A 71,458-nucleotide genomic window follows, 5' to 3' on the forward strand; every position below is an offset into this window, starting at 1 on the left:
AATGCACTGCTCTGCTCCATCAGCTTTAAGCCAGGGCACTGCTCTGCGGAAGATACAGCGTCTCAGGAGAGGGTCTGATTGGCTGGCCTGCGTCATGTGCTTGTCTTTGTGGGTGGAGCCTCGTTGTGATCGGCAGTTCCACCAGGAGCGTGTTGAATGAGAGAAGGGAAAAGAAGAGGAGAGGAGATTCTGAACAGAGAAAAGCAAGGATGCCCACAGGACTTCCGAGCCTCTGAGCCTCAGTAGCCACAGCTCCTCCGGGCGCCCCCAGCAGAGCCCTGCTCACTCTCTAAGGCCCCAGCTCAGCGGCCAGCCCCTCTCTGCAGCTCTCCTTAAAGGCCAGGCTGGCAGAATGAATTGTTCCTTCCTCTGTGACTCCCTGTGCTCCATTCCACACTCTGTTACAGCCGCTCACACATTTGCTTATCTGTCCCCTGGGATCAGCATGAATCTTTTCATCATGGCAGTCAACGGTGTTAGAACCTAAATGTTTGCTAAACTGCATGTGTTGGCTTCCTTCTCTCTCTTTGTAGGGACTTGGGAACCATTCATTTACACCTCTTTTGAGTATCTCCAGGCAACATGGGGAGTGTTCTGCTGCTCTGGCAGCTTCTGTCTGACTTCTGGCAGCTCCTTCATCTGGGTCTTGAGACTTGCTGAGCACATCAGAGCCGCATTGCTTTGTCTTTGAGACGTGCTCTTTGTTCCTGCATCTTACCTTCCCAGTTTTTCTTCCTAAGGTTGTCATTTCTCTTTGTCTAAGAGCATCGGATTGTTGTGTCTTCTGGCTGACAGGGAGGCACCTGCGTGGTCCTTAGGATGCTGACTTCCTGGATAGAACTTGTGCATCTTCCCAACCAGTTAGAACAGCAAAATTTATATCTTTACATTAAGACTCTAGGGCTTAGGGCAGATATCTCCAGAATTACCCAAATCCTGTTGGGGTTCTTCTGGGTTTTTCTCTAAGAGTAGTTTCAGCTCCACAATTTTATTGAATCAGTTTGGATTTAGTATTTTGCCCCAACCACACAATAATAGGCCCTTCTCTCTGCTGCTGCTGCTAAGTCGCTTCAGTCGTGTCCGTCTCTGGGGTCACGCATCTCCTGTGTCCCCTGCACTGCAGGCAGATTCTTTACTTGCTGAGCCATCCGGGAAGCTCAATCAACTGTTACAAAATAGCTACAAATAGCTCAGATGATACAGAACCTGCCTGCAGTACAGGAGACCTGGGTTCAATCCCTGGGTTGGGAAGATCCCCTGGAGAAGAGAATGGCAACCCAATCTGAAGTTCTTGCCTGGAGAATTCCATGAACCAAAAAGCCTGGCGGGCTACAGTTCATGGGGACATAAAGAGTCAGTCACAACTGAGCGACCAACACTTTCACACTTTCCCTTTCTTCCTCCCCTCCTAGTACATAGGTTCCTTTGTAATGGGACTCTGTCAGTCCTCCCATTCAGAGGTGGAATCTGTTTCTCCACTCCCTGCATCTAGACTGGCTCTGGGACTTGCATCGACTGGTAGAAAAGGCTGCCATGGGTGGGTTTCAGGACGGGAGCCTTAAGAGGGAGATCAGCTTCTGCCTTTGCCCCCTGGGAATGCCAAGACTAACATGGAAGGAAGCCGGTCAAGCCAAGTGGAGGGTGAGTTGCTGCATCTCTCATCCCGATGCAGAAAGAGAGTCGAGGTGTCCCAGCTGATGGCTGGTACCAACTCCCAGACCTGGGGGTGAGGCCGTCTTAGACCTCCCCACCCAGAGGACCCTCCAACTGGTGATAGCCCCATGAGCAAGTCCAGGAGAAACCAGTAGAGGAACCACACAATCAATCCCCAGAAATATGAGAAAGAGGAAATCGCTGTTGCTTTAAGCCACGGTGTTTTGGGATGGCTGGTCACCAGCAACAGATACCTGGGGACTGATATCTTTCACATCTGGGATTTTCCTCGCTAAGAGTCCCACCAGGTCCTGGGCCACGGCACAGGTGTGGTTTAGAACTGCAAGAAAATGGAACAGATTAGGAATTCCCTGGAGGTCCAACGGTTAGGCCTCAGCACTTTCACACCGTAGGCCTGGGTCCAACCACTGGCCGGGGAATTAAGATCCTGTAAGCCTTGAGGTGTGGCCAGAAAGAAACCAAAAACAGATAAAAAATTAGAATACACGGAAGCTCAGGAAGAGCGGTGGGTTTGTGGCAGAACCCGAAGCCTCATTTCTCACCTCCCCGCCTGGGATTCTTCCCTCCAGCCTGTCATTCAGCTGCTTAATGTCCGAAGGAGTAACATCCCTGAGCGCCAGAGCAGTGGTGACATCCAGTGATGGATTCCAGGAGGAAGTTTGCAGGGTTTCAGGAACTCCAGATCACAAACCAAGAAGCCCCAAGTGTTAGGTTTTGGGTACCTGGCTATCTCCAGGGAGGGCAGAATAGCAGGCTCTGGAAGACCAAAGCACAAAGGGTCAGAGGAGGCGGCTGAAGTCAGCTTCAAAGCATTCGCTCCCACCGACTCCTGAGATCCTGAGTTTGGGGCACCTGAGTGAGCAAGGGACATCAGCCCTGTCCCTAAGCTCACCATGGGGAGGCAGCAGGAGCAACAGTGTCAGAGCCGCCTGTCGTCTGAGCCAGCCTGTGAACGGGAGCCTTGGCTGATTACTACCTGGGCAGGATACTGAGCCTAAGTTCTACCATCTGTGAAACAGAAAGACCAAGACCCACGCCACAGGGCTGTGGTGAAGGTCAAATGTAAAGCCACTGGAGTGACATAGGAGGTGCTGAATGGACATGGCATCACCATCAGCCCTGACTACCTGGACAGGCAGACCAAGGAGGCCCTGCCCAGGGCCCCACGCTCTAGAGGGCTCCACGTGTCACACACACACATAACCAGATGCACACAAACTCATGGACACAGAGGGACGCACACAGAGGCACATAGGCACACAGACACACGTGTCCATGCCCGCATGCACACTGGCAGAGGGACACACACGCACACACGCTGAATGTGTTGGGAGGCCCAGGAGTGTCTCTGCACCCTGACAAGCACCCAGCCCTGGGGCAGGACATCCCCAGCCCTCAGCATCCTGCTCACATCCAACATCATTCCGGCCCCAGCGAGCATCCTCTGCCCTGTGGGCGGTGCTGTAGCCATGTCATCAATGGATGCTTCTTCCCAGGGAGGCCACGAGCTGCAGGAGCCCGGGGTTGAATGACCTCATCAGGCTCTCCTCTTGGAGGGGATGGAAGTGCTAGTTCTTCTTCCTTTTCCTTTTTTTAATTTTTGGCTGCACGGGGTCTTCGTGGCTGCCCATGGGCGTTCTCTAGTTGCAGCGACCAGGGGCTGCTCTTCATTGCAGAGCATGGGCTCTAGGCATGCGGGCTTTGGGAGTTGCAGTTCACGGGCTTAGTTGCCCCACAGCATGTGGGATCCTCCTGGACAAGGGATCGAACTCATACCCCCTGCATCGGAAGCACAGAGTCTTAACCACTGGCCTACCTGGGAAGTTCTTGCCTAACAAAGTACCACCTCCCATGAGTTCCAAATACCCTTTGCCTGTGTCTGTTCAAACCACAGGTCTGGAGGTGCTCATGAACTAGTAAGGTACCCTCCAAGGTCTATTTGATGAGATCAAACAATACGTATTACCTGTACATTTATATAAGTGGAGGTGATTGTTGGATAGCATCACCGACTCAATGGACATGACTTTGAGCAAACTCCGAGAGATAGTGAAGGACAGGGAAGCCTGGCTTACTGCAGTCTGTGGGGTTGAAAAGAGTTGGACACGACTGAACAACAACAGGGCATATCACTGTGTCATGAGAGCAGCTTCTTATATTGGCAACTGAATGACACCGAACGTTAGAATTGGGAATGGTTTTATTCTTATTAAAATATTTGGCATGTGTGATTAAACTTTCACCAAAAACTTTCAGAAAGTCAACTTATTCAAATAATTTCATTTACAATTTTGTGTATCATGTGCTGTCATTGATATTTTGCATTTTAATTTTCATAGAGAATTCAGAGTACGTTAGGGGAAAAACCTTTTTAAAAAGTTGTTTTGTTGTTCAGTTGCTAAGTCATGTCTGATTCTTTGTGACGCCATGGACTGCAGCACACCAGGCTCCTCTGTCCTTCACCATCTCCCAGAGTTTACTCACATTCGTATTCATTGAGTTGGTGATGCTATCTAACTGTCTCATTCTCTGCTGCTCACTTCTCCTCTTGCCCTCCATCTTTCCCAGAATCAGGGTCTTTTCCAATGAGTTGGCTCTTCGCATCAGGTGGCCAAAGTATTGGAGCTTCAGCTTCAGCATCAGTCCTTCCAATGAATATTAAGCACTGATTTCCTTTAGGATGGACTGGTTGGATCTCCTTGCAGTCCAAGGGACTCTCAAGAGTCTTTTCTAGCACCACAGTTCAAAAGCATCAGTTCTTTGGTGCTCAGCCTTCTTTATGGTCCAACTCTCACATCCATACATGACGACTGGAAAAACCATAGCTTCGACTATACAGACCTTTCTTTGGCAGCAATGTCTCAGCTTTTTAATATGCTGTCTAGGTTTGTCATAGCTTTTCTTCCAAGGAACAAGTGTCTTTTTTAATTTCATGGCTGCAGTCACCTTCTGCAGTGATTTTGGAGCCCAAGAAAATAAAATCTATTTCCATTGTTTCCCCATCTATTTGCCAAGAAGTGACAGGACCAGATGCCATGATCTTAGAAGCCAGGGTTTTCACCCTCCTCTTTCACCTTCATCAAGAGGCTTTTTAGTTCCCCTTCACTTTCTGCCATAAGGGTGATATCACCTGCATATTTGATATTTTTTTTTTGTCTTTAGATTTACTGTTTTAGGAAACGTAGTTAGATTTCATACACTTTGAATATAATTACATCTTTAAAAAATCTTTTAGATCATTACTGTCAGAGGAACACAAATTAGTGAACATTTTGAATATAGCATAGTTGATTTTGCTGAAATGAAAGCAAGAGAAATATAGTTTATGGAATAAATGTATAATAATTTGTGAAGTGTGTCTGTCTTTATAAGTCATTCAAACATTACCAGCCCATCAACAGAGCACATGAGAATAATCAAACTCAATCGATTTGAACATATTTCTAATTTTCAACTTCATAAAAACTGTGGCTTTCCATATTTTCTTCAATTTATTGTTGGGAAAGTATATTTAGATGGAAACATAGAACATGCTTTATTTCCCAGTCTGTTGGCTTGATTGATAACTTTTAAATATTTAGACACACGGTGTGAGGACTCATCAGCCCCGAAAAATGTTAAAATTTTAGGAGTAAGACTGACCATCACCAAGCAGGACAGGGACTTGGGAGTCAGCGAGCAGGGGCTGCTCTCCGTTTGGTGTGAGGGCTTCTGGATTAGACGGCTTCTCTTGTTCTGCAGCACAGGCTCTGGGCACGTGACTTCCGTATTTGCAGCACGAGGGCTCAGTAGATGCGGCCCCCAGCCTTAGTCGGATCTTCCCGGACCACAGACCGAACTGGTGACCCTTGCATTGCTGGGCGGATTCTTAACCACTGGGCCACCAGGGAAGCGCCTGCAGGTACTATTTCATTAACTCTCCCAACAATGCTATGAGATGGACTCTACTGACGTCCCTACTGTGCAGATGAGGAATAGAGTGTGGGAAGTGAGGTCGTTTGCCCGAGGACACCAAGTCAGCCAGCAGTAACACCAGGCAGCCTGACCACGAAGCCCGCAGCATCATCTGAACCAGGACCCTATGGTACCTGGAGCAAAGGGGCCCCTCCCAGAGGGCGGGCCTGAATGTCCCCACCACCCCCACCATGCACGGGCACTTACAGACACACCCCCGCCAGCATCACACAGGAGCTTGTGCAGCACCCCGGCCCGTACCTGTGTGGGCGTCCCTGTTCCCCCTTCTCCCTTCCTGGACCAGTGGGGGCACTGAAGCCATCTGGGACGGAGACTCTCAGCTTCCGCTCCCTCGGTGGCCCTGCACCTGCCCGGCAAAGGGTGGCGCCCGGTGCGTTCATCATCCTTCCTCCTTGGCTCCACCACCCACCTGCGCTGAGCCAGGTGTCCCCTGAAGCGTGGGCCCACCCTGGAGTCCACGGTACCCCGCTCTCCTGCCTGCTTCTCTTCCTGGCTGCTGTCTCTCCCATTCATTCACCTCTCAGCAGCCAGAGTCACCTTGTCCAAACACACAAGCAAGTCACTTGTTTCAAACCCTTACGGCATTCCACCGTTCCCTGGACAGAGCTCAGCAAGGCTCAGCAGAGCCACTTTGCAAAGATGCTGGCGACCTTATAGACAACAGGCCCAGGCCAAGGATCCTTGTTCCTTACCCTCCATCACAAATGGGAGGACCCAACTCTGCAATGACAGCTCTACAAAGCCTGTTCCCACCGGAGGGAGGTTCCTCGTTGGGATGAAAATATCACCAGGTCTTTCAGAAAGAAAGAAAGTGAAGTCGCTCAGTAGTGTCCTCCTCTTTGCGACCCCATGGATCGCAGCCTACCAGGCTTCTCCATCCACAGGATTGTCCAGGCTGAGGTCTTGCAGAGAGGGACCTTATTCTCATGGGGGACCTCAGGCCCTCTCCTGCATCATGCAAGCTCCAGGCCACTTGTCCATCAGACTCAAGCTGTGAGGTGAACGGGAGGTCAAGGTCCCGGGATCAGCTTCCCAGTGAATCATGCCCTTCAAGACCCACGCACCACCAGCCCAACTCCCCAGGCTCCTTTCAGCCCCTCCCAAGTGCCACATCCTTCAGACCACAGAGCCTTTGCACAGACTATCCTTCCATTTAAACTCTCCCCGCTTTCTTATTAACATCTTGAGATCCCTGCTAAATCATTTCTTCCACAGGGAAGCCCTGCCCAGATCAGACATCCCCAATAAATGGTCTCATAAACCCAAGGAACATTTGGTTGGGCTACTTATTCCTATTTGAAAGTTTCCATTCAGTATACAATGACTAATGTCAGTCTCCCTGCTGGACTGCCAGCTCCATGTGGGCAGAGACTGGGTCTGGCTTTGCTCTCCCGTGGAGCCCCAGCACCTAGAAGATCCTCAGTCTAGTTTATTGACTGAAGAGCAATGAATTCTTTCAGATGAAGGGGATTGCACTTTGCTGGGAGAGGCTGTGGATCCTTCAGGCTCCAGGGTAAGCATGGAAGGGATGAGATTGAGCAGATGACGAGCTCTCCGCAAAGTGCTTGCAACACTGTAGGAACTTAATAAATGGTGGTTGTTTGTGATGAGGATGACAATGATGATGCCAAGTAGGAGGAGGATGGTGTCTTCTCACGACAGGGACAGCTTTACACCAAGAGACAGAAGCCCTTGTTGAGAGATGGGGCTCTGTTCCCTGTTCTTCCATCATGGAAGTTAGAATCTGCAAGTGAGGGCAATAGCCCCACTGAAAAGCGGGGAGACCGGGCCCAGCTGCACGCTGGCCTCCAGCGGGGATGAGGGCTTTGAGCTTCTAGGCCAGCAGCTGCCTCCTCCGTGACCAGGTTAAGGAGGGACCCAGTGTTTATGGATTCCTCCCGTGGGCACGGCGCCCTGCAAAGAGCTTTCCACATTTCACTTCCTTTTCATCTGATCCCAAACTCTGAAAAGTAGGCCTAATTATCCCCCATTAGTGATGATGCAGCAGAGGATGGGATGCCTAGATAGTATCACCGACTCAATGGACATGAATCTGAGCAGACCCCGGAAGACAGTGAAAAACAGAGGAGCCTGGTGTGCTGCAGTCCACGGGGTCGCAAAGAGCCGGACTCGACGTGGCGACTGAACAGCAACAGCACAGATGATGAAACTGAGCTCGGGTGGCGATGGAACCGGCCAAGGTCACGCAGCCTGAAGGTGGTGGAGCTTAGGTGAACACTCAAGTCCCTGTCTCAGTCATGCAGAGATCCAGAGCTTTCAGCTACATTGTGCTGCTCGTGAGAAAACCATAAAACCAACCACAGTTCCTGAATGCCTAAACGTCTCCTCCCAAACGTCCCCACTTCCAACCTCAGCTGGGGACACCGCCTCCTGGAAGCCTGCCTGCATTTCCCTGCCTGACTCTGGCCCCACAGTCCTCAGGTTTCTGCCGCAGGTGCACTCTGGCAGAGCTCACAGGGGCCCCATCCTGGTCAGGCCAGGACTCAAAATGGCTCAATAAAGGGAAACTTGGCCCTTCCTGGGAAACACCCTTTATGCTGCTGGAGGAAGAGCTGTGGGGCAAACCTCCCCAGGAATCAAAGCTAATTTTCAGTTATTTAGGAGGTAGCTCCCCTGTGACTCACTGTTTGGGATATAATGACCCAGGCCAGGAGCCTGGGCTGCCAGGAGCGCCCTCGTTAAACTCAAAAGACAAAAGGAGAGGGGGACGCCCCCTCCCCCACCGGAGACGGTGACTCCGCACAGCCGGGTGACCCTGGCCAAGGGGATTCACCTCTCTGGCTCCTTTCCTCCCAAGTCTTCTCCCAGTGGGTGAGCACAGCCCAGCATGGAAAGGGTTCCAGGAGAAGTCCTGAGCAGGAAATGGGAGGGGCTGGAGGCAGGGCCGCAGCAGAATGTATGTCAGTGCTTACCCAGCTTTACTGTCCAGGGTTAAAAAATCTTTAATCCCAAATCACCGCCCGAGATCCCTGCCACCAGCCCTCCCCACCCCACCGCAAGGTGACACCTCCCCAGGGACTCTATCCCGGATGGGATAGGGAATATCGAGTTGGGCCAGGGAATTCGAGTTGGGAGTCCTCCCCATCTGCGGGCGGAGGCCCAGCCTTCTCCCCAGGAAAGGATGCTGAAGCCAGACCCTCAGTGAGCTCCTGAAGGGGAGGCCCGACACAGGTGGCTCAGCTCGAGGCTACAGGACGGTTTTTACTGTGGACCCTTGGCCACTCTCCCTTTCATGGACCCTCTCCTCATTAAAAAAAAAAAAAAAAAAAACGAAATTGGAAAGCAGATGCTGTGACTACAGTGGTACGAAGCTAAATATAACCCAAGCTGGATTATATTCACTCTGACTTCAAAGATGAGAGAAAATTTTGAGGGCCCCTTTCCCTGGTGGTTCAGATGGTAAAGAATCCACCTGCAATGCAGGAAAGCCGGGTTCAATCCCTGGATGGGGAAGATCCCCTGGAGAAGGAAATGGCAACGCATTTTATTATTCTTGCCTGGAGAATTTCATGAACAGAGGAACCTGGTGGGCTACAGTCCATGGGGTCACGAAGGAGTTGGACACCACTGAGCAACCAACACTTTCACTTTTTTCAAAGATATCACAGGTGCCCGGCAGCCTGCCTACTGTTGGTATTGCCTCCTGTAAGCCCTTTGAACTGTCCGGGCCCCCGTTCTGGCTCACCAGCTACTTAGGCGTGTGTCTCAGTTTGCTCCTCTGTAAAATGGGAATGATCACCATGACCGAATAATGAGGCTGTTTGAAGGTTCCTGGAGATCCTGCTGGAGAAGAGCTTGGCATGGTCCTGCCGTACAGTAAACAGTGGTGCGGGGACTGCTGAGCTGGCTATGAGCGTTCCTTCTTTCCCATGAAGGAGATGGCTTCTATCCTCATAATAGGAACAGGAAAAACCGAAATTCCTCACAAGGAAATGTAACAAATGGCGGAAACGGGACTCCAGGGGCACAGACCAAGCAGCTCCCAGACCCCGGACACTGATGGAAGTGGCCGATCTGGTTATCCCAGCAGACCAGGAACATGGAAGGCAGGGGGAAGTCACAGGCCAGGTCCCGGCATCTTGTGTCCGATTCTGCCTGAGTGGACTCCAGCCAGCAAACGAGGCCATGGTGAGGCTGAGGCTGGTGGGACCCCGACATTTCTGATCACAGCAGAGCTGGGTCCCCTCCTCTGTCCTGCTGACCTCCAGCCACACTCTGAAGCCCAGCCTCCACATGCTGACCTGACTCCGGGGACAGCAGTCTCAGAGCCACGCCGAAGTAGGAAGCTGCTGTCTCCGCCGTGCAGGCCCCAAGAGGACATCAAAAGGATGGAAGCTTCCAGTCCCTGCAGGAATGTGGGTTTTCCAGCTGACTCAGACTGAGCCTGTTTCTACAGGAGCCACGCTACACCACCGCTCAAGGGTTTTGGGGAGACAGAGTTCACAACCGGGAGGATTTTCGCTACCCGTCAAGCAAGCAGTAGCACACCTAAGAAAGAACAAGAAAGATAAACCCCCGAGCCCAGCTGGCTCAGCTCCCAGCCTTGGACTCTAGGTTCTTGGCGCCCAGAGCCTTGTCATTTAGCCAAGCTACAGGCCCTGTCGGGGTCCAACGGGGGCTGGTTGAGGGGCAGGGCGGGGAGTCAGAGCCAAGCTGAAGTAGCCAGTGGCGTGGACACAGGCCAGGCTCACCCCTGCTGCTCCCAGGACATCTGAGTTCAGCCTCTCTGAGTCTCAGGAGCAGCGTCCGTAAAATGAGGGTGAGAAAAAGACCCCACGAAGGAAAAGCCCCTGACACGGCCCAGGCTCCCAGCTCCACGGAGGGGCGAGCGCAGGGATTCTGGGGCAGAGGGCAGTGATGGGAAGGGCGGGAAGGAGAAGGCCCAGAGGCTGGCTCCACCGCCTGGCTCTGGAAGCAGAGCTGTGGGCCCCAGCCTGGCTCCTCCCCTGGGACTTGGCCAGAGTGTCAGAGCTGGAAGCATCGTTGCATCACTGGGTGCTCAGGGGTTAATGATGGGGAGTGGACAGGACCCGGGTATTTAACTAATCGGGGAGGTGCCTGGAGATCAGAGGTGCCCCTTCTGGCTTCCGTCTCCGTCTCCCACAGCCCAGCTTCTCTGCCCCCTGCTCCCCTCCCCGCCCCCCAGGATGAAGCGACCCCCTCTTCTGACCTTCCTATGCCTTCTGGGTAAGTGACCCTCATGCCTGCATTCCTGCTCTGCCCCGGATGGGAATACTCCGCGGGGCTCCTGAGCCAGGCCCCCGGGAGGGTGTCATCGGTCACCCTGAGGCCAGTGCTGGCCCAGGAAGAACTGGCCAGTGGAGAGGGGGCCAGGGGGCATGGCTGCAGCCTGGACGGCCTGGGGAGACAAGGGAGTGGGGCCGGCAGGGGCCCCCGACAGCTGCTGCCGCCCGCGCTCCACCCCCGACCTGAGTGTCCGTTTCTGCCTTTAACCTGCAGGGTGGGCGGGCCCCCACTGATGCAGCCGCGGGACCCAGAGGAACTAGGGAAGTCCAGGTAGTCAGGAAGTTTATCCAGCGACATCTGATGGGACCCAGTGTGGACAGAGTGCTCCTGGGGGTCGGCGGTGGCAGCTGACACCAGGGGAGAGGATCAGGAAACTGGGATGGGAGCCTAGAGGATGAGCCGGGGGCGGGGGAGTTCTGGGAGACAGTGGAAGGAGAGCAGGGGTGGGAGGTCGGGTGGGGACACAATGCAGGTGAGGACCAGGAGACCAAGGTGCAGTGGCGTCACAGGAACAGTACTACTGACTGGCATTGTTGCTCAGTTGCTCAGTCTTTGTGACCCCATGGACCGCAGCACGCCAGGCCTCCCTGTCCATCACCAACTCCCGGAGTTTGCTCAAACTCATGTCCACTGAGTCTGCGATGCCGTCCAGCCATCTCCTCTGTCGTCTCTGTCGTATTACTGATTAGCACTCTTATCATCGGGAGTGAGGTGCTTGGGGAGGTGGAGGTTCCCGAGACGATCCGAGAGATGCCTGCACTCAGATGTGGGGACTGCAGTTGGCCACAGAGGGTGGGGCCCCGAGGGAGCTGACGCCCTCCCCGCTCCGTCCCCGCAGCGGCCCTGGCCGGCGGGAACCTGGTCCAGTTTGGGGTGATGATCGAGAGGATGACGGGGAAGCCCGCGCTGCAGTACAACGACTACGGCTGCTACTGCGGTGTCGGTGGCTCCCACTGGCCGGTGGACAAGACAGACTGGTGAGCAGGCGGCCCAGCCGCCGTCCTGCCTGGAGGATGGAGGCGCCAGGGGGAGCATCCTGCGGGGACCTGGGGGTACCGAGGAAGCTGAGGCATGACCACCACACTTGTGAGCCCCTTTGGGCCTTAAGCCCCCCAGGCAGCCCCCAGTCCAGCCCAGCTGGGCTCACAGGCGCCTTCAGGCCGTCCACGACCTTCACAGGTGCTGCCATGCCCATGACTGCTGCTACGGGCGCCTGGAGAAGCTGGGCTGTGAACCCAAAATGGAAAGGTACCTCTTCTCAGCCACCAGGCACAGCATCTTCTGCGGTGAGTGAGCAGACCCGGGGGTCCCCCAGACCCCTAGAGAGGGAGGGGACTCAGCCAGGAACCCCTCTCCTGATGGAGACCCTTGAGCCTGGTCACCTGGGCAGGAGAGGCGGGTCTTCCATCATCACAGCATCAGGGAGAGGCGTGTCCCTGAGCCCAGATGCTCCCATGGCACCCAGTCTGGAGAGCCCAGGACCCATCAGCTCCTGCCCTGGGACCCCAGGAACACCCCCCCATTCAGAGGCGCCCCCACCAGCTCCAGCGTCTGGGGGGAGAGCAGAGGGACAGCACCGAGCCCGCCCAGAGGAGCTGTGCCCAGACAGCCCTCCCCAGGGCCTGGGCAGCCACTAGGGGCACTGCCCCAGGACAGGGCCTCGAGGGCGGAGCCCCAGACCCAGAGGCTGGAGCTCGGATGGGGAACCACAGACCCCCAAAGGCTGACCCACCACACCGGGGCGCCTCCTCACCAGGCCCCATGCCCACTTGGACCAGTTAGCCTTCTCCTCTGCTCCCCAGCCTGGGGAAAGAGCTGGACCCGAATCAGTGTAAAGGGCTCCATGCAGCCCAGCCCCATGAAGGGAACTCACATCGGAGAACCAAAGGTTCTTCTTCCTGCCGCAAAGCCAGGAGTAGCCTGGAAGGCGGAGGGCAGGCCTGGAGCTGGAAGGACACAGCACAAGGGGGCTGGGAGGGTCAAAGAAGACTCAGATCTCTGGGGTCTGTCCTGGGGGCGGGACGGGACAAGAAACAGAGCTGCAGGAGGCAGGCTGGGCTCCAAGTGTCCTGTTGCCATCGCCATCCACTCAGCAAAGTGGCTTTAGCAGGTAATGAGCTCCCCGTCACGGGGAGTTCATGCAAGGCTGGGAAGCCACCTGTTGGGGACAGCGCTGAGAGGGTGAGTGAAGGGAGGGGTCAGGTGAATGGGACACAGGTTCAGGGAGTCCCCTCCCCGCCGTGTGACTCTGGGCAAGGAATAGAACCCCTCCTATTTCTTCATCTGTAAAAGGGAGACCTAACCTCACACTTGCCAGCTTAGCCCAGCTCCTGGGAGATGACATAGCTGTTAAGCCCCTGACAAATCTGAGTTCTGGGGGGAGAGCAGAACCCAGATGGGAAATGAGGCTGACCTTCACGAGGGACCCTGAGGAAGCCGGACATGTCTGAGCTGGGGGATGTCTTCGTGGGGACAAAAAGGAGCCAGAGCCCCTGAGGACAGACAGAGGCGATGGAGGCAAGAGGAGGCTTTGGGGCCCCTGGAGCCCACAGAGCTGATGCCCGCCCCACTCCCCAGGCTGGGTGTGTGCGCACGTGGAGGGGGAGCCCTGAGATAAATGCTGGAAAAACGGGCTCCATCCCCGCTGAGGGAGGCAGGCGCAGGCCCCAGCTCCAGGCCCTCCGGGGCACGCCCAGGTCACCGGGATCGAGCTGCTGCCGTTCAGTAGTTTTCCTCTCTGGTTCATGGCTGCCGACACCACTAGCAATCCATTACGTGGGAGAAGGGTCGCCCAGAAACACAGCCCTCCCTGGGCTGGGACAGGTGGTCTCCCCGTGGGGAAGGAGCTTAGGGGAGTGGAGTGGGTTTGGGAGAGGAAGGGACAGCAAGGACAAATCTCCAGGCTTCCAGCATCCCTGGCCCCAGCAGGGCCTCAGCACCCTGCCCGTTCTCTCACCCAACCCTGGAGCATCCCCCCGGAGCATCCCCCTGGTGAACGTGGGCTTCCGGGCAGAGAACGTGGACCCCAGCACGCTCCCCTGCACATGGCTGGGAGTGGCGGGCCCAAGGTTCCCAGGCCCTGACTGCCCACATCCCATCCAGCCGGCAGAACCAGCTGCCAGCGACAGACCTGCGAGTGTGACAAGAAGGCCGCGCTCTGCTTTCGCCGCAACCTGGGCACCTACAACCGCAAATACGCCCATTACCCCAACAAGCTGTGCACTGGGCCCACCCCGCCCTGCTAAGGGTGCGCTCTGCCTCCCGCTGAGGCCTCCAGCTGCCGGGGCCCCAGGCCTCGGGAGGGTTAGCACCAAAGGCTCTCCCGCCAGAAAACTCCTTTCCCGTAAGCCCATCCTTCCCTGAGAGGCCCCAGACTCAGCCCTGGACCGTCCCTGGCCTCCCTGGCCACAGCGCCCTCAAAAAGAGCCAGACCGGGGGCAGGGGGCTCCTGAAACACCCGGAAGATTCCACAACCCGTCCCCTGGGATCTCAGTCCCCTCTTCTGATATGTGAATACTGTTCGCCCAGGATTCTAACACTGGCCCTCAGATTGTGTCGCAGGGTTCATCAGTCTCCGGTTTCACTCACGCCTTTGTTTCTCGAGCACTCAGAAATGTGCTAAGCACGGGGACATAGCGTGGGTCTGGCTCGGGCGGCCCCTGCATGCAGCTCCAACACTCTGTCCTTTGAGTTTTCCATTACAATGAGTCTTTGTGATTCTCTTTTTTTCTAACATTTTACCGTCTTATCCGAGATAATAATGGCAGTCTCTAGCAGGAATATTTCTGGCCATATGGCGTAATGTGAAAAGCACGCAAATGCCAACCTAAAAACATTGCCCCCACCATGTCATCAGGCTTCAATTCCCTCCCATTAGAAATCTGGCTTAGAGTGAAAAGAGGCTCTCAAATCATCTGATTCACAGCCCTCCCTTGGCAGAGGGGCACCCCGGAGGTCAGAGAGGGAAGGTTCTACCTGGAGGGGTGTCCTCACTCCCAAGCCAGTGGACCTTCTTCTGCATGAGTCGGTATCAGTCACTGCCCACCACCCCTCTGATTGTCATCATGGACAACCCAGAGTGCCCAGGGAAGGTCAGCTGTGAGGATACCCATGCCAGGCCCGGCTCCTGATACCAGGAGGGGAAGAGGAAAGAGTTCTACATCTTACATCCAGCATCCTGAGACTGACTTTGGAGCCAATTTAATGCACCAAAGGATTCCCATCAAATTGGAATGCAGCCTACCTGGGAAGAAATAAACTTCAGCAGATTCTACTCCTAAATATAGACATGATACTCCACTGTGTGTAATATGCGGATAAAATCTCCCAGGGCTGGGATGAGCCTATTCAGTGAGATAAAGCATGTAAAAACGCAGTGCACGGGCAAAGCTCACAGTGGACAGGGTTAAACGTTCACTCCCTCTCCATCTCTTGGCATGCGGACAACATTCAGGGCTTTGAGGGCAGGAAAGAGCCTGATGCCATCGAAAAGATGATCATCATAAATTTTAAACGGTGAAGCAGTTCTGTGCTGGCCAAACAAACAAGAGAAGGGCAGATGTGCGTGCTTTGCTGCTGTGACTGACTCAAATCCTGTGTGAAAAATCACCAGGAGATGAGGTCTTAAAGTGCAACGCGGGTGGGTGGGGAAGAGAGGGCCGCGTTTGTTAGGAAGCGTGGTCCTGAGGCGCCCTCTGGCGTCCGTTTTGTTCAGGCTGCCGGGAGCAAACAAATTTGGTTTAAACCTCGATTTCCCTTTGTCAGGGCGGGCAAGGTGTGTTTCAGGGCTAGTGAAATCAGTCCTCTCGTATCTTCAGTAATAAACAAGCTGAGAAGTAGTAAGTCCTTAAAGACATCTCAGAATGACGGTGCCAGCGCACACACGAGAAGCCCAGGAAGAAGGGTCTGACTCGGGAGAGATGAAGGCAAGGCGGTGTTCTGGGCGTGATGTGGCGCTGGGAGGAGGCCCTGGTGACGCCACAGCTGTTTAACCATCTGACAGGGTGAAAAGTAGAACTTGAGAACAATCTCGGCGCAGCCCGCTTTCCCAGGAATCAATAAATATTTGGTGAACGAGTCAATGATTCCATCTAAGTCCTGTTTGTGTGTCTCTATAGCCCATACACTTGATTTCCAGCTGTAGACTTGGTAGAAAGGACTGAAAAGAGGAAAGCAGAACCCTGAAGTTGATGTTGGAGGTTGCAGGTAGAGCCCTCTGCTTTGCCAGTTAGCAGCAGTGGGTCATTCAAGACCTCACTGCTCACGAAGCTTATTAGAGCAGAATCATGGACCTGATCCCAGACCTGCTGGTTAACAAGACCCCCAGGTGGTTCATACATACACTGAAATCAAAAAGCCCTGATATATGGCCAGAGCTCTGGTTTCTGCACTTGTCAAATGGAACAATGACACTTCCCAGGCAGGCTGGTTGTAGCAAGGTTTAATAAATTAGCATGTATGAATGTACACAAAATAATGCCGAGTGCCTTATAAAGAATCCCATAAGTGAATGACAGTCGTAGTAACAATTCCTAACATTTATCACGCGCTTGGCGCTCACCAGGCACTGTTATAAATGCTGTTTCTCAGTTCTTTGAGCAAGTGAATGAATGAATGACGCATGGGACTAAACCGAGGCTGAAAGAAAGCTCTGTCACCTGAAGGTGTCATAGCTTGCCTCTCCGATTTTGATGACAGGACTTGGATGAGTTTTGCTTTTGTTCCCACTTAGCCCCTAGCATAAGCTGTGAACCAAGTGTTCAATCAAATAACTTGCTGAATAAGTGGTTAGAAAACAAATCACATTGGAATTCCCGAGTTGAGTCCCATTATGACTTCATGGACATTTGTCTGCTTCCTCAGGGTTCTTTGTAGTCTCTGGAGAACTGAATACCGTATTAAATTTCATTCTTCCCCTCAATACACTTTCATACAAACTATGCTCCTGGCCCCTCGCTGAATACTGGGGACAGACAAGTCTGATGTGGCCAACCTCCAGACAGACACCACCAGTCACTCTTCACTAGCGAGTGTTGTAATGGAGCCAAAATCGGGCTCTCAGAACCAAATGTTCCTCAGCCCTTCATTCTCCATCCAGTCCACCAGCCCCAGCTTCATTTCCCAGTTTGATTTCTATCACATCACTCTTCCGCCCTGAACCCTCTATGGCTCCCCATTGTCCACCAACCCCTAGCATTCAAGCTTGGTTTCATGGGCTTTTCCAGGCCTTCATCCAGCCACATGGATTTCCCTATGCTCTTCACCACTGCTAGGACAGGCCCACCTCCCTTTGCAGCTCCACAATAGCTTCCTGAAACCTAGAAGGCTCCCTCTTCATAGACTCCTCACCACGCTCACATCCGCGTGCTGAAGGCACATCCCAAATGCTGCCTCTTCCATGTTTTTCCACTTGGAGATCTCGCCCTCCTCTGAAGGACCAAGCAATGTGTCCTTACCTTTCCTAGGGATACGTACCCATTATTTGGGCTCTCACTTTGGGTTCCTACATGGTGCGGGCAGACTGCCCTGAATTGAAATCTGTGGTCTTGGACCCATCATTTATTGCCTCCTGTGTAAGATGGGGACAGGACCATCAACCTCACCAGGTGGTTTTGAGGTTTAAATGAGACAACTTATCCAAAGTACCTGGAGCCTCAGAGAGCTCCATCTGCGCTAGGTTACTTTGCATTTTTGTCTCCCCTGTCGAATCCATCCCACGACAGATGCTAAGTATCTGTTCAACTGAATCCACAGATACATGATCATGGTGATTTTACGGAAGTGGCATCATACACATGATAAATACTGTACTAATTTACTTGAACAGCCCCTTGGCTCACTACTCTGAGTGCTCATTTATCTTCAGTGGACATGTGTTTGGAAATCATTAACCTTTTGTGCCCTGAACATATGTCCTACAGAGGCAGTAAGGCAAAACTGGCTCGAGAGATGGTGTGCAGCATTTTCCTGGAGGGCCGCTACCTGTGATGTGTGCCAAGGTCAAAAATGCACACGGAGGCGGACTTGGAACATCGAGAATACGTGGTCAGGAGGGATCGGGAATGCCTGATGTTTGGAATTCATTCAGCAAGCGCAGGAATAGTCTTCTGGGAGCAAAAAGACATGTGACTAGCGTTTGAAGAAAGGAGTCCCCAGTCTGCCTCCAAATGAACTGTCCATCCTTAGTAAACTCTGTCCCAAACTCATGGGACATCCCACTCTCCCACTCGAGGGGTTTATGCTGGCCCTTCGATCCTCAAAACCTCACTCCCCATTTACACCTCCTATTTCCCTTTTCATGCCTCATCTAAACGACACTTCATTCCCTTCTGAACTCACAGCCTTTTCCTATCGGAACCTCCTGTTACGGCCTGTCTTCTCTTGGGTCATAGTTATGTGTCCACTTTCACCGCTGGGCTGAAAGGTTTTCGAGGACAAGGTCCATGCCTGATTCAATGCCCAGGAATAAAGATTCCAACACAGCACAGGTTCAGTAAATGATAAACTCCTGGATGTTTGGTGAATATATTGAACAAAAGCTGACTATCTTGATATATCTAAGTCCCTGTACATAGGGAATCTCAGACAAGTTTCTCCAAGACGGAAAAGTTTTTCTGCTGCCAAACCAGAATCCATGAATCAGCAGGACTGGTCTAGATCCTATTTAACGTACAAAGTTCTAAATCACTGCATCACTGCGGGCTGAGTGCCCGCTCTGTCCAGCAGTCCAGCTAAACCCATACTGGAGCAGAGCATTTATGACAAATCTTGGTTGAATCTCAAGGCTGACATGCACTTTCTGCCCATCTGGGGAACAGGTAACTTTAATGCTGGGTTTTCCAACCCTGCTTTCTTCTAGACAACCATGACTAGTTACCAAGAGGGGACATGGGAACAGCCACTTGCCCTTCACGGCATCTCAGTCTTTGGCACCATAAACTCTCCCTCACGCGGAGTCAGCAAGGCTGCAGCCTGGAGGAAAACATAAACGACAAACTGTACTCCTGTAATTGTCCCCTGACGCCCAAGGACACTTCTGCCCTTGCAGACTCACCCAACCTCACAGGTCGCCAAGACCCCGGCAGGAAGCCCCAGGACCACCACGCAGCCCAGCAGGCAGCCCCCGGCCCCAGCCCCAGGTGAACCACTGAGGAACAGCACCAAGGAGGCCGTGGACGTTCTCCGCCTGGGGTCGGGGGACAGATCCCCACATGGGGCAGCACTCCAGTCCTAGCAGATCTTTCAGAGATTCTCAGTCGGGTGAGCAGGGTCCGGCGTCTGGGCCTCGTGGGCTCAGGAACTGGGTAGCATCTGTGCACCCCAAGGTCTCCGGGTCATGGAGGGAGGCAAACCGCATGGGGAGGACAGTGACCGAGAGGGAAGGGACGGCCTCGCCAGCTGCTGGAGTCCTCACCCACCCAGGGTGGCAGCAGAGCCCTTTCGGTGTCGAGGTACCGTGGAGCCCATCCACAGGCTGCTTGATGAGCACACAGAACAAGATCAGGCGGGAACCCAGAGGCCAAAACCACAAGGCTGCGATGCGGCTGGCCAGACGGCAGCAACCTTGGCCTCGGGACCGGCCCCGGCGGTCTTGCCCAGGGGTCCCATCCGTCTGGCGCTCTGTGGCCGCCTGCCCCTCCCCGTCCCGAGCACCTCTTCCAGGTAACCTGTGCAGTCACTGCTGCCCACGTGTGTCTGGGGGAAGGCGATCCCTCCTGGAATGGAGTCAAACCAAGCCCCAGAGTTCTAGAGAAACCCTCGGGGCAGCCAAAAGACAGCTGCTCTGTATTTAGACAACTGCTAACTATGAGAGACCTTCTTAGACACCAGGTGGAAAGAGGAGGAGGGCCCCCCGTGTGCGCGGCCACACTCATCTGGACGGAAGCTGCAATCAGATGCTTGAGCTCAGTGAGATCCCAAACGACTGTCCACGGGCAGAACAGGCCCAGTTTCCTGCAAAGTCTCTGAGAAGGACCAGCAGGCTCTCCATCTCGTGCCGTCAAACGGCGGTCAGACAGTGACAAAGACAACTCGAAACTCTGTCTTTAAACTAGAATTTATTGGTGTACAAAACTCCATTTCGTAGATAAAGTGGCACATCTTTGCAGCTTCTATTGCACCAAGTATTGAAGATTAAAAACACAAAAAAGGAAAATATTTGGTTTTGGAAACACTGCAAATAGCCAAGTACAGTACTTTGGTAAATAAAAACAAAACGCTTCAGAGTAACACAACGCAAGGAAAGAAGGAAGAAATGAACTACAGACATCAGACAATGGTCACATTTCTCCCTGTCGAGCTCCACAGATAAGGCGAGACTTGCCAAGTCTCTGGGTCACGACCCCACGGAGGTCTTGGGTATCTCCGGACTGCAGCGAGAGCAAGTATAGTGCAATTAGGAGAAAAAGAGAAGGTGGCTGAGCCACAGGGGCTCTGGTGTTCTCCACAGACCCACCTGCCCTCCCTCGTCAAGGGGACTAACGCCCACCAGCGCGTCCCCGTTAGCACGGGGAACAGAGGTCTGCCGTCAGGCTCCCGGCTCCTCCCTTCTCACGGTGCTCACTGCTGGTGGATGCTGGAAGGGTTGCTCCGGGGAGGCCGAGGGCCGTTCCCCCCAGAAGATGAACCAGGAGAGGAGCCCCAGCAACACTCCAGCTGTGGCCGAGGGATCAGCGTGCAGGCCGAGGCCTGGGGCCACACTCAAACCCCCATCACGGACAGCTGGCAACGGTGCCCCGGTGGATGCTGAGATGGGAGCGGGAGGCTGGGCCGCCGAGCTTTTGCCCAGTGGTCGTGACTGCCCGGCGCTGCGGCACAGCGAGCACCAGTGGTTCTGGACCGAGGGACGCCCTGCTCACAGCAAGGTCACCACACACACGTTCGCGCTTTCACAGAAATTCTTCTTCACTGGCATCAGCTCCTTCTCGAGTAACTCTGCAAGGATGCTAGACAATTTAATCGAGTTACAAAGTAGTCTGAACTATGGGAGCAGGACTCTAGAAGGTAATCCCTCCGAGGAAATGGGTAAGAGCCTAAGGTTTTCACGGGGCATGTTACCCTGGACACATGGGGACAGGCAGTGGACAAGGCCCAAATCCTGCCCAGGGCCGGGTTCTGGGGGCACCTTCTGAGCTCAGTTCCGTGCACGCACTTCGTGACTGCTGCTCAGTGTCTCTGCTGCAAACCAACTGTCGGTCCCCTCTCTCGTAGGTGACGGCAGAAGATCGGCCATCATTTAAAATCGAGATCTTCAACTTAACGACATCAGTGGAAACATACAGTTTGCTTTAGAGTCAGAAAGACACACCTTGTGGAAAGTGCCGTTATCAAATCGCCTCAGAACAGCCGTCGGAGGCCCCAGAGTCTGAGCAACACTTGTTCTGAAAGCTGAGATGACGAAACAGTGAATGATGAAAATGCCAAAACAAACAAACAAAAATAAACAAAAAAACTGCATCAGACTCTGAGTCTAAAGGTTTGCCACAGATAGACAGAGCCTTGAGGTAAAAAGGTGAAGAGCTACGCGTCTACCCCAAGTGGGGCCAGAGGGCCACGGCACCGAAAGCAAGAAGCTCCCCCGTCACGCCGCCCACACCGACCCTTCTGGCCAGGCTGAGTGTGAGCCAGCCCTGACGAGGAACCCGAGTTTCCTTCAGCCGACTGCACGCTCTGGGTTGAACGTCTCACAGAGGTAACCTGACGGCGTTCCCTGTGGACCTGGTAACGCCCAGGCAGTCTAGAGAGCTTCTCAGAGTGAGAGAGACTGCACACCGAGGACAGGACTCCCACGAGGCAGGCACGGCCCCGCGCCAAGTCCTGATCCCACCTATGGAACACGGCGCGGCGCCCCCGTCGCCGGCAGAGCTCCCTGGGCGGGGAGGCGGCGCGTCAGGAACCACCCCCTCCAAGCCCGGCCCCAGCTGCCCCACAGCAGAGCTCCCACTTCACCAGCCCTCGGAATCACACGGCGTGTGGAAGTGTATTCAGAGCTTACAGGGGGAACCACAGACAAGCTCGACCCTTTGAGACTCCTTTCTGCCACAATTCTTCAGCCAGACTTCACTCCTAAAAGCATACGCTATTATTGAAAAATCCAATATACATACACAACTTCTCTCTAACATCTCCTGGTGGCAACTATATTAATTTAGAATTTCTGGTTCTATGCTGTTTTAATGCATCTACCTCTCTAGTACAAAGCTGTTGCCACTAAAATTTTATTTCTTATTTTGACCTTAAAAAAAAATCTTTTTTTAAAAAAAATTCAAGAAACTTTTATGTACAGCTTATAAGACAAGTAAGCAGCTATGGACCACCACCCCATCCCCTTTCTCCTGACCAAAGCTACGGAGATAACCCCCCAGAACAAACATCTAACAGCCTCAGAGGTTAAGAAAACGTCACTCCTCACTATGCTGTGCCCCTGAGTAACTGCACGGGCAACCGGCACTGAGCAGTCAGCCCAGGAGCAGCAAACACGCCAGGCCCCCACCTGGCTGCCAATAAGGGGGTTCTCCCGAGCCTACCAAGGCCACCAGCCACCACATGGACTGCACCTACCTCATACTCTGGTGGGACAGAGGCAGTGAGGTTTACAGTTAAACCCTTAGCTAGAAGATATCACTACAGTTGGATACATGTGCCCCATCCCTAATAACTAACATACTGAACACAGACCAATTATAACTGGAAAACTGTGAAATAGTAATACAAGACAATTACTGAAGCCACCAGATTAGTTTTTAAAACCAGTTACTTTACCCAAGAAAAGGCGAAGCGCATCCTCAGAATTAGGTAATTCATAAATAAATGCACCCAATATTCTATAGTAACTCTTTAGCAACTTCTAAAACCCAACAGAGCCCAAGGCCACGATCTTTAGCCATGAAAATAAAGCAATCCTACTTCTGACGATGGGTCTCCCTCAGCTATTTCAGACTCCTAACTGCTTAATCGTGTGAGAGGAGCTGGTCTCCTGAATCCTCACAGTACAAACATTCAAGAAGCAGCACCCACTCAGATGCTCGGCCACAGTGGAAAGCCAGGAGAACACAGCCTGAAGCAGTGGTGCGCGCTCCCTTGGAGACAGCGAGGCAACAGAGACGGCTCACCTCCTCACACTGAGCGCCAGAAGCTCTTACTCACACTCTGCAGTGTGCAAAGAAAAAACGCTCTGTCGTTTCTAAACCTGCTAGGCTCATGTACTGTACCAGCGTGTCCTGGGGGCAACCTCCAAGAGACTACTGAGGCTCCAACCATGAAAAGTTACCAAAGTCCAACACACAGAAAATTAAAACACATAATCAAAACCAAAGAAAGCAAATCACCTGCTGATAGAGACAACCCGCTGAATCCCAGGGCAGCCCACGCAACGCTATGTCTATACGTGTCAAAACCTCTTGTCGTTTTCCGTTTGCCTTGGAACTCTTGTAAGTTTGAAATCGGAGATGGAGGAGAAAACCAGTAGTTCACCTTTCAGTTCAGCATATATTATTTCTTCCAATACCAGGTCCTCAAAAGGCAAAACGGTCCAAGACTGGCCACTTGAAGGGTCAGTTTTAAAGCTCACATCCATCTAACTCAGTTTGAGGAACGATGCCTCCCACTGCCCAAACCCGACTATTTCAGCACTGTGCAGCCACGGCAGGGCCTCAGCCACAGTGCTTTCTCAGCCCAGCTGGTCTAACCTAAGTCCCTGACGACTTCCAGAGGGTGCTGGAGAGTTTTCCCAAGAGCAAAATCCCAATCAGGACTTAACTAGAAAGAAGAAAGTGCAGCACTTTATGGGATTTCATTTTCACAATACTAACAAATTAAGCAACAGCTCAAGTTACTTTCCCTCTGAAGGAATCTCTCTAAATCTAGAATAGCAAGTAAGAAAAGACAGTCACTCACTTAAAATGTGAACATGAAAAACCTTAGCAAGTCTTCCAGACACTCTCTCCATACAAAACAAAAAGAACTCTTCAGACTCCTCCTGTGCAAAACCTCAGACTCTCGTGATCTTTCCCTTCACAACTACGGATTCTGGACTGCATGCTTTCAGAATCCCAGACCTGTATCATAAGCAGTCATGCAACACCTTCTTACCACCAAGAAGCAAGTATCAAACACTCAGCAACACGACCAACTTTCCCGCAAGGCCCAGGCCTAGTTAACAGTCAGGCCCATTTATCATATGGCTTGAGTACAAACGAACCGGCAGTGCCTGCAATCCCATCTGAACATCACCACCAGGAAGAGAAACGCGGTTGTTTAACCGCCACCCTGACTACAGGCCACAACCTCCCTATCACATTACTTTGGAAAAACATTTCCTGAATTATTCTCTGATTAACTTGGAGTAGAAGAAAGTTAATTCTAAACATGTACCTGAGTTGGAGATCATTTATAAACTATCCTGCATATTAATGTCTGTTTGAAAATGAAACAGAAACAAAGGAAACTTGTCCTCTGAATTTCTAGCAATTAATCTAAACTACTTCATCCACAATTACAGCAAAACTCACCCCAAGTGTTAAGGAAAGATCCCAGGGTCACCAGACTCTAAATTTTCAGGACAAATAAAACCACACTTAAAAGTTTTTTGTGTTTTTTTTTTTTTACCTAACTATCCACCCCTAAAACTCGGTATTTTAAACACAGAACATGAATGGCTTCACTGCACTTTCATTAAATAAAACACATCACTGGACAAAACTCTGAACAAAAAAGAGGCAGCTTGAAGGAAACTAACTCAGTGAGTGATTCTGTGGGTTGAGTTTTGTTCTGTAAAAGGACGGCCTCACTGGAAAGCCTGGCACACAGCCCTCCACTTTCCACTCGCTTCCCCAACTCCCAGGAGGCCAGAGTCAGATGCTGAGAGCCGCGAAGGTCTTCACCAAGGTGACCTGGGTGCTCGCGTCAGCCTCGCTTCTGTTGCTGCCCCTGTGGCTCCTGCTCTCCAGGGCTTTGTGGCGGTGCCTCTCCTCCTGTCGTTTCTTCTTCTCTAGTCGCTGCTGCTCTCGCCTCTGTTTGTTTGTGACCTGAGAGAGGAGACTGCCGTGTGAGTCAGTCCAAGTGTACATCCCCGCACCAGGCCAGCAAATATAGGCAATTCCATTCTCCTCATAAAGTAAGTCAAAGTGACCTAAAGAAACATTAACCCTAGGCCAGCTGGAGACAATGCTCAAAAATGCCACAGGATGCCTTTTTGTGTATACTGCCCCAGGGGTCCTAACAGAATCCTTACAAGCTTCCTGCATCTCAGCCCCTGCCTGTGACTTTTTACATTACGTTACATTCTAAGCTCAGAACTTCCTGGTAAAAATCTTAACAAGAGGTCCCAAATTCAGTAAAAGTCATGGCGTCATATATTGCTTGTGAGTGTTGGGCTGGGAAGGGAGAAGCACAACTTTTCTTGGAAGCATCTGACAACTTACCAGAAGATCTTAAAAAGATTCACATTTCCATGCCCTTTAACCTGTTAATTCTTCTTCTGGGACTCTAGCCAAGCGAATAATGCAATATACAAAGATTTATACACAAGGTGTTCGCTAAAGGTGACAGCATTTACAACAAATGGGATGCAATCACATGATCAGCCAAGAAAGCCACCCACACGCTGTGACATTAGGCAGGAGGAGGAGCCGATCTGTGTGTACAGAGCAGGAACTCAGAGTATACTTCCTTCCGTGCGTCACTGCAAAGTCCAACCGGGACAAGTGGGGTCTTCATTCCGCTTCATCATATACCCCCAGGCACTCCCCGTACTTCCTACAGTAACCACTTTATAAATCAAAATAAAATCACACACGAACGCGAGCTCCAAGTTCCCGCCACAGCTGCCAAATTACAGAGCCCCGACTGAGTGACTTCACTCACTCACTCACTCACCATTTACGCCGGCAACCCCAGCACGCCTACCTTTGGGACCTGGTTTTTATTTGCTGTGTTTTCTTCAGCAGGGCTGGCCCGCGCCTTACTGCTTTCGGTCCTGCCTTCATTTACACCCTGATTTCCGAAGATTCTGGTGCCACTGCCACCCTCTTCCCATAAAGGACCGCACTGCGTCAGCACTCCACCACTGGGCTCAAGCTTCTCCTCTGCATCTTTCAGAGAAAGACGGTTTGTTAAACTGAAAATCTAAGATAGTTACACACCATGACAAGTGTTAAAAGACTCAAAGTACCTGGCTCCCTATATCACTGTCATTCAGAGAGCAAGTTTCCTTGAGGCAAAATTCCAGTATCAAGTCAATACAGTGGGGAACATAAGGAAAAAATTATTGGTAAAATTTGGAAGAGAAATTTTAAAATAACCCATTGACCAATCCTCTCATCAGCTTCCTACCAGCTGAGTGCTTTATCAGTTTAAACCACTTTTTAACATGAATTTTTAGGGAGAAATCTTTCATTTGTACCCCTAAAACAGAAAGGAAATAAGCTCTAAAACTGTGCTCTCCAATACAGTGGCTACTAGCCACATGTGGCTGTTTAAATTAAAAATAAAGTTAAATGAAATTTTAAGTTTAGTTCCTCAGCCTCACTTAGCCCCGTCAAGTACACACCACACAGGGTAGCACAGACTCTGGTGCTGCTTTAAAATCACACGATCAGCTTTCTAAGAAGGTACAACAAACATATAAGGAGGATAATAAAATACCCAATCAGAAAAGTATTAATATAATGCCAGGAACAGTATCTGGCATAAAATGTCTGGCAATGAATACTGAAATCATTCAAAAAATAAATAACTTGCAAAAACAGATATTAACATTTTTTTCCTTCCTCTGAATCATACAATTAAACTCAGTTTAAGCAAAGAAAAATTCTGTATCATCACCAGTTGACTGATGCTAATAATGTAAATATTTCCATTAGAAAAGTAATTTTTCTCTCCATTTCACTTCAGTTATCATTCTGGTATTATAACGGAATCTTCTTTCTAAAAGGCTAAGTCTTCCCTGACACTGTCCGCTCGTCCAAAACTGGCTAGGTGGCCCTCCCATGCACGCCCTAGCACCCTGTACGCCAACTTCATTACATATGATTACGCCAGTTTACTTACCTGCCTCCACCTTGCCCCTCCACCCCCAGACTACACGCTTCCTGATGCAGAGCTAGCACCCAGGAAAAATCGCCTGCACACACAAGGTTCTCAATAAACAACTGCTAAATGAATAAATGACAATACAGTTAACTACCTGCCACGTGATTAAAAGTGAAAAATTGATCCCATCTATCAATGCACCGCATGGAATCTAGAAAAACGGCACTGATGAGCCTAGTTAGAGGGAGGAACAGAGACACAGACACAGAGAACCGACCTGTGGAAAGGAGCTGAGAGAGTGACACTGACATATGCACACCACCCCGTGTAGACAGGGCCAGCGGGAAGCTCCGCGCAGCACAGCGAGCTCAGCCTGGTGGCCTATGATGACCTATGACCTGGGGGGGGACTGCGGAGGGGAGGCCCCACAGGGAAGGATATATGCGTACTTAAGAGTTTATTCATGCTGTTGTGCAGCAGAAACCAGCACAACATTATAAGGCAATTGTTCTCCAATTATTAATAAAAATATTAAAATTAAATATTTGAAAAATCACCAACATAATCATCTTGAAAGCTTAGGAATATCAATCACAGACTTACTATTTCTTCTCCCCGGGTTCATCTGCAGCATGGCAATGATCGCAGATTCAATATTATAATTTTCAGCTTCTAGGTTCTGAACTATCAAACTAAAATCCTATGAAAGAAACAAAGAACACATCGGAACCTGGGTGTACTTTCCTGTCCATCTCTACGTCAACAATTTGATGCGCAAAATGATGCAACTGAGGCAAGGTTTCAAGACTTTCTATCTAGAAAATGTCTTCATATTCTCAGTAAGGTGAACACCTGAAATAACTGTTTAATAAAGTGAATTCATATAAAAGTGCACTAGTCAGAAAATAATAAATCCACATACTTTCTTAGGATTTTGAACAATACTGGGTAAACTGGAGAAAACAAGACAGAAACGAATAAACAGCTCTCAGTAAGTCACACTACATAACTAAATCAAACTACAAACATCATGGGCCTGCTTTGGCTCACCGGGTGTTGGTATGCTAGAGTGAGGCCGTAACAGTGTGGCAGTTTCTCAAAAAGTTAAACCTGTACCGACGGGTTTTCAACAATGCCTGTCTATAAACCTGGGATCCCCAACCTCCAGGCCACGGACCAGTCCCTCCTATCAGTTCGGCGGTGGCGTTAGATTAGAAATAAAGTGCACGGTAAATGTAATGAACTTGAATCATCCCAAAACCACCATCCCCCAGGTCCCCTTGATCTGTGGAAAAACTGTCTTCCACGAAACCACTTCCTGGTGCCAAAAAGGTCAGGGACCGCTGCTAAATCACAGTTACCACACGACAAATACTAACAGAACACCCAGTTGCGTTGCAGACTTTCTGGACAGCATCTTCTACTTCATCTCGCAGGTCATCCTCAGAGTCGACTCCCTTTGCCTTGCTCTTCTCTCTTTTATTTGATTCATCTTGATGAAGCATCTGAAACTAAAGGACGCAGAAAGAGTGATAATCATGGAACTCTAGCAACTTATGTTCAGAATTTTGAATACAGGAAAATACTCCATCATCTCAAAACATTCAAATATATGAAAAAACATTCAGAAACCATCTTAAAGGAACAGAAAGCACGAAGCTACATTTCATGCACACACTGAGACCCCAGGCCACAACTTGAAGTGTTAAGAGGAAAGGCCCAGGGACTTCCCTGTTGGTCCTGTGGCTAAGACCCCACATCCTAAATGCAGCAGGCCCAGGTCTGACCCGTCAGGGCACTAGCTCCCACACGCCACAAAGAGTTCACAGCCACAACTGAAGCTCCTGCAAGGCGCGGTGAAGATCAAACGCCCCAGGTGCCACAGCGAAGACCTGGCACAAATAAAGCTTTTTTTTTTTTTAAAAGAAGGCCTAAGATATGGGATAAACTGTTCAGTAAAAATGGCATTACTACTACTAAGTCACTTCAGTCGGGTCTGACTCTGCGCGATCCAATGGACGGCAGCCCACCAGGCTCCCCCACCCCTGGGATTCTCCAGGCAAGAACACTGGAGTGGGTTGCCATTTCTTTCTCCAATGCATGAAAGTGAAGTAGCTCAGTCGTGTCCGACTCTTTGCGACCCCATGGACTGCAGCCTACCAGGCTCCTCCGTCCATGGGATTTTCCAGGCAAGAGTACTGGAATGGGGTGCCATTGCCTTCTCTAAAAATGGCATTAGAGACCAACATTTTGGCAATGACTGCTGACTCGGGCAGCACATACTTGTCTCAGCTGGATTCTAGAGCTGTGAGCCTAGTAACAGAATCAGTCTTCTATGTGAGCACCCAATGAGCTCTTTCAGCAGGACAGCTCACCTTGCAGAGACACACACCCGACTCTCACCTGCTTCCCTAGGCTCTATTGGCTCAGCAAGCTGTGTGCTGGAGCTCCTGTCCAGAGCAGATCATCACAGGTGAGCGTGAGTCCGCCAACTTCCTGTACTACCACCACACTCATGGGAACCTGTAGTCCCAATTCTAAAGCCACCAAGGGCCACTCACTTGGTGTCCACAGGACTTTATGACCTAAGCCCATTTCAGAAAAGCTAAAGTCATCCGTCCATGGCTTCCGATCACTTTCTCCCTCTGCTTGCTACTAATGCAGCGAGTGGGACATAAACAAGGACACTTTCGCTTTCTGCCAATAAAAGGGCAAGTGGGAGCCAGCGACGGGCAGTATATTCCATAGAATGTATAATAAAAAGCAAAACCTATTCTAAAACTTTACCCTAACAGTTTGGCTATGTGTATCAGGATTCTTTGAAATTTATCCAAGGAAATAATACCACAGACAGAAAGGATTTATGTAAAAGTGCTCATCCCACTGCCACGAAGGGTGGTGAATAACTGCAAACAACTACAGGTTTCTGAGCGTGGGTGTAGTTAAATTACCCACAGAATGGAGCTTCATTCCCACTCAAGTAAGGAACACAACAAGGAGCTTCACCACCACCGTGGTTATTTAACAATGTCTTGGAGAACAGCAATGCAATTAGCCCCCCAGTAAAGAAAAATTAGAAGTATAAAACTGAAAAGGAAGAAAAGGTATCACTATTTGCAGATAATTCTACACCTTTAAAAGAGACAGAAAACAAAACAAAAAAAACTACTTCAAACAAAAAGAATTCTGGAAAGTCATATAAGAATCTAGTGTCCAGAGTATATAAAGAGCTTTTTAGAACTCAACAACCAAATCACAAAAAGTGCAATTAAAACACATGCAAAGGACTTGAACAGACATCTCTTCAAAGATAAACAAATGGCAAACGAGCACATGAAAAGATGCTGAATATCGTTAATCACACGGAATGAAAATCAAAACCACAAGATGCCACTTCACATCTTGTAGGCTGGCCGCAGTTTTAACAAGAAAGAAGGAAACATAACAAGTGCTGTGAGGATGGAGAGAAAGTGAAGCCCTGCGTACTCCGCTGGTGGGGACGTGAAACAGAGCAGCTATGCACTGCGGAGAACAGCACGGTAGTTTCCCAGAAAGCTAAAGGCAGAGTCAGCACAGGGCCCAGCGCGTCACTCCCACAGCCAGCTGACAGACCTGGACCGCACAGGTGCGCTCACACAGACGCTCCCAGGGGCCAAGGCCTTAGTGCTGCGCAATTCAGCACTGGCCAAACCTAAGTGCAGAACTGCAGACACAGAAGCTCAGATCTGCAAGTGAACTGTACGTTACACTCAGATTTTCAGCTGTGCATCACTGGTACCCCTGACCCCTTGTTCAAAGGTCACTGTACTCCCAAAACGCTGAAAACAGGTACGCAAACAAACACTACACCCAAATAACCACAGCAGCGCTATTCACAGCAGCCAAAGAACAGAAACCACTCAAATGCCCATCAACAGATGAAAGGGTAAACAAAGCGTGGTGTATCAATAAAACGGGAGTACTGCTCAACCCTGAAAGGAACTAAGTAATGGGATGTGCAGTGACGTGGGTGAACCTAGAAACATCACGCTGAGGAAAGCCAGACCTGAAAAGCCACACAGAGTGTGATTCCATTTATAAAAAATGTCCAGAAAAAGTAAAACCAGAGACAGAAAGTAGACTGGTGGCGGCTGGGGCTGAAAAGCAATGGGCAGTAACTGCTTAATGGGCACCAGGCTTTCTTGTGGGGTGTTGAAAATTATTTGGAACTGGATAGAGGAAGTGTTTATTCAGCTTTGTGGGTGTATTCAGTGCCAATGAACTGTACACATGAAAATGGTGAATTTTACGTTATGTGAACTTTACCTCAATTAAAAAGAAAGAAAACTCTGTAGGCTAGCTGAGTATATCCATAACTAATATTTTGTTATCAAATTTCATATCTACAAATGTAAAGGGAAAAAAGACCCTTTCCTTACAAAAGGGACGGAAAACACAAAACATGTAAGAGTAAGATCAGCAAAAAATGGGATAGATCTATATGAAAAAACGCTCCTGCAGATAACCGAAAACAGTCGATTAAACAAATAAAAAGATCACCAGGTTCCCGGCTAGGAAGATCCAACATCATACAGATGTCAGTGTCTGCTTGTTTGTTAATTTAATGAGATTACAATGAAAGGAAATACTACCAGGACTTTTTAGCTAGACAAACTTATTCTAACAGTCATATATATAAAACAAAAAAGCAAAAATATACAGGCAACCATAAAAAAAGAAAATAATGATGGGTGAAAAATTCTACTAGATTTTAAAATATACTTTCTTAATTAAAACAATGAACACATGAACATCTGAACAGAAAAAAACAGTGGAATAGACTCAATGTCTAGAAATAGACCCAACTACATATGGGAACTTAGTACATGGAAGCAGCAGCAAGCTACATCAATGGAGAAAAAGACGTGTAATTATAAAAATAAGCAGTTTGGGCTCAAGGAAGTAACAACAAGGAAAAATACAGTTGAATCCATACACTCACATCTGTACAATGTAAGTACCAAATAGAGACGTGACCTAATTTTCTTTTAAAAAATGAACATACAGAAGTACTAAAATAAAGTATGTGAAAATTCTTTTTAAACTCAGAATGGGAAAGAGCTTCCTAATTATGACCCAAAAACCCAGAAGACATTTACCTGATGTCTTGAAAATGAGATAAATTTAACCACATAAAAATCTAAAATTCCTTCATAGCAAAGACAATATGAGAAATAATAAAAAGATAACAGACTGAAAAAAATTTTGCAACTCATATCTCAAATAGAGGCTAATTTCCCTAGTACATAAAGGATTTCCCAAAAATCATTAAGAAGACTGAACAGAAAAAAAATAAAGAACATGCATACAGTTCACACACAGGAAAGTACAAACTGGTTTTAAACACAAGAAAAGATGTATAAGCTCATTAATAAGAAAAATAGAAATTAAAATTCTGTTAGGATTTTTCCCTGAGTGACACAGATTTAAAAACTGGTAACACACTGTGTCGGCAAAGGTACAGAAGAGACACGCTGCAAGTGGGAGGGCGGGCTGGTGAGACTGCGGCAGGGAACAGCCTGGCAAAGCCACCAAGCCATAGACGCACACATCCTCCACGCGGACAGAGCCTTCTAGGGATTTACTCCACAGATACACCCGCACGTGTGTGAAAAGACATGCATGTAAGGCACTGTGTGTTGTTTGTAAAAACCAAGTTTGAAAGCCATCTAAAGTCCGTCGAAGGGCCTACTGAAGCACATCATAATGCATCCACACACTAAGTAACCACGGAGCCGTTTAAAAAGATGTAGGAAGTTCCTTATGTCCTGCTATGAATTAAACTCCGAGATATGTTCCATTTGAAACGCGCAGCGCAGAACGCTACGCAGAGGATGCCGCGACTGTGGATGAGGAGCGCGCACTCTAGCAAAGCTACACCACATGCACACACGCACGTGATGCCTGATATGCACACACCTGTGGGCAGTTTTACGGTGTGCTAACAACAGTGGCCGCACCCACTGTCACCAGAGAGGCAAACGGGGACAGAGTGACCCGCACCGTGTGTCTTTAAATTACAAAGAAAGTGTCTGATCACGTGAGGAAAGACATACGAAATAATGGGAAAAGCTATACAAATACGAAAACAGTTACAAAAATGCTGATTCATGTTGTTTTATTCTCTTCTTTACTTTTTCTATAGTTCCCAAATTTTAGATACGAAGCATGAATCAATTTTAAAACATGGAAGTAATTTTAAATGTTTATATAAATTATATTCATGCAACCACAGCCATCACTGTGAGGGAAAGCAGCAGAATGACAATTTTATCCACTGCCCTCACCCAAATGAACAAAGTTTAAAAAAAAAAAACAAGCCCACAGATTCTTAGAGGCAGCTTTCTATGAAAACGTGCCTGGCTTCTGGCTCCAGGGCACGGAGCCCCCGACCGGATCCCCACAGGGCTGAGAGCAGAGGACGCCGGCCCCGCTCACCTCCGTCTGCAGGCGTGCGGGCGCCTCTGAGTTGTCGTTGAGCCTGCGCACACTGTCATAGTGCTCGCCGTGCCGGTACGCGATGTGCAGCTCCCGCCCGTTGCTCCTGTCTGTGCCGCGGATCTGCAGGCAGAGGGAGAGGAGATGCCAGCGAGGGTCTGCGGTGTCCACGTCGGAAGAGAAAGGCCACCTGGCCCCCAGGACGCCCCGTCCACAGGCTCTCTACAACACCGACTGGGAGCACCACTGTGATGCGTCCTAAGCAAGTTCTGAATCATCTTTCTCCCACTCATGTGTGTATGACTCCATGTACTTAATATGCAACTAAGTAGAAATAAAGCCATTTGAAAAGGCATGTTCAAAAACAAATTTACCACAAAGTTAAGTAAGTGGGCAAATTTACCACAAAGTAAGTCTAAGTTTCAGGAGCATCAGGACCCCTCAGCCCCTCAAATGCTCAGGATGCAGATTTGTGAGCCTTGCATCTCAGAAAACTGGGGGCCCTCTTTGATGAAAAAAATATATAAAATTGCTATCACCCTTCCCAAGACCTTGAAAGGGGGCCATAAAATTGAAAGACCTCATACTTAGGCTTCACAGAAAATCTACCCTGTCTTTAAAATAAAAACAGCATTTTTCATCAAACACATACTGAGAAACACACAAATGTCCCATCTATGTCAATTTCAAAACAAAACCACGTACAGCTGAGCAGCACTCCTGCACTGCACACCCCAGAGGTGCTGCTCTCACAGTGTTCTGTGTGACTGCACCCCTGGAGCACAACCCGGCCAGAACAGCGCTCCCAGGAGTCATGCGAAACACACGCCCTGAGATGCAGCCTAGGCATTTCCCCCAAACCACCATCTCCACAGAGGCTCCAGAGTAATCCTCAACCTGTCCTTTAGAAGGCTGAGACTGTCTGTTAAATCCCCCAAATATCAGCACCTCCTTATCTTTGCACAAAGTCATAGGCAGCTAAGACATTATTATTAAATAGTATCCCATCACTTCATGGGAAATAGATGGGGAAACAGTAGAAACAGTGTCAGACTTTATTTTTCTGGGCTCCAAAATCACTACAGATGGTGACTGCAGCCATGAAATTAAAAGACGCTTACTCCTTGGAAGGAAAGTTATGACCAACCTAGATAGTATATTCAAAAGCAGAGACATTACTTTGCCAACAAAGGTTAGTCTAGTCAAGGCTATGGTTTTTCCTGTGGTCATGTATGGATGTGAGAGTTGGACTGTGAAGAAGGCTGAGCGCCGAAGAATTGATGCTTTTGAACTGTGGTGTTGGAGAAGACTCTTGAGAGTCCCTTGGACTGCAAGATCCAACCAGTCCATTCTGAAGGAGATCAGTCCTGGGATTTCTTTGGAAGGAATGATGCTGAAGCTGAAACTCCAGTACTTTGGCCACCTCATGCGAAGAGTTGACTCATTGGAAAAGACTCTGATGCTGGGAGGGCTTGGGGGCAGGAGGAGAAGGGGACGACAGAGGATGAGATGGCTGGATGGCATCACTGACTCGATGGACATGAGTCTGGGTGAACTCCGGGAGTTGGTGATGGACAGAGAGGCCTGGCATGCTGCGATTCATGGGGTCGCAAAGAGTCGGACACGACTGAGCGACTGATCTGATCTGTGGTCTAAAAACATAGCAAAACCATGAAACAAACAGGAACCACACAGGTCTAGCAGTCAGAATCACAGCAGTTTTCTCCAGGTAGAGTATCTAGGTCTCAAAGGGCATAGAGTCTGGTTTTGACACATAGAAAATACAGAGAGCACCGCTCATCTCCCAGGAAGACTACTGGGAAGGAAATAAGCCAATCAGAATCTGTGAGTGATGTCATCCCTACAGCACTTACATATTTAAATAATAATAACACACTATGTATGTATTATCCAGAGGAAAAAATAACTTGAGCACCAGTCACCGAAGTGTTAACTGTGCTGCTCGAGGTGAGGGAGCTCACAGAGGACGTTCACTTTCTATACGTGTCTATACTTACATGTGTCTATACTGTTTACAGAAGCATATATTCTATCTGCAGCCAAAAAAAAAAAAAAATAGTAGGCTGAGTATAAACCTCCTCATTATTAATATAAAAGCTAATTCAGTTTTAACTCTCAAATTTTATAAGATGCTTCACTGGGGTAGGGGGTGATGGGGGAAACCTAGTGGATAATTACGGTATACAGAAAATGTATTTATTTTGAAAACACACACTTTGACTGTTAAGCAATTCATAAAAGGGAACACTACAGAAATACATGGATTTAAGAGAAAAAAAAAAAGTCTAACTGAAAAATATCTTCCACAACTACCTAGAAAATTAAGAAACTTTAAAAAAGCTATTGATGGAGCAATAGGCAAGCTGTAGTTACTAAGTTGGCACAGAGTATACTCCTTCAAGAATAGGATTGTTATGCTGTATATTCAAATGCTTTTGATGACTTCTGCTAAGCAGTACAGAACTGGGACAATGAAGGAGGTAACCAGTCTTCCTGACTCAAAGACATCCGGAGGAAGAGCGCGCCTCAGTAACACGACGGCTCTCCTGGGAGGACGCGCGACGACACTGCCCCAGAGCAAACAGCACACGCGGATACCGTTTCCTCTGGCTCGCCGTGTCCCTGTAAAGTAAGAGTCCTCACCCGTCTAGGCAGTAGCTACTTGATCCTGTTGTAGTGCGATTGTTAGGAGGACATTATGCCAGACACAAAAAGTGATATATTTCCATTTATATGACACTCTGAAAAGGCAAAACCGTGCTGTGCTGTGCTTAGTTGCTCAGTCGTGTCCAGCTCTGCAACACCATGGACTATAGCCCGCCAGGTTCCCTCTCCTGGGGATTCTCCAGACGAGAATACTGGAGTGGGCTGCCATGCCCTCCTCCAGCAGATCTTCCCAACCCAGGGATCGAACCCAGGACTCCCACATTCCAGGTGGATTCTTTATTGTCCAAGCCACTGGGGAAGCCCAAGAATACTGGAGTGGGTTGCCTATCCCTTCTCCAGGGGATCTTCCAGACCCAGGAATCAAACCAGGGTCTCCTGAATTACAGGCAGATTCTTTACCAGCTGAGCTACCAGGGAAAACTAAAGGCAAAACTACAAGAGGCAAATGAGATTAGTGGTTCCAAGAATCTGGGGAAGAGGAGAAGTGACTACAAAGAAGCATGAGGTAACTTTTTGGGGCAGTGGGAATATTCTATACGCAGGTAGCAGACATCCTGGAGTACGGGGTCCAGTGGGCCTTAGGAAGCATCACTGCGAACAAAGCTAGTGGAGGTGATGGAATTCCAGTTGAGCTATTTCAAATCCTGAAAGATGATGCTGTGCGAGTGCTTCCCTCAATATGCCAGCCAATTTGGAAAACTCAGCAGTGGCCACAGGACTGGGAAAGGTCAGTTTTCATTCCAATCCCAAAGAAAGGCAATGCCAAAGAATGCTCAAACTACCACACAATTGCACTCATCTCACACGCTAGTAAAGTAATGCTCAAAATTCTCCAAGCATGGCTGCAGCAATATATGAACTGTGAACTTCCAGATGTTTAAGCTGGTTCTAGAAAAGGCAGAGGAACCAGAGATCAAATTGCCAACATCCGCTGGATCATCCAAAAAGCAAGAGAGTTGCAGAAAAACATCTATCTCCGCTTTATTGACTATGCCAAAGCCTTTGACTGTGTGGATCACAACAAACTGTGGAAAATTCTGAAAGAGATGGGAATACCAGATCACCTGACCTGTCTCTTGAGAAACCTGGACGCAGGTCAGGAAGCAAGAGTTAGAACTGGACATGGAACAACAAACTGGTTCCAAATAGGAAAAGGAGTACGTCAAGGCTGTATATTGTCACCCTGCTTATTTAACTTATATGCAGAGTACATCATGAGAAACGCTGGACTGGAAGAAGCACAAGCTGGAATCAAGATTGCCAGGAGAAATATAAATCACCTCAGATATGCAGATGACACCACCCTTATGGGAGAAAGTGAAGAGGAACTAAAAAGCCTCTTGATGAAAGTGAAAGAGGAGAGTGACAAAGTTGGCTTAAAGCTCAACATTCAGAAAACCAAGATCATGGCATCTGGTCCCATCACTGCATAGCAAATAGATCGGGAAACAGTGGCTGACTTTACTTTTTGGGGCTTCAAAATCACCGCAGATGGTGATTGCAGCCATGAAATTAAAAGACGCTTTCTGCTTGGAAGGAAAGTTATGACCAACCTAGACAGAACATTAAAAAGCAGAGCTGTTACTTTGTCAACAAAGGTCTGTCTAGTCAAGGCTATGGTTTTTCCAGGAGTCATGTATGGATGTGAGAGTTGGACTATAAAGAAAGCTGAGCACTGAAGAATTGATGCTTTTGAACTGTGGTATTGGAGAAGACTCTTGAGAATCCCTTGGACTGCAAGGAGATCCAACCAGTCCATCCTAAAGATCAGTCCTGATGTTCATTGGAAGGACTGATGTTGAAGCTGAAACTCCAATACTTTGGCCACTTGATGTGAAGAGCTGACTCATTTGAAAAGACCCTGATGCTGGGAAAGATTGAGGGCAGGAGGAGAAGGGGATGAAGAGGATGAGATGGTTGAGTGGCATCACCAACTCAATGGACATGAATTTGGGTGAACTCCAGGCGTTGGTGATTGACAGGGAGGCCTGGCATGCTGCGGTTCATGGTGTCACAAAGAGTAGGACACGGCTGAGTGACTGAACTGAACTGAGGTAATGGCAGCATTTACATGACTATGTCCAAACACAAACTATACACCAGAGAAGGGTGAATTTTGATATATGTAAATTATATATCTATAATTGACTTTATTTTTAAAGAGCAAAAGCTAAGCAAAGGAATAAGCAATTTACAAAGGAATATATATGCAGGTGGTACAGGAAAATGGGATTCCCTGGTGGCTCAGACAAAAAAGAATTTGCCTGCAATGCAGGAGACACAGGTTTGATCCCTGGGTTGGGAAGTACCCTTGGAGAAGGAAATGGCAACCCACCCCACTATTCTTGCCTGGAGAATCCCTTGGACAGAGAAGCCTGACGGGCTACAGTCCATGGCGTCCCAAAGAGTCAGCCATGACTGAGCAACTAAAACTTGCACTTTTCACAGGAAAACAATGAGGGAAGAAAGGTCATTGCTACCTTTGTAATATGATATATAGGGATATTTACTGTGTGTAGATATATACATACGGATGTATCTACGTGTGTGTGCATGCTCAGTCGCTCAGTCGTGTCCGACTCTGTCCAACTCCACGGACTGTAGCCGTCAGGCTCCTCTGTCCACAGGATTTCCCAGGCAACAGTACTGGAGTGCGCTGCCATTTCCTCCTCCAGGGACCTTCTCGACCGAGGGACAGAACCAGAGTCTCCTGGAGCTCCCGCGGTGCAGGCATATTCTTTACCCCTGAGCCAGTTCTTAAACTGTGGCACTGTGGTATGTCTCTTCCCAGTCACATACGAATGTTTGTATATTTAAGAGTGTGTGTGAATAACATGGATACACACTAAAATGTTAACAGCAATTATCTCTAGGAAGCGTGGGTGATTTTTATTTGCCTTTATGGGCTTTTCTGAATTTTCAAATTGTTCTATAATCATTATGTTTTACTTTCTAATGTAAACAAAGCTAGAACTGGGGAAGCAGTAGAGAAGGGGAGGGAGGAGTCTGGTGGGAACCGCCTGGCCGGTCTCCAGGAGCTGAGCCACAGGGTGCCACGTGCAAGGAAGGCCAGCAGGGGTGGTCTGTGCACACTTTCATCCCGACCTTTGACTTCCACGCTGCAGAATGTTTGGTTTGACGGACTGTTTGGGAGATCAGGTTAATTTAGAACACCAAGGTAACTTAGAACACCAACGGTAAGGGCGAAGGGGTATGAGGAGGGGAAGGGAGGCCTACGCGGCTCAACATCACGCTCTGCCATCCCACAGCACAAACTGAACACTTGTGAAATCCTACTTGCTGCAGAAACACTATCAGAATGCTACGGCTAGCTGGGGAGAGCACAGACATAGAGCTTGACGCCCTAGCCCATGAAATTTTGTTGTTCAAAAGTTCTTTTTTAGCAACACTTTATTATAGTCAATTTGGTCTTTGTTTCTCTGCATCTAAAAAACAAAAACATACACATGGAACAGGTGTATTCACACTAGAATCTGCATGCAAATCCTCTGAATTCTCATCCAGAGATTTTTACAAAATTATCTATGCTATTTCCACATTAGGCTCTCTGCCCCAAATCACCCAATTAACTAACTGTTAGTTAGTAGTATTTAGTTAGTTAGTTAGTTAGTAGTATTTCTGGCATTTTAAGTCTCTGAATTATACTTCAGCCTCCATTGGTAATGCAGGGTTTAATTCCAAGCCACCACAAGCTTGGTGAGGTTCACAGTCCAAGCTACCCTGCATAGTTCAATATTATCAGTCAAGCCCCATTATCTTAGGATATCCCCAACGATAATTTTTAAATAAAAGCTTAACATAAATTCCTCAATAGATGACCTACCTGCCACAAAGGGGCATTAAGTTGATGAATCACCACATTCAACTGATGATTTCTTGCAAAGGCTACAATTGCATCATTGCCAGCAAATGTTCCAGGCTTTGCCAAACTGGCCACTGTATGAAGGAAACAGGAAAGAAAAACAAAGTCTTTATAATGGAAAAACCCAAATGCAAACACGCTTTGGTATTCGTCTAGTCCCAAAACTGAGAAATCGGGGTATATGCCTAGCAAAGTCCAGTGGCTTTGTCAGAGTCTGGCAGTCTGCACGTTCACAGTTCGTTCTCTATCTCATGAATCACTTTGAACCCTCAAAACGGCCCTCTGAGAGAAGTGAAAGAGGTACCACCATGCACACCGTCTTACACATGAGGAAACTGAAGCAGAGGGCAGTTTGTAACTGTGTCCACGGTCACAAGTCAGTACACAGCAGAGCTGAGTTCTACCCCAGGCATCCTGACTCCAAGATCTTGGCTCTTGGCCACTGCGTTATACAGCCTGTCACAATTTGCCCTCAAGGAGTTTACAACCAGTGGGGGACAAACAAGAAAACAGACACTGTGATATGCAGGAGCTTCAGGAAAGAAACACGAAGTAAACCATCTGGCCTTACACAGAGAAGTCTGACCTTTGCCCCTGGCTCCTGGGAGAGAACCTCTAAAACCTTGGCATTTCCCAAGTGACAGGGGTGTCTCTATTATCCACAGTGGGCCCCTCAGCCACATTTAACTGTTTATGCTAAGTTTATGCATGAGGTGACTTTCGGAGGACCTCTCTGGTCAAGTCACACTAGAAAGACCTCAGGGACTAGAGAATGACTTCAACCACTTAGGCAATCAATCAATAACATCTACATGATGACAGCCTAATAAAAATTCCGGACACTGATGTTTGGGTGAGGTTCCCTGGTTGACAGTACTGTGTACTGTGTAACCTTCCGATATTTTACCCTTGTATAACCTTCCAAGATTCTCAGTTCAGTCACTCAGTCATGTCCGACTCTTTGCAACCCCATGAACCATAGCACGCCAGGCCTCCCTGTCCATCACCAACTCCCAGAGTCCACCCAAACCCATGTCCATTGAGTCGGTGATGCCATCCAACCATCTCATCCTCTGTCGTCCCCTTCTCCTCCTGCCTTCAATCTTTCCCAGCATTAGGGTCTTTTCAAATCAGTCAGCTCTTCGCATCAGGTGGCCAAAGTATTGGAGTTTCAGCTTCAGTATCAGTCCTTTCAAAGAACACCCAGGACTGATCTCCTTTAGGATGGACTGGTTGGATCTCCTTGCAGTCCAAGGGACTCTCAAGAGTCTTCTCTAACGATTCTACCCTTTGGCTAATTTGACCTGGATCTTTTCCTTGTAATACACTATACAACTGTGAGTATAACAGACTTCAGTGAGCTCTGTGAGTCCTTCTAGCAAACTATCAAACCTGAGAATAGTTCTGAGAAACCACAAATTTGCAGCTGGTGTCAGAAGTCAGTCTTAAGACTGTGTCTTCAAACCTTGCAGCTTGGCTAACTCCACGTGGGGAACATAAGCCAGTGTGAACAGTGGGGGAGGGGTGGGGAGGTGTACCAGATAAGCTTCTCAGCTGAGACAACTACAATGTTTCCCAAAGGGCAGGTAAAAGAGAAACAGAAGAGGAATGAATGGTGTTCCAAGCAGAAGCAAGAAAGAGAACACAATGAGTTTACGGACTGCACAGTACTGGCAGGAACTTAGAATGCTGAGATGGCAGGGCGGGGGAGCAAGAAAATATACTGGGAAATGGCAAGAGGGTAGGGGAACAAGAAAATCACACATCATAAAGGCTAAAGAGTTGGAAGGTTCTAGAGGTCAATGGGGAGCTGCCTACAAGTGTTAGACGGGGGAAGACCTATTTAATATATGTCTGATCACCTCTCTGGCTTCCACACGGAAAGCAAAGTGAAAGGGTCAGGAGGCAGTGAGAGCAATCCACAGCACTGGAGAAATCTCGGCAAATGGTCAGAGGCCTGGTTCTGCGAGGCGGCAGAAATGAGGGAAACACACTACAGGAAAAGTGACAAGACTTCACAAGTGAGCAGTATGAGAAGGCATTAGGAACATGCAGGTTTCTGGTGGGTATCTGTTTAGTTAGGGAAAAGATGATGCTGATTCTCCAAAGCCATAGACCAGAGAAAAGACACAGTCAGAGGCAAGGATAACCAGGTCCTGAAGAGTTAAGTGAGTCATTCAATTCCATCAACAAATATGAGTGTCGAATGTGCCAGCCATTGCCACAGTGGGGAACAGACACAGTTCCTGCCCTCAAGAATCTCACAGTGTAACAAGGTAGACATTAAAAACACATAACTACACGAGCAGGAAACGTAACAAGTCCAGACTTCCACTGACACACAAGGAGAACGTGCAGATTCCAGGTTTCACTTCTGTCTGCTATGGCAATCAGAGCCACTACCCTGTGATACTCAAACCAAGACACAGCACCTGTGCATCTAAGGTCCTCCACCCCCTAAACCTGCCGCATGGTCTTCACTGAAGAGGGCCAAAGCAGAACTCCAAGTCACAAACTAAAGATTCTCTTCACATAAAATATTTATTGAGTCAATGACTCAACTCATTTCATATATCATTAAGCAACAAAACTTGCTCCATATATCAATATTTAATCTATAAACTGGTGACCACCTAATTAACTGGTGCCTGCCAGACAAAAACTGATCCAGGAAGAGGACCGTGAGAGCTCAGGGACTAGAAGAAACTACTCAGTGGAGTTTCGCTGCTGTGTCTCTCTTGCTGCTTGTGCCTAATGAATGAGCGCTTTCCCAGTGATGGATGAGAAAAGCTTCCTGCTCCAATGTGTGCCTCCTGCTGCCCTTTAATTTATTAAAGCACAGCTACCCTAGCCATTCCTCAAGCACAACTTCAAAATCATCTCTGTCTCTGCCACCTCCAGGGAGGCCTGTCAACTACACTGCCACACTGGGGGCTGGCCTGGACCCACTCATCATCCCCAGGAAGAGCGCTGGGGGAACGTGCTCACCCCTTCACCAACGTGCAGAGCCCTCCACCTCAGCCCCTTCGCAGTCTCCCCCCACCCACTCCTGACTGGTTCCCAGAGTCAGCGCTCCAAAACACAGAATGATTCTCTTTCCTGAGACAGATAAGACTATGAGCCCTGCGATGAAAATGCTATTTGTAACACATAAATATATTAGCACCTAGCACAGCAGTCTCAGTAAATAATTGTCAGAATCAAAGCTTAAAACTCGTAAGTATTTTCTTACTAGATTTGAGCCTATTAAAGTACTAATTTAAATCCCTGACTTGCCTCAGAGAAATCAGATTGTCGTTGGGTTTGGGGGAGAAATTAAAATGACCTTACTGGTTTTTCTGATTATAAAAGTAATTCATAATCACTTAAAAATCAGAAAATCTACAGAAGATAATTTAAATACTCAATAGTCCCAGGATCCTCAGATGGCTGGCACTTACTAAGAACTTATTTTAATTGCATAATCTAGTTTACTCTTTACTAAAACCCCCTAGAAATTAGGTCCTATTGTTTCCCCTCAATAGAAGTTCTTGAAAGACAGAGAGTGGTTTCTGATAAATAACTGGAGCCAAGAGTTATAAAACATAACTAACAACCATAAACTGTTAGCATCTTTCCAGACTTGCAGATGATATCACTCTAATGGCAGAAAGCAAAGAGGAACTAAAGAAGCTCTTGATGAGGGTGAAAGAGGAGACTGAAAAACCTGGCTTAAAACTCAACATTCAAAAAACTAAGATCATGGCAACCAGTCCCATTATTCTGAGGCAAATAGAAGGGTAGGAAAGAGGAAATAGTGACAGATTTTATTTTTCTGGGCTCAATATCACTGCAGGTGGTGACTGCAGCCATGAAATTAAGCCATGAAACTGCAGCCATGAAATACAAAGACACTTGCTTCCTAGAAGAAAAACTATGACAAATGTAGACAGCATATTAAAAAGCAAAGACATCCCTTTGCCAACAAAGGTCCTTATAGTCAAAGCTATGGTTTTCCCAGTAGTCATGTATGAATGTGAGAGTTGGACCATAAAGAAGGCTGAGCACCAAAGAACTGAGGCTTTCAAACTGTGGTGCTGGAGAAGACTCTTGAGAGACCCTTGAACTACAAAATCAAACCAGTCAAACCTAAAGGAAATCAACCCTGAATATTCATTGGAAGGACTGATGCTGAAGCTCCAAAACTTTGGCCACCTGATACAAAGAGCCAACTCACTGGAAAAGACCCTGATGCTAGGAAAGATGGAAAGCGGGAGAAGGGGACGACAGAGGATGAGATGGTTGGAGGGCATCACCGACTCAATGGACATGAGTTTGAGTAAGCTCTGGAAGTAGTGAAAGGCAGGGAAGCCTGGCGTGCTGCAGTCCATGGGGTTTCAGAGAGTCAGACACCAACTACAGACCTTCCCTAATGTGTTTTGTATAAACACACCTTTTAAAAATAGGGTCAATCTTGGAATGCGGAGTGGCGCAGTAGATGGGAATCCACCTGCCACTGCAGGGGACAGAGGTTCAATCCCTCTCTGGGAAGATCCCACATACTGTGGGGCAACTAAGTCCGTGCACCACAATTACTGAGCCTGAACTCCAAAGCCCTCGAGCCGCAACCACGAGCCTGCATGCTGCAGCCACTGAAGCCTGTGCATCCAGAGCCTGCGCTCTGCAACGAGAGAAGCCCCTGCAGTGAGAAAGCCACGCACTGCAGTGAAGAGTAGCCCCGCACTGAAACCGGAGAAAGCCCGTGTGCAGCAACGAAGACAAGGCACAGCCAAAAATAAATAAAACTTTTTTTAAAAATAGGATCAATCTAAACACACTGTTTTATAACCTGCTTCCCCCTTCTCCCTTCCCCTCCACCCCAAATAAAGTCACTTTTCTAGTTAATTATCATCATTTTTATCAATGGCACCCACATCTAAACGTACTGATTCTTAACTGCCTAACATGCTGCCTGTTACAGAGCAGACAAACAAATATTTTTTGAATAAAAAATGCCATAATTTATGTAATCAAACCCCTAGCTGGGAGGGTCGGGGATGCTAACGGATTTAATTGCCCAATGCGTTACTCCTGGAGGATCCAGTGTCCCACGGTGAACCTACCATGTTTCTCAAAAGGAATGTCATCTTCTACAAAGGGTTCAAAATCTTCCCGCTGCTTTATCATGTAGTCCACTGTCTCCTGTCGGTGCTTGACATGATTTCGTGAGTGTCCTTCCAACTGATCACCAAGAGCTCTGAAGAGGCAATTGCTATCAAAACAAAAATGCTGGTCAAGACCTTTTAAAAATGAGCTTAGTTCATCTCAAACAATGATGCTTCATGGCAGGCCATCCAAGGTAATCTTTCACACAGAGAAGAGATAAAGCTTCAACCCTCTGACTGCCCAGGATTCTTCCCAGATACCAGGGGCAGGAGAGCACCAGGGAAGATATTCAACCACATTACCTTTTTGAGAGGCAACAAACAAGAATCTACTCCCCACTTACGAGCTGGCTGACTCGGGAAAGATACTGAACTTCTCTGAGCCTCCACTGCTTCAAGTGGAGTTGGTGATTTACTAACCACCTGAAGACAGGGTCCAGACACTATGGCCACTCCACATCTAAGGGCTATCTATGACGCTCAGATCTCCTTCCAAAATGGTAAATCGTATCTACTACCTCTTTTTCGAAAGCCCTTCCACTATGGCTGCACAGCTAACTAATCAACAACTATCAAAAACACAGCACTCTGTCAAGCTCCCAATAGAAGCAATCACACGTCCCACCCTGTTCTGAGTCCTGAGGACACAGTGGAGAAAGGCTTGGGAGGGAGAGCACTGGGGCCGCCCACAGGCAAGCTCACAGCGACACTCTCCCTCCCTGGCACCTCTCCTCTTACTCGAGGAGCCACAGTGATGTTTCTACTTCTGCCAGATGAAAATTCTCCTGGTTTTCCTTTTGTTTTCTTCCTAAAGTTAAAATGCTGGTAATAAATCTTAAGAGTTTATTTTCACACCCCTTAACGGCTTCTAAAATTCCAAACTACATCACAAACACAGAGCCCAGATACACAGAGACGGGAACACAATCTGGCATCCTCAAAACTAAGGCAAGAGCCGTTCTGAAGCCAAACAGTTGCCCACTTTCACATCAAACTGTTCACTCTTCCAAATGAAAATCTATGACATTCTAATCCCAAAAATAAACTCATCACTTTTCAAACGGCTTTAGACCTAAGTGTTTGGTGACGGAGGTTTTTTTTATTTTCAACTTAGAAAAGTGAGTTTTCAACAGAAAGTTGGAGAGGCAGGAATCTCATCAAACGTATAAGGATTTATACTTTTTTGGGGGGTGGGGAGGTAAGAAGGGAGATTTAAAAGGCAACAGATTCTATAAACAAAAGAATCCAAGAAACTGTGCATCTATCTGGGGCAACATTCTAGAAGGGACTAGAACGTAACAGTCCTATACACTAGAATGAGGGGTCTGTTGCTCAAATCTAACAATGGTGGTCTTTTTTCCACCACAGGGGTAAAAAAGGAAGCCAGTGGACAACATGTTCTCCATTTTAAGCTTCCCTCTCAAACTTTTCTTAAACCTTTACCAACTGCCGCTGCTGCTGCTAAGTCGCTTCAGTCGTGTCCGACTCTGTGCGACCCCATAGACGGCAGCCCACCAGGCTCCCCCGTCCCTGGGATTCTCCAGGCAAGAACACTGGAGTGGGTTGCCATTTCCTCTCCAATGCAGGAAAGTGAAAAGTGACAGTGAAGCCGCTCAGTCGTGTCCGACTCCTAGCGACCCCGTGGACTGCAGCCTACCAGGCGCCCCCGCCCGTGGGATTCTCCAGGCGAGAGCACTGGGGTGGGGCCACTGCCTTCTCCGTTACCAACTGCTACCACTAGTTTACTCCTGAACTCCATTTAAGAGGTGCGATTTGGCAAAAAATTACATATGAAGTTATTTTACATTTGATATCTCAAAATTCATGGTGTTCTACAGAAAGTAACATGTCTTCTAAGAACTTTCAGTAACGGGCGAATATTCCACACACAAGTCAAAAAAGCAGGTATAAAACTGTGTACACTGCATAAGCTCAACACGCTCATCTGCATACCACGTACACAGATGCAGAGACACGCACAGATGTATGCGGGAAAAAGCACGGAAACCACCACTTACGCATCTGACAGTGTGCCAGGGGCTGTTCCAAGCACTTTCCACGCACTAAAAGCATTCAGTCCTTACAATTAACTATGAGACAGGCACAATCACTATCCCCCTACGGTAAAGTGCCCAAGGTCACAAAATCAGTAGGTGGTGCATCCAGGACTCAATGCCAGGCACCAAAATGTTAGTGAAGTTACCCCTGGGTAGCTGGGAGTACCTAAAATGTTAAATATACTTTTCTATATTTAAAAAATCTTTCCTCGAGCTCACTAAAAATAGTCAAAATGAAAAATCAAGACAGATGATCACTTCCTTTCCTAAGTTATAAGGCAATGACACAGGAAATGTGAACACACGCTACAAATGACCAGGGTTCCCTTAGGGAGCCCAGGAAGAGCACGCACCACCCTCAGGAGAACAGTGCGGCCAGTGCCCGAGGGCCTTCAGGAGACCCCGCCGTCTTCCGGGTCCACGCCCTCACCTACTACGCTAGAGCAGCGCCTCTCCACCCTCACACTGCCGGTCTTCTGACAGTCCCTTGTCCCACGCTCCGGAAGGTGTTCAGCAGCATCTCCAGCCTCGACCGACTAGAGGCCGCGAGCGCCACTGCCACTGCTCTCCTGCCAATGGGACAGCCAAAAGCATTTCCAGCCGCTGTCCTCCCCACTTCAGAACCACGTCACCATCCCTACAGATACACAGACACAAGTCATCAATCACACAAGTAGCATCCAAGGGCTTTGGGGGCTCAACGATTTAGCGCGAGACAATATTGCAACACAGACATGAACATAACTAACGGGCTCTTAGGGTACAGTAGGGCTTCCCAAGTAGCACCAGTGGTGAAGAACCTGCCTGCCAGTGCAGGAGACAGAGGGGCCCTGGGTTCCATCCCTGAGCTGGGAGGAGCCCCTGGAGGAGGCAATGGCAGCCCACTCCAGCATACCTGCCTGGAGAAGCCCAAGGACAGAGGAGCCTGGCAGGCTACAGTCTATAGGGTCGAAGGGTTGGACACGACTGAAGCGACTTAAAACACACACAGGGTGCAGTAATAGTACAATATGCAGAAAAATGGGTGGCGGGTCAGGTTTTGTTCCCTTGTAGCTCAGCTGGTAAAGAATCCACCTCCAATGCAGGAAACCCCCGTCCACTTCCTGGGTCAGGAAGATCCACTGGAGAAAGGATAGGCTACCCACTCCAGTATTCTTGGGCTTCCAGGGTGGCTCAGCTGGTAAAGAATCCGCCTGCAATGTGGGAGACCTGGGTTCAATCCCTGGGTTGGGAAGATCCCTTGGAAAAGGGAATGGCTACCCACTTCAGTATTCCGGCCTGAAGAATTTCATGGACTGTATAGTCTATGGGGTCGCAAAAAGTTGGACACGATTGAGTGACTTTCACTTTTGAGGTCAGACCACTGCTAGAGTACTAGATATAATTATGATCAGTACATTTTAAGGTATGTTCAAGTGAGGTGATGTGGCTTTAAACCTGGTGACCTTCAGCCAGAAGAAGGCTCCAGGGGACATGAAAGCTGCCTCCAACTGTCTGTCATGGTGAAAGGGATGTTATCCTTGTGCAATAAAACTAAAACCAAAACAAGGAAGCTACAGAGACAAAGACAAACAAAAGGCGACTCTGTGTTAGTTTTATACAGACAGACTGCACAGACTAAGGACTCTGTACATTTCTATTGTCAAGCCTCAGGAACTGTCCACTTATGTGCTATACAAGACGGTTGCCACTGTCCACAGGTGATTACTAACCACTTGAAACGTGGTTAATCCAAATTCAGTGTTGAATACTGGATTCCGAACACTTTTTTTAAAATGTAAAGTATCTCATTAAAATTTGTTACATTGACTATATGCTGAAATGACATTTTAGACACAGTGGCTTGCCGCATATACTAAAATTAATTTCATCTTTTCATTTTACGTTTTTAATATGGCTCCTGAAAATTTTTCAAATTATACATGTGGTTCTGATTTCGATCAGGCAGCGATGGGCTCAATCACTGACTCTCAAAAGTGTGATCTCTGACTAGCAACTTGATCATCACCTGAGAACTTGTTCAAAATGAAAATTCTGAGCCCTCCGCCCCAGGCCCGCTGAGTCAAACTCTCTGGGGTTGGGATCCAGCAATCTAGTCTCACTGAGGATTTAATTAGCCCTCCAGGTGATTCTGTTTTATGCTGAAGTTTGAGCAGCACTAGGGTCTAGACTCTAAATCAGCAGTTCTCAATAAAACTGCACTTGAGAATCACATGTGGACTTTTTTTTCCCCAATTATTCACAACCAGGCCCCACTGCCTGAGATTCTGGTGTGGCTGATCTGGGGCAGAGCCCACTCACTGTATTTTTTTCCAGAGCTCCCCAAGTGATTCTATTGTGCCACCAAGGTGGAAAACCACTGAGCAAGACTCAAAAGATGAGGCTGCTATACACGTGATGTAGGAACTAATGGGTATTGTAGATACCTTTCTGTCACTAAAATCCTACAATTATAAAAACAAGGTAGAACTTTAAAAATAAAACAACTTGTCTGAGACAGAAATAAGTAGCTAAAATTAATGAATCTTTAATGCTTTAATATTAGAACACTACTAGTTAGTCCTGTAATTTGAGGCTACATTTAGGAAGACACAACCGGATCGAGTTCAGAGAAATGTTACTATTGTACTGCCTAATCCAATTAGATTCTGTTCATGCTACATTCAATCATGTTTTTAAGAACCACATCAAGGTTAAAATATTTCCTGTTTTGAAACTGAATCCAATTTATGTGGGGCCACCCTGCAGACAACACAATAAATATGAAGGTGGCCCATGAAGCATCACAACACCCCATAAGCAGCTCCCTGATTAACCCATGGCACACTGGTCCAGCCCACATGCAGGCTACATTACAGAACACCAGCTGGTTTATTCCCAAGCACCCAAAGGTTCTAGCACGCTACAAATGCCACACTGCCAACAATGAATACATTTATATAGTGAGATGCTATCTCGGGCTATTCAATATTCTTATCAGACCAGAATGGAAAGTCAGAAGAGTGCAGAGTTGATTATTTTTTCATTACCTAACTTCATATTTCACCAAGAGTACTCAAGAAATATCAACAAACAAAATAATCCATTGATATCTACCAACCCGAACAAACACAGGAAGCACCACCCACTGCACGGTGATAAAGCCTGTCTTCACCATATCCAAAACTGACAATGCTGCTGCTGCTAAGTCGCTTCAGTCGTGTCCGACTCTGTGTGACCCCACAGACGGCAGCCACCAGGCTCCCCGGTCCCTGGGACTCTCCAGGCAAGAACATTGGAGTGGGCTGCCATTTCCTTCTCCATTGCATGAAAGTGAAAAGTGAAAGTGAAGTCACTCAGTCGTGTCTGACTCTTAGCGACCCCATGGACTGCAGCGCACCAGGCTCCTCCATCCATGGGATTTTCCAGCCAGGAGTACTGGAGTGGGTAATACTAAAGAGGACTAAACAGCCCACTGCATGGCACCCATGGGAAGAACTTGTGAACGGAAAGGGGTTCGCTTCACGGAGCCCACAGAGGAGGAATTACCATTATCATTTGACCTAACACTGTCCAAAGAACAGGCTCGTCAGAAGGGAGAGACGTGAGCACTGCAGTCAAGCTGGCCTCCGGCCTTGTCATACTCAACACTTTGCAGATCTCTCAAAAATAAAGCGCTCCTGTGCCTTTACACATATTACTCCTCAGTCCAGAACGCTCTCCTGGCGTATTTCTATTGGCCTTCATGACCCAGCCTGAGCATGGCCTTCTCTGAGAGACATCTAGCGCAGGGCAGGTTGCGATGAACGTGTGCTGAATGGACGCGGCCTCCCTGGCCACTTCAGGGAGTGCTGGCCGCTTTCTTCTCGATAGTATGCTGTAATCAGTCACTGTAAAGAATATGTCAACTTGTATTTTAAGTATTTATACCATTCATTCTTAGAGTACGGCCCAGTTTGGGAAGGGAGGGTGTCTCTGAGGCCTTTTCAGAGTTCTGACTCCGCAACCAATGTCAGTTATCCTTTTCACTCTACTTCTCTCACAAGTGTACACTGGAGTTTTCTAGAGGCTACTTGATATACAATATCTGATGCTATCACTCTGAAAGCTAATATAATGTGTTTGCATACCATGCTTTTACTCTATTTTACTTTCTCATATAGTAAACACTGATAACCGTAATCCACATAAGCCAAAGCTCTTTGGAGTCCTCATTCATTCCAAAGAGGGCAAAGGGATCCTAAGACCAGAATGTTTGAGACCTGCTGTCCTGTCTCTCTCTTACTAGGCAATGTATTCCCAGCACGTTCCTCAACCAACGCTTGCCGAATTAACTAAAGAAATACGCTCTCTTCAGGGGCAGGGGAGCAGAAGCAGTACTCCCCAAGTTTCCCACAGCATTATGAAAACTCCCTCAAGATCTTACAACTCCCTGTGCCGCAATTCCTGCTCATAAGCAACCTTCTGTTGAGTATGTCAGTTTCCTGGACACACTGACAGTGGGAATACCATCCCCAGTATAGCAGACACAAGCAATCCAATCATTTGTAAGGAAGAGTCAGACACCAGCTCAGACCCACCAAATTCAACTAGTACTTCGGTTTATATACCAATGTCTTGTGCTTATGAGTGGCTAGTGCCCAGAATATTTAATAAACTATATTTGACAAAAATCAAGCTATTAGGCTAAAAGCAAGACCCAGCAAAGCAACCTTTGAACTGTAGCGACTCCACTAAGAAAACACCTCTTTGAGGGGCCCTGCTAAGGGCCTAGGTAGCCTTCCTCTATGATATTCTTATCATCATTTATTCAACAAAAAAGCAGTGAATGCCTTTAATGTACCAGGCAGTGTGTTAGGTGGTGGCGAATAAATTGCAATCAAGCTCTAAATCCAATCTGCCTAAAACACTGCACATATGTAAGAAAACTGCTGCTGCTGCTGCTAAGTCACTTCAGTCGTGTCCGACTCTGTGCGACCCCAGAGACGGCAGCCCTCCAGGCTCCCCCATCCCTGGGATTCTCCAGGCAAGAACACTGGAGTGGGTTGCCATTTCCTTCTCCAATGCATGAAAGTGAGAAACGAAAGTGAAGTCGCTCAGTCGTGTCCGACTCTTCGCGACCCCATGGACTGCAGCCCACCAGGCTCCTCCATCCATGGGATTTTCCAGGCAAGAGTACTGGAGTGGGGTGCCATCGCCTTCTCCGTGTAGGAAAACTGGGAAAGGTAAATTAAGGCCAGGTCATAAACAGTCTTGATTAATAAGGTGCAACATAATGTAATCCAAAAAACGTTTTCCTGCTCCTCTTCCACGATTAAGGCTAAGGCAATTCTATACGGTCTTCAGCTTCATCTTTCTTGCCTCTTTGCCTAGCTGAGCCCCCAGATGAAAGAAGAAACAATAGCCAGGCTGTTATTAATACTGCCTCTTCCACAGTGCCACACTCCTGCAACCAGACTCCCGTTTACCTACCCCCACAATGGGGATGCTAACTGATCTCCTCCCCTCTCCCTTCCCTTTTTCTTCTTTCCTCCACACTCCTGGATCCATATCCCTCTTCCTGCGGGTCATTTTTCCTTCCCATCATCCATTCTCTCCCTCCTACTATCCCATCTGTTTACCCCGTGTCCTTTCAAAAAGCTGGACCTACAAAGCTGGACTTAGATTCCTGTCTAAACCCCCCAAGCAACCCTGGGTAAGCGCCACTGGTTACAGAGGAGAAACTGAAGTCCATGCAAGGAAGAATCAAGAGAAGCTGCCTTCAACTTAGCAAACGACAGGGCCTCGCAGGCCCAATTTCCCGAGTGTGGCAGGAGGGCAGTACCCAACAGTAAGGGCTCAAAGGAGTCCGAGCGTCCTGTCAAGTGGGGCTTACGCCTCCCTGCGTCTGTCTGACCGTCATTGTGACAGGACAGCTCTTCGTACGGCCCTGCTCTCTGACTGGCTCCGTCTCATTCCCTCAGGTCTCGGCCTAAGAGTCACCTTATTTTTGCTGGGGGAAGGGGTGCTTCCCGGCCACCGATCTAAGGGAGACCTTCTGTCAGGACCCACAGCTCGCCAGGACGAGGCGCCAGGCGGGCTCGGCTCGCGGGCGTCCCGCGCTCCGCCGACGCACGCGACGGTCAAGCCCCGGCGCGAACCGCGGCGCCGCCCCCCGGGCCCGCCTCACCCGTCCCCCGGCACCTCCCGCAGCTTCAGCCCCAGGGCCTGCAGCTGGTTGGCGAAGCTGACGAACTCCTCCTCGCAGGCCCCGCCGCCGCCGGACTCCGGCCGGTTCCGCCGCTCCTTGGCCAGGGCCCGGCGCGCCGCCCGCTCGTCCCGCTTGCGCTCGGCCTCGGCTCTGCGGCTGCCGCTGCCCGGCCGGCCCTTGGCGGCCTGCTTCCGGGACATGGCCTCGGCCCCCGCGGCCCGCAGCCGCAGGAGGAAGAGCCGCAGCACCGCCGGGGCGGCCGCCTCAGGGGCCGAAGGAGGAGAAGCGGCGCGGGCTACGGAGCCCGGCGACGGCGACGCGACCACCGCGCCTGCGCCGGCCTGAGGGCGAGGGCGGGGGCGGGGGAGTGGGGGGAGGGAGAGGCACCTCGGTCACGTGGCGGGACCCCCTCCCCCCCCCCACTCGCCCTGGCCGGGCTGACAAGCGCCATAGAGAGCTCGTCGGCGAGAGCTAGAGGGGCTCTCCCCGTGTCTGTTTGCGCCGCTCCTCCCCCTAGCGGTGAGCAGACCTCCTAACTGCGGCGCCGCTGGGACCGGAGAGAACAGGGAAAGGTTCCAAAGCCGATGAGGAACAATTAAATAATAAAGTTGTTCAGTCGTGTCCGACTCTCTGCGACTTCATGGACTGTAGTCTCCGTCCATGGGATTCTCCAGGCAAGAGTACTGGAGTGGGTTGCCATTCCCTTTTAGAGGGGGATCTTCCCAACCCAGAGAGGGAACCTGGGTCTCCCACATTGCAGGCAGATTCCTTACTGTCTTAAAGCTGATCACCGAAGCATTGATGCTTCTGAGCTGTTGGAGAAGACTTGAGAGTCCCTTGGACGGCAAGGAGATCCAACCGATCCATCCTAAAGGAGATCAGTCCTGGGTGTTCGTTGGAAGGACTGAAGTTGAAGCTGAAACTCCAATACTTTGGCCACCTGATAGGAAAAACTGACTCACTGGAAAAGACCCTGATGCTGGGAAAGTTCGAAGGAGGGAGGAGAAGGGGACGACAGAGGATGAGATAGTTGGATGGCATCACCGACTCAAAGGACATGAGTTTGGGTAAACTCTGGAATTTGGTGATGGACAGGGAGGCCTGGCGTGCTGCAGTCCTTGGGGTCCCAAAGAGTCAGACACGACTGAGCAACTGAACTCTTTACTATCTGAGCCACCAGGGAAGCCTGATGGCTCAGCGCACACCCTTGATTTAATCCTGCCCTTCTCTCCTTCTCTGCCTTCTCTCATAACTCAGAGAGAAGTAGCCCTTGTCCAGAACCACCAGTTCCTCTAATAATCTGGATTCCACCCTAACGCCACCAACCTAGGTTTGCCTGAACCCAGGGTTTTCACTGGACACAGGACTTTCGATTTTAAAACGGGGACAGCACCAGGCAAACCAAAGTAGCTGGGTAACCCTAATCCACATCTAGCTCCCCTAAAAGCTAACTCCGTCAGTAATCGCCTCTCCCCTGCAGAACCCCTCTCCTGCCTCGCTCCGGGCTCTCTTACCGCTCTCTCTTCCCACAGGTGTTGCCTACCCCTTGACCCTCCAAACAGCCTCTTTCACCGTTTCTGGAAATGTTCCTAAAGTTTCTGCCCTTAATAATTTTATTTTCGCACTCTACCTACAAGTTCCTCTTTGGGAATAGCCTCCATGTCCTCAGTTTCAACTAGCGTATTTATCTTCAGCTCTTGTGTTAGATGTGGGTGTAGCATTGCATCAAAGAGGCACGGCTATTGTCCTCAAGGAGCCCAGATTCCAGTGAGAGATACAGTCAAGGATACAGCAGTTTCCATGCTGCATGACATGTGTTATCAAGAGTGCAAAAAGTGGAGTGAAAAATGCAAAAAGGTTTCCCAGAAGAGCTGCGTTCTGGGCTGAAGCTCAGAGGATCAGTAGGACTTGGCCAGAGTAAGACGGTTAAAAGAGAGGGGATTGTGTGTCCAACACCAGAGCTCTATTTTGAGGAACTGAAGGAAGTTTAATTTGACCAAGGAGCCCAGAACATGAGTTATGAGATAGGAAATGAAAGGAAGGGTCCATTCTGAGCCCAGTCTTGCAGGCTAGAGGAAAGGGTTTAGTCCAAGTCCTTAGAGCCATGGGGAGACACCGAAGCATTTTCATCCAGAACTGACATGAGTAGGCTTACCTTTAAAATATATCTTTGGCTTTAGTTAGGAGAATGTGTTGAAGGTAGGATGCCAGGCAGAAAGTTCCTGTAGCTATCCAAAGACAGGTGATGGGGATGTGATGCTGAGTCTGGGATGGAGAGAAAGGGGAGTGGTAGATTGGGAAGATGGATTCACGTGCTAGAAAAAGCTCATGAAACAGAATTGGACTGAACTGCTGTGGAATGTTTCACATGCTTCTCTGAAGTTCCTGAAATTCCTCCTCTACAGATCCCCCTTTTGTTCTCAGAAGATGAATTATACCTGGCCCTGTCTTTAATTGCAACCGACATTCCAAGGCCTGCAGCAACCCCTCTGCTTACATTTAGTGAAGTTGGGAGGCAGTTACAGGAGTGGGAAACCCTGGACAGGACGGTAGGGACCCAGGTTGTGGCCCAAGTCTATTCCTGGCTCACTCCACGATCGTGGGTGAGTCGCTTACCCTTTGCCTCACCTATAAAACGGGAGGAACAGTGCACACCACAGACGATCACGGTGGTAGTAGTGATAAGCTTCACAGTGTTTACCAGGTAAAGGCATCATTCTATTGCTCTACAAATACCGCCTTACTTCATCATTACAACAACCCAGGGAAATTTTGGGGGGGTTTTTTGAAACTGAACTTTTTTTTTTTTAATTTTTATTGGAGTATACCTGATTTCACACACTAGCAAACTAATGCTCAAAATTCTCCAAGCTAGGCTTCAACAGTACATAAACCAAGAACTCCCAGATGTTCAAGCTGGATTTAGGAAAGGCAGAGGAACCAGAGATCCAATTGCCAACATCCGCTGAATCATAGAAAAAGCAAGAGAATTCCAGAAAAGCATCTGCCTCATTGACTGCACTAAAGTCTTTGACTGTGTGGATCTTAACAAACTGTGGAAAATTCATCAAGAGATGGGAATACCAGACCACCTGACCTGCCTCCTGAGAAATCTGTATGCAGGTCAAGAAGCAACCGTTAGAACCGGACATGGAACAACAGACTGGTTCCAAATTGGGAAAGGAGTACACACACCAATATTCATTGGAAGGTCTGATGCTGAAGCTGAAAAAGCAATACTTTGGCCACCTGATGCAAAGAACTGACTCATTGGAAAAGACCCCGATGCTGGGCAAGACTGAAGGCAGGAAGAGTAGGGGACGACAGAGGATGAGATGGTTGGATGGCATCACCAACTCGATGGACATGAGTGTGAGAAAGTTCCAAGAGTTGGTGATGGACAGGAAAGCCTGGTGTGCTGCAGTCCCTGAGGTCGCAAAGAGTCAGACACGACTGAGCGACTGGACTGAGCTGAGTATTCCTCATCTGGAGGAGGGCATGGCAACCCACTCCAGTATTCTTGCCTGGAGAATCGCCATGGACAGAGCAGGTTGGTGGGCTACAGTCCATGGGGTTTCATAGAGTCAGAACAGGACTGAGCGACTGAAGTGAACTGAACTGATGACTGATTTACAATGTCATGTTAGCTTCAGGTACACAGCACGGTGAGTCTGTTATCCGTACACGTGTATTCGCTCTTTTTTAGGTTCTCTGCCCGTATAGGCCGTCGCAGAGTATGCAGTAGAGTTCCACGTGCTGTGCCATAGGTCCTTACGTGGTCTGTTTTATATTTAGCTGGGTGTATGTGTCCACCGCAGTCTTCCAGTCCATCCCTCCCCTGCCTTACTCCCTGATGACTATAAATTTGTCTTCCACATCTGTAACTCTGCTTATGTTTTGTAGAGAAATTCATTCGTACCCTTTTTATAGATTCCACATGTAAATGATATCATATGGTATTTCTCTTTCTCTGTCTGACCTACTGAAACGTGTGTTATTTTTAATCCCCACCTTGTAGTTGAGGAAACTGAGGCACAGAGAGGTCAAGTAACTTGCCCAAAGTCACACAGCCAGGAAGTGGCAGAGATAGGATGTGAAGCCAGGCCACCTAGCTCCAGAGTACGTGCTCTTAACCACTGTGTTATACCACACATGTAACTTTTTCTTAAACTATGGAGAGCCCTCTACAAAACACCTGAATTTATCTCATTATTAACTGCCTTACACTGCCCATAATTGTCGATACAGGCTTTCTACTGTATCTGTTGTCAGATATCACTACCATCTGCACTCTCTCTGTGTTAAAGTGCATCATAAAGATTCAGAGCCTGGTAGGCCTGGGTTTCTATTCTGGTTTCATTTTAGATGAGTTATTTAACTTCTGAACCTCAGCTTTCTATTCTGCAAAACGACTAAGATAACATTAGAATGGGAGGAAGCGCTGTAAAAATGACATAAAAATGTAAAGCCCCAGGTCAGCAGCAGGCACCAGCACAGTTAAGCTGTTTGAATCGTCCCTCTGTTTGTGGAAAACTCCTGGGCTCAGGGCAAAGAGTGACATTGCAAACCTCAGAAACCAGGAAAGAAGAGTTTCCACAAAAGAAGAGTTCCCCAAACACGCGGAAAGGCAGGACACATGGGAATACTGACAACTGCAAAGACTTGCGCACTGAGCACAAGTTCATGTAGCCAAACAAACCAAGACATCAGTGTCTGGAGCAGAGAAAGCTTTCTTGCAGGGCCATGCAAGGAGATGGGAGTGCGTGTGTGTGCGCGCATGTACACTCAGTCACTCAGTCACTCAGTCGTGTCCTGCTCTTTGCAACCCCAATGGACTATAGCCCACCAGGCTGTTCTGTCCCCAGAATCGTCCAGGCAAGAATACTGGAGCAGGTTGCCGTTTCCTATTTCAGGGGATCTTCTCAGGGATCAAACCAGTGTCTCTTGCATCTCCTGCTTTGGTAGGCAGGTTCTTTGCCACTAATGCCACCTAGGAAGCCCCAAGGAGATGGGTGACTTGAGCCCCCAAAACTCCAAACTCCTAGAAGGGTTTCAGCAAGCCATTTTCAAAGACAAGGTGAGAGAGGGTCTTAGTTGGTTTTTCCAGACTTCTTAGTGTAGAAATCCTTTGTTCTTGCAGCTATCCACACAGGTCAGGTCACAATATTCTTGTAAACCATCAATATGACAAATCTTATTCTCTGTTCTGCGACTTCTTTTCTCTATATGAGTAGAAAAGTGTTATACCCTTAAAGGTCAGAGCCTTGAGAATGGGCTATCTTGTGTATTTCAGGCTATAGGCAACATTCTTAACTGGAAGCAAAAGCAATCGAATCAAAGGTTAAAGTAAAAAGCAGATCTAATATGCAGTCAGGTCCGTTCTTCCGTATTGCAGCCCTTCTTGTAGAATCTTTTCTTGCATAAGCCCTTGACCTGTCAGGCCATGCCTAGAATTTTGAACGAGCTTGTCTTTCTTCTGTCATCACAGGCCTGTGTTTGACAATGTCTCCCTTTGAGTGAAAGTCAATACTGCTTATAAATTATATCTAAAGGCCAAAGGAAGGGACGACTAGTGAATAAAAATGAACGTTCTAATTCTAGCTTCTCCAGAATTAATTAAAAGAATCATTGAACCTCATTGACTGGCATTTAGTCCAAATTAGTTTTTTTTTAAAGTGTGACTAGGGACTTCCCTGGTGGTCCTATGGCTAAGCCTCCATGCTCTCAATGCAGGGGCCCCAGGTTTGATCCCTGGTCAAGAAACTAGATCCCATATCCTGCAACTGAAAATATCCCTCATGCCTCAAGGAAGATTGAGGAACCCATGTGCTACAACTAAGACCCAGCACAGCCAAATAAAATTAGTTTTTAAAAAAAATTTTAGTGTGACTAGTCAGTCCTAAAGGAAATCAACCCTGAATATTCATTGGAAGGACTGATGCTGAAGCTGAAGCGCCAATACTTGGGTCACCTGATGCGAAGAGCTGACTCATAGGGAAAGCCCCTGAGGCCAGGAAAGATTGAGGGCAAGAGGAGAAGGGGGCTACAGGATGAGATGGTTGGATGGCACCACTGACTCGATGGACATGAGTTTGAACAAACTCCATGAGACGGCGAAGGGCAGGGAAGCCTGGTGTGCTGCAGTCCATGGGGTCACAGAGTCAGACGTGACTTAATGACTTAACAACAAGAAAGTAGAATTTTAGTGAAGAAATGCAGTTTTAAGACTTGCAAGAATATACAGTGAGAGTATGGGGAAATGAGAAATCTCACACACTACCCTTGGGAGGTAAACTAGTCTGGCCACTGGGAGGGCTGCTGCTAAGTCGCTTCAGTTGTGTCCGACTCTGTGCGACCCCACAGACGGCTGCCCACCAGGGTCCCCCATCCCTGGGATTCTCCAGGCAAGAACACTGGAGTGGGGTGCCATCTCCTTCTCCAATGCAGGAAAGTGAAAAGTGAAAGTGAAGTCGCTCAGTCGTGTCCGACCCTCAGCGACCCCATGGACTTGAGCCCACCAGGCTCCTCCATCCATGGGATTTGCCAGGCAAGAGTACTGGGGTGGGGTGCCATTGCCTTCTTGTTTTTACTGGGCTAATAAAATCTATTCTTTCCGTCACATTGAAGCTCAATAGAGTTTTGGGGGACCTGCTTTATCAGGTAAGACGAATTGGTGATAAGCATATTGCTTTTCCCTAAGTCTTTTAAGCGTCCTTAGCATCTTGCTTTCTTGCCTTTCCCACTGTACCACCCTCAGATCAATCTCACTGTATTGTTAATTTGCTCTTCCTGTGGGGACCTGGCTTTTTTTGTTGTTTTTAATTTTGGGCCTCTCAATAGCGTGCAGCATCTTAGTTCCCCAACCAGGGATAGAACCCATGCCCCCTGTACAGGAAGGGCAGAGTCTTGACCACAGGACCACCAGGGAAGTCCCAGGACATGGCTTTCTAAGCAAAATCAAGTGTCAACTCAGCCATGTCCAAACTATCACAGATGTTTTTAGTACTAAATTTGAGTTAATGACACGTCATTCCATTTGATGGGCATGCAGCGGACATGTAGACATCGAGTACTCAGGACAGAGAACGTCCCCTCGCCCCACCCCCCGGAACCACTCTGCATGTTCACTTGGGCAGGGTGGGTGCTCTGTGCAGTTGGCTGGTTGGCAGAGTCTCAGAGGACAAGTTCAGGGAAGAGAGTACCAAGGCCAGGTCTTTCATTTCATCCTCTGTGCTTAATGTTGTGGCAATGCAGCACGGTTTGATTGCCTTCTGTTCCGTCTCATAGCAGGCCACAGGGAAGAATGTTGTTCAGCAAAAGTCTTGGAACGTCCCTAATGGTCTCGTGGCTAAGACTCTGCACTCCCAATGCAGGGGGCCTGGGTTCGATCTCTGGTCAGGGAACTAGATCCCACATGCCACAACCAAGAGCCTGCGTGACACAGTCAAATAAACGTTTTGTCTTTTTTTTTTTTTTTTTCCTGTTCTCTCGGGCGTCCTCTGTGTCTGGTGGGGTGGTGTGTGCGTGTGTGCACACGCGCGTGAAGTCTTGTCCCCTCTTTGCCTCTTTCCCTTTATGGCCCCTGTTCTTGGTGGCGGCTGCTCCCCGTGGGTGCCTCTGTCCTTCTCGTTTTCCCCTCTCGGCATCTTTCTCTGAAGCTCCAGTGCCTCCTTTGTCTCACTCCCTCAGCATAGGGTAGATGAAAAAGAAAAGGCTTTCGGGGCGGTCAGGCTGAATTAAGTCCAGACCCCATGTCTGCTGCCAGCCGCCTGTGTGACCAGCCCTGCTTTCCATCATCTTCCCAAGCTGTGGTTTCCTTGTCCCAGAAATGAGGGCAGCGGTGGCTCCTTCTCTGAGTTTTTCTGAGATGTTAATATCACAACCCTCAGAAAGTGCCCAATCCATTAAATATGAGTTTCCTGCCTCCTCTCTCCCTTACTTCTCCTTTTTTTCCACCTCACCACTGCTGACTCTCTCCAGTTCCCCTTAAATGGCTATAAAACTGATATAAATATGTATATAAATTATATATATATATTTATGTAAAAATATATTCAGTTCAGTTCAGTCACTCAGTCATGTCCTACTCTTTGCGATCCCATGAACCACCAGGCCTCCCTGTCCATCACCAACAGCCAGAGTTCACCCAAACCCATGTCCATTGAGTCGGTGATGCCATCCAACCATCTCATCCTCTGTCGTCCCTTTCCCCTTCTGCCCTCAATTTTTCCCAGCATCAGGGTCTTTTCAAATGAGTCAGCTTTTCACATCAGGTGGCCAAAGTATTGGAGTTTCAGCTTTAGCATCAGTCCATCCAATGAACACCCAGGACTGATCTCCTTTAGGATGGACTGGTTGGATCTCCTTGCAGTCCAAGGGATTCTCAAGAGTCTTCTCCAACACCACAGTTCAAAAGCATCAATTCTTTGGCACTCAGCTTTCTTTGTAGTCCAACTCTCACATCCATACGTGGCTACTGGAAAAACCATAGCTTTGACTAGACAGACCTTTGTTGACAAAGTAATGTCTCTGCTTTTTAATATGCTGTCTAGTTTGGTCATAACTTTCCTTCCAAGGAGTAAGTGTCTTTTAATTTCATGTCTGCAATACCAAATTACATTTACATGTAAAGTGAATAGTTCAATATCCTACATTGTTAATTTTCCTGGCAACTAAACAGAATATTTTACCTGGCTTTTGAGGAGATTAACAGACACAGGTTTTTCAGCCTGAATGGGAGGGGAATTGGGGTGAGAATGGATACCTGTGTATGTATGCCTGAGCGTCTTTGCTGTCCACCTGAAATTATCACATTGTTAATTGGCTATGTGTATGTTAGTCACTCGGTCGTGTCCAACTCTTTGCGACCCCGTGGACTGTATCCCACCAGGCTCCTCTGTCCATGGACTTCTCCAGGCACGAATACTGGAGTGGGTTGCCACACCCTTCTCCAGGGGATCTTCCCAACTCAGGCATCGAACCCGGGTCTCCCGCACTGCAGGCAGACTCTTTACCGTCTGAGTCACCAGGGAAGCCCGTTAATAAGCTATACTCTGATATAAAATAAAAAAAAATTTTAAAGGAAGTAATACTGACTCTTAAACAGTATTTCACTATTATAATGTAGACCAAATTGTCCCAAATTCTTTGAAAAGAACATTCCCTTAATAATAGAGTGATATTCTAAAAATAAAAAATTTTAACAAAGTTTTTAGTTCCACGCGGCCCTCATTTGACTTCTCCATTTTATCAATGCCCCCTGAAGATGATGAAAGGTGATGGGTGTGGGAATGGGAGCCCCCAGTCCTGGAGGAGATGCTCATACTCATTCAAAATGACTTTGCTAGCCCTTGAGCTGCAGGACTTATCTGTACGGCTCCAGAACAATTTCTTTGTTTGGTGTCTCTGTGCCAAGGATCTTAATAGCCCGCAGTGTCTGTGGTTATCATCAGACATATGGGCAAACCACCTGAAGCCGCCTCATCAGCTCACGTGCCAGGACCCCACGCAGCGGCGCGGATTAACTCTCTGGCAGGCGCTGGGCAGAGGAGCCCTGTGCTGCAGGGCCCACAAGGGGGCAGCAGAGAGACAGCTTTCTCTCTTCCCAGACAATCCGCAGGGAAGTTTTTCTGATAGGAAAAATATAACCTATCACGGGAGAAAACCTGAAAAGACGTTAAAGAATTTTTTTTACTCATCCATAATCCCGCTCTCAGAGACAGTGATTGTTGCAATTTCAGTGTATGAGGTTGATATGAGATCGCTGACAATTGACCACTTAATAACCTACAAAAATAACAGTTTCATGTGGTTTAACCTCACATTTCCTCCCATCCTTTCTCTATGATGAACAAAATGCATTTTTAAATACAAAATTAAGATGAGACTGTATGTGCAGGTGTGTGCATTTTTAAAATCTGCCTTTTAAAATGAAATATTGACGATTACAAACATGAATTAAGAGTAATGCAGCGTACGCTAACATGCCTGACCCTCCTCTCTTGCGAAGCAAAATGTCACATACAGCTGAAGCCCACACCCACGCTCCCCCAAACCTGCTCCCTCCCAGTTCCTTGGGGTAACCACACTCATAAATTTGTTGTTTATCATGCACAGGTTTATGTCACTACGCAACATGCAGTATGGTTTAGCATTTTTAACTTTACATAAACGATACCAAAGTGAATGTATCCTTCTATGACTTGTTTACCATTTTTATTGAAGTAGTTGGTTTACAATGTTGTGTTTCCAGGGTACACCAAAGTGATTCAGTAATACACACATTTATTCTTTTTCACATTCTTTTCTATTATGGTTTATTACAGGGTGCTGAATATAGTTTCCTGTGTTATACAGTAGGTCCTTGTTTATATATAATAATCTATATATAATTTTATATTTTTTATATAATATGTATCTATTTATCTATCAGTATCTGCTAATCCCAAACTCCCAATCTATCCCTCCCCGTCTCCTTCTCCTTTCGGCAACCGTAAGCTTCTTTTCTACGTCTGTAAGTCTGTCTCTGGTTTGTAAATAAGTTAGTGTCATATTTTAGATTCTGCATATAAGTGGTATCATATGGGATTTGTCTTTCTCTTTCTGACTTACTTAACTTGGTGTGATAAACTCTAGGTTGATCCATGTTCTGCAAACAGCATTATTTCATTCTGTTTTTTTGGCTGAGTAGCATTTCATTGTATGTATATGTATGTATGCACGCACAGCGCATCTGTATCCGTCCATCCGTCAGTGGACGTGAGGCTGTCTCCACGTCTTCACTGCTGTAAGTGGTGCTGCCCTGAACATTGCAGCACGTGTTTCTTTTCAAATTACAGTTCTCGCCATAGACATGCTCAGGAGTGGGTTTGTTGGGTCACACGGCAGATCTATTTTCAGTTTTTTAAGGAACTACCCTACTGTTTTCCGTATTGGCTACACCAATTTACATTCCCACCAACAGGGCAGGACAGGCCCCTTTTCTCCACACCCTCTCCAGCATTTGTTACTTGTAGACTTTTTAATGATGGCCATTCTGACCAGTGTGAGGTGGTACCTCATGATACTTCTGATTTGCATTTCTCTAACAATCAGTGATATTGAGCATCTTTTCATGTGCCTATTTGTTATCTGTATGAACATTATATTTTATTAACTTTATCCATGTTGATGCATGTCACTTTTGTTGATTAATTCTCAAATTTTTGCTTTTAAATATTCAGGGTTGCTATCAGCCTCTCTCCACTAGACTAGGCCAGTCCATGCTGGAACTCTGTATTGATTATCTGTGGCCTTAGAGGCCCCATTAATGGGTGTTGAGTGGAATGGACAAGTGCAGGAAGTGAATGAGTAAGGACCGCTCTTCTAGAAAATTTAGCCTGGATTCCTCTGCTGGGTACCCAAGGCAGAGCGCACCGCTGATAAGAAGGATCTCGTGTCTGGGAGAGGTGGACATCAAGACTGCACGTTTCATGGTAATGTCACATCTCTAGTGCCAGAGTTGGGGTGCTAGGACCTGCCATCCAGAAGTGAAGGGCAGAGCAGGAACATCAGGAAAAGCTCCCAGAGGATCCTGAGGCCATTCCTGAAAGGTGGTGAGTCCCTTTCACCATGGCAAGCAAAAGCCCACATTTTTAGATAAAGGCATTGAGAATATGTCAACATGTCTCAGAATTCTCTGAGGATTTATCCCCAGTTTTTTTGACAATTAAAATATATGATTGGTAGGAAACGGCATTGCTGGAACCTTAAAACACAGACAACCCCCCCCAAAAAAAAAACTCAATTCCTTTAGTAGCTAAAATCTTAACTCTGAGGAGTTTAAATTATCTGTAAAATGAACTGAAAAACGCAAGGATGACAATAAACCAGAGGAGCAACGAGGCATAGCGACAAGACTTTAGGGGCTCTGGAATCAGAGTAGAGTTAGAATCCTGAACCTGCCACTTCCTGAACATGTGATGCTGGGTCAGTTAGCTAACCATTCAACTTCTGTCTCTTCACCTGAAAAATAAATACCGATGCCCACTTTGCAAGTTGATGGATGTAAACTGCCTAATCTATACTGATTATCCTATAAAAGGGAGCAGTTTTTATTGGCAGGCTGGTTTGGCAAGAAACTATTTCTGACACTTGAAGCTGGACCTGCTCATTGAGAGAAAAAGAAAACTCCTCACAGTTACAGAAACCCAGAATCTCACGGTGCCAGCTGCTGCCAGTTGCTGGTCCTGGAAACGGCTGTCATCAACCCTCTCCAAGAACATGTCTGTCCCTTGAGGAAGGTACATCTCTGACATCCCAGGAAGCTGCCTTTTCTTCTGTGTCCCTTTCTCTTCTTAGAAAAGATGGAAGGGGGAAAGGGTGTGTATCAGCGAATCTTTAAAAAAAAAAAAAAGAACGTGCCCATATTCACCTAAGAATCCTATGTGAAGTCTCCAGGTGCAAAAGCCTCCTCAAAATGAGACTTGTTGGGCCCTTCGACCTTTTGCTGCATCCCTGCAATGCCTTACACCTGGACAAACGTCTCTGCCTGGAACTCGAAATAGAAAAAACCATAAGCGACTAAAAACAACGGCGCAGGCACAGATGGGGCAAATTTGAACAACAAAGAGACCAAAAAGTCCAACTGCCACTCCTGCAGATCTTGGAGCTAAAGCAGGGTGCTGAGCATACCCCCTGCACACACACCACCAAAGGGTGGGCAAACCACTGAGCCACCCCTCTGGCTCCACCCCTGGACCCAGCGCTTATAAGGAACCAGCTTGCGTGCTTGGGGAGCGAGCCCCCAAGGGAAACTGCTGTTTGTTCTCGTTCCACCCTGCTGCAGGAGGGGCCCCAGTAAAGCCTTGCCTGAATTTCTTGTCTGGCCTTTGATCAATTTCTCTTGATTAAGGAGGCCAAAAACCCTAGTGGATAACAAAAGGAGGTAAAATCTGGTGGTTCCACCTACCTACTCTTCCCCTGGCAAACATCTCCTTTTTTCCAGTTAGATGAAAAAGGAATTGGGGTCAAAATGATCCCCATGGAGTAGATCTATTCAAAGAAAAGAGCGTTTATTTTTTGTATTTACCATTATATACAGACACACACTTTATTTAAATTGGCCTTTATTTTAATTTGTTCAGCTAGAGCCGCTAGGACTTCACTTTGCTGGTAAAGAACAAGTTATGCTTTTGAAATATGCACACCACTTGACTGGATGCTGAGCTTTGAAAATAATCATTACACCATTTGTTATCATGGGAAAAAATTATAAACAACCTAAATATCCACCAAGAGTAGATTTGTCAAATGAACTATGATGTTGTCATGCCATAGAATATCTGAAGACATTCCAAATAGTCTCATCAAACATGATCAATCAAATGAAGTGGAATGGAATCATGTATATGTAGTGTGTTATTACATGAAAAAGGCAGTTTGCAAAGAGATAAAGCTCCCCTGATAGCTCAGACAGTAAAGAATCTGCCTGCAATGCAGGAGATCTGGGTTCAATCCCTGGGTTGGGAAGATGCCCTGGAGAAGGGCATGGCAACCCACTCCAGTATTCTTCCCTGGAGAATCCCCATGGGCAGAGGAGTCTGGTGGGCCACAGTCCATGGGGTTGCAAAGAGTCGGACAGGACTGAGCGACTGAGCACACACAAAGATCCTATTTCTGTTTATAAAAAAGACACACATATACATGCATAAAGAATGGAAGAGTAGACACCAGAATGCTAAGCTGACTATCCCTGGGCTCTTGAAAATAGAGGTGATTTTTATTTTCCTTTTGTTTGCATTGCTGCACGTTTGTATTTTTCTGAATTTCAGACATTGAAACTTTATTACAATGGTAAGAAGAAAAACATTCCCAAAACCATGTCTTTGGGACACCTGGTTCTTTGCTCTTATCCTTTTCCTAAAGCTTCCTGCTAGCATCAGAACTCACAGCGCAGCAGCCTCTTACTGGGAAAGGTCAAAGGGTTCATTCTCCAGCAGCTGAGCCTAACTTTGATTCCTGCAGGCGTGTCACTTGTGACGTTATCTAAGTGTATTCGTTGTATCCAAAAATGAGTAGCTGTCATATCCACTGCCTTGATTTGCCCAAAAAGAAAATTGGAGAGTAGCCACTCGGATTTCTAAGAAAAGCATTGAGTACCTCTCCTTGGGCTTCCCTGGTGGCTCAGGGGTAAAGAATCAGCGTCCCAATGCAGGAGACGCAAGAAACCTGGGTTTGATACCTGAATAAGAAAGATCCCCTGGAGAAGGAAATGGCAACCCACTCCAGTATTCATACCTGAGAAATCCTATGGACAGAGGAGCCTGGTGCGCCATAATCCGTGGAGTGGCAGAGTGACCGGAGCGACCAAACAACACCTCTCCTTAGGGACACTATGCTTACAGCTGTGACACTGGCGTTGCTGTGACCAGGAATTTGAGGTGGGTTGGCCATCATAAGGATGACTGGGTCGTTTTTATTTATAAGCTAAAGAAAGCTACCAACCCTTTGCTGTAAACCTAGAACCTGCCCCTGTCCCCTCTACGAGACACAGAAAGGACAAGCCCACCTTGTCCCATTGTGAGTCCACTTTCTATTCTTTATATTGTAGATAGGGTTCAGGAACCTTGCCATCATAAAGTGGTAGCCAGGCTCGTCTCCGTGCTGAACAATGGTAGTTTACAAAGCCCAGGGGAGCAGTGTATTTGGTTACAGACCAAGGGGAGATGTAAAAGCATCAAGAGAAGTAATATGACACACCCCTTTCTCCAATTCACAATTAAATATTCCCTCCAGCTCTAATATCACCTCCTACAGGAAGCCTTCCAAGGTTTCACTAGTTACCCGTAGACCAAGGACTATCATCTCTCCATCCTCAGATTATTGTTGCTGTTGTTCAGTCACTAAGTCATGTCTGACTGTGACTCCATGAACTGTAGCCCACCAGACTTCTATATCCTCCGCTGTTTCCCAGAGTTTGTTAAAATTCATGTCAACTGAGTCAGCGATGATATCTAACCATCTCATCCTCTGCTGCCTTCTTCTCCTTTTGCCTTCAATATATCCCAACAGCAAGGTCTTTTCCAATGAGCAGGCTCTACGCATCAGATTCTAATCCTCAGATGAGGCCCAGGCATTTGAGAAAGAGTGAATGAATGACTGAATGAATGAATGACTAATATGTGGTGAGAATGTGAGAATGAATAAATGAATGCATCTGTACCTTGCAGATACACCTCCCATTTTACAAAAATCTCTGGAGGATTTCCTGTGTGCCAGGCTCCGTGACGGGCGCTGGAGTACAAAGCGAGCAAGACAGACCAGCTCCCTGCTTACAGGAAGCTTCTGTTCTGGTCAGGGACACAGTCCATCCACAAGAAACAAGTATGTCCCTGGTTTCAGATAATGAGAGTGCTATGGAGAAAATACACCATTGTACAGGAGACAGAGTGTCTGGGGGAGCAGGGTTGTTGGAAGGTAAGGGGAGCGGGAAGGCCTCTCTGAGAAGGCGGCGTTTGAGCTCTGAGCGACTGTGAGAGCACTTCTTCTCAAGTGCTTGTTTACCTCATTTCAAGAGCTTTATTCTTTCTATTTGGCAGGGCTGCAGGGCGTGCAGGATCTTAGTTCCCCAGTCATGGATCAAACCCTCATCCCCTGGTGTGGAAATGCAGTCTTAACCACTGCATTGTCAGGGAAGTCCCAGAAGCTTTATTCATGAAAATAAAATTTCAAGAGCATGCCTGATATTTTCTTTTCCTTCTTAGTGGATCCTGCCTGCTATTCATCACCGTGAGATAGCAGATACAACGGCAAGCATGTGGGATTTGAAGACGGACTGCCCGGCTCCAAGTCCAGCCTCTGTCACTTATCAGCTATGACCTTAGGTAAGTTATTTAAGTACTGGAGCCTCCGTTTCCCCATCCAGAAATGGGGATGAGGACGGTGATGATGATATTTACAAAACAGATAACTAGCTGTCCACCAAAACCCCATGCTTCCTCTTCCACAGTGGGAACTGCCCGACCATGGTCTCCGTTTTCCAGCCCCTTTTGCATCCAGATGCAAAGACAACTTTTTACCACTGAGAAACGTGTAACTTCCAGACCAGGGTCCCTGAGCCACCTCAAAGAGGAAAACCGCCAGTAAGCAGGAACGCCCGCGATGGACTGTTAGGGGAGGGGACGGCAGACTGCGATTGTGTTAAACCCCTGAAAAGTTAAGTTGTATTTGTTATAGAGCATCCAGTATTATAGCGCTAACTGATACAACCTTAAAAGAGCTGTGAAAATTGAAGGAGTGGGTCATGCAGTGCCTGCTCAAAGTGCTTGCTGGACAGATGTAACTAAATACAGGGCTTTCCCATAAAAAGGAATGAGTTGAGTCATTTGTAGAGAAGTGAATGGATCTAGAGTCTGTCATACAGAGTGAAGTAAGTCAAATATACAAATAATAATATTATTACAATATTAATATACAAATATTGTATATTAATGCATTTTTGTGGAATCTAAAAAAATGGTACTGCTGCTGCTGCTGCTAAGTCGCTTCAGTCGTGTCTGACTCTGTGCAACCCCATAGACAGCAGCCCACCAGGCTCCACCATCTCTGGGATTCTCCAGGCAAGAACACTGGAGTGGGCTGCCATTTCCTTCTCCAATGCATGAAAGGGAAAAGTGAAAGTGAAGTCGCTCAGTCGTGTCCGACTCTTAGCGACCCCATGGACCGCAGCCTACCAGGCTCCTCCATCCATGGGATTTTCCAGGCAAGAGTACTGGAGTGGGGTGCCATGGTACAGATGAACCTATTTGCTGGACAAGAATAGAGACACAGATGTAGAGAGTGGCTGTGTGCACTCGGGGCTGGGGTTGGGATGAGTCGGGAGACTGGGATTAACACATACACCGCATGAGTTAAACCTGCCGTATGGCGCAGGGCGCCCACAGCAGTGTTCCGGGATGGCCCAGAGGGTGGGAGAGTAGGGAGGGAGACTCCATAGGGAGGAGATGTGTGGATCCATATAGCTGATTCACTTTGTTGTAAAGCAGAAGAAAAGAAGAGAAGCGAAAAGCAAAGGAGAAAAGGAAAGATATAAGCATCTGAACGCAGAGTTCCAAAGACTAGCAAGAAGAGATAAGAAAGGCTTCCTCAGCGATCAATGCAAAGAAATAGAGGAAAACAACAGAATGGGAAAGACTAGAGATCTCTTCAAGAAAATTAGAGATACCAAGGGAACATTTCATGCAAAGATGGGCTCGAAAAAGGACAGAAATGGTATGGACCTAACAGAAGCAGAAGATATTAAGAACAGGTGGCAAGAATACACAGAAGAACTGTACAAAAAAGATCTTCATGACCCAAATAATCACGATGGTGTGATCACTGACCTAGAGCCAGACATCCTGGAATGTGAAGTCAAGTGGGCCTTAGAAAGCATCACTACGAACAAAGCTAGTGAAGTGATGGAATTCCAGTTGAGCTATTTCAAATCCTGAAAGATGATGCTGTGAGAGTGCTGCACTCAATATGCCAGCAAATTTGGAAAACTCAGCAGTGGCCACAGGACTAGAAAAGGTCAGTTTTCATTCCAATCCCAAAGAAAGGCAATGCCAAAGAATGCTCAAACTACCGCACAATTGCACTCATCTCACATGCTAGTAATGCCCAAAATTCTCCAAGCCAGGCTTCAGCAATATGTGAACCATGAACTTCCTGATGTTCAAGCTGGTTCTAGAAAAGGCAGAGGAACCAGAGATCAAATTGCCAACATCTGCTGGATCATGGAAAAAGCAAGAGAGTTCCAGAAAAACATCTATTTCTGCTTTATTGACTTTGCCAAAGCCTTTGACTGTGTGGATCACAATCAACTGTGGAAAATTCTGAAAGAGATGGGAATACCAGACCACCTGATCTGCCTCTTGAGAAATCTGTATGCAGGTCAGGAAGCAACAGTTAGAACTGGACATGGAGCAACAGACTGGTTCCAAATAGGAAAAGGAGTACATCAAGGCTGTATATTGTCACCCTGTTTATTTAACTTTTATGCAGAGTACATCATGAGAAACGCTGGACTGGAAGAAACGCTGGACTGGAAGAAACACAAGCTGGAATCAAGATT

At 47.9% G+C, this 71,458-nt stretch overlaps 2 protein-coding genes across 3 annotated transcripts; one reads left to right on the forward strand and one right to left on the reverse strand.

Annotated features, from left to right (window-relative positions):
• The first annotated feature begins 10,817 nt into the window (after window positions 1-10,817).
• PLA2G2E (phospholipase A2 group IIE) lies at window positions 10,818-15,993 on the forward strand. Its single transcript, XM_027524385.1, has 4 exons — window positions 10,818-10,857; window positions 11,756-11,894; window positions 12,097-12,203; window positions 14,020-15,993. The coding sequence occupies exons 1-4, from the start codon at window positions 10,818-10,820 to the stop codon at window positions 14,160-14,162; spliced, it is 429 nt and encodes a 142-aa protein (XP_027380186.1). The 3' UTR covers window positions 14,163-15,993.
• Window positions 15,994-19,954: 3,961 nt separating this feature from the next.
• OTUD3 (OTU deubiquitinase 3) lies at window positions 19,955-53,676 on the reverse strand. 2 transcript variants are annotated; one of them, XR_003507524.1, is made up of 9 exons: window positions 53,344-53,676; window positions 45,097-45,245; window positions 39,956-40,068; window positions 33,424-33,546; window positions 28,326-28,457; window positions 27,550-27,646; window positions 25,822-26,006; window positions 20,405-24,941; window positions 19,955-20,285 (listed from the first exon to the last, which is right to left on the reverse strand). XR_003507524.1 is itself a non-coding variant. In XM_027521814.1 (8 exons), the coding sequence occupies exons 1-8, from the start codon at window positions 53,562-53,564 to the stop codon at window positions 24,768-24,770; spliced, it is 1,194 nt and encodes a 397-aa protein (XP_027377615.1). In that variant the 5' UTR covers window positions 53,565-53,676; the 3' UTR covers window positions 19,955-24,767. The 2 variants fall into 2 exon arrangements, 1 of the variants encoding a protein (XP_027377615.1); XM_027521814.1 differs by having other exon boundaries at window positions 19,955-24,941.
• Between the last annotated feature and the right edge of the window lie 17,782 nt (window positions 53,677-71,458).

Source organism: Bos indicus x Bos taurus, chromosome 2 (assembly GCF_003369695.1).
Source record: "Bos indicus x Bos taurus breed Angus x Brahman F1 hybrid chromosome 2, Bos_hybrid_MaternalHap_v2.0, whole genome shotgun sequence".
Taxonomy (NCBI): domain Eukaryota; kingdom Metazoa; phylum Chordata; class Mammalia; order Artiodactyla; family Bovidae; genus Bos; species Bos indicus x Bos taurus.

Coding starts and splice junctions, on each gene's coding strand:
- PLA2G2E (XM_027524385.1), top strand. CDS start 10,818: ATGAAGCGACCCCCTCTTCTGACCTTCCTATGCCTTCTGG. Junction 11,895..12,096: donor CCGGTGGACAAGACAGACTG/GTGAGCAGGCGG, acceptor CGACCTTCACAG/GTGCTGCCATGCCCATGACT. Junction 12,204..14,019: donor CAGGCACAGCATCTTCTGCG/GTGAGTGAGCAG, acceptor CATCCCATCCAG/CCGGCAGAACCAGCTGCCAG.
- OTUD3 (XM_027521814.1), bottom strand. CDS start 53,564: ATGTCCCGGAAGCAGGCCGCCAAGGGCCGGCCGGGCAGCGGCAGCCGC. Junction 28,458..33,423: donor CCGCACGCCTGCAGACGGAG/GTGAGCGGGGCC, acceptor TGCGTCCTTTAG/TTTCAGATGCTTCATCAAGA. Junction 24,942..25,821: donor ATAAAAACCAGGTCCCAAAG/GTAGGCGTGCTG, acceptor CTCCTCTCTCAG/GTCACAAACAAACAGAGGCG.